Source organism: Equus przewalskii, chromosome 19 (genome assembly GCF_037783145.1).
Source record: "Equus przewalskii isolate Varuska chromosome 19, EquPr2, whole genome shotgun sequence".
NCBI lineage: Eukaryota > Metazoa > Chordata > Mammalia > Perissodactyla > Equidae > Equus > Equus przewalskii.
In genome coordinates this window covers 26,112,638-26,167,289 of record NC_091849.1, presented here as the reverse complement: position 1 = coordinate 26,167,289, position 54,652 = coordinate 26,112,638, and the positions used below count along the sequence as shown (strand labels likewise).

The 54,652-nt window shown below is 40.5% G+C and overlaps 5 non-coding genes across 5 annotated transcripts; 3 read left to right on the top strand and 2 right to left on the bottom strand.

Annotated features, from left to right (window-relative positions):
- The first annotated feature begins 16,315 nt into the window (after positions 1-16,315).
- Positions 16,316-16,389, top strand: TRNAI-AAU (transfer RNA isoleucine (anticodon AAU)). Its single transcript has one exon. It is a non-coding gene; the product is annotated as a tRNA-Ile (tRNA).
- A 6,516-nt stretch (positions 16,390-22,905) lies between these two features.
- On the bottom strand, positions 22,906-22,978 carry TRNAV-AAC (transfer RNA valine (anticodon AAC)). The gene has a single exon. It is a non-coding gene; the product is annotated as a tRNA-Val (tRNA).
- Positions 22,979-30,552: 7,574 nt separating this feature from the next.
- TRNAV-CAC (transfer RNA valine (anticodon CAC)) lies at positions 30,553-30,625 on the top strand. The gene has a single exon. It is a non-coding gene; the product is annotated as a tRNA-Val (tRNA).
- An 11,892-nt stretch (positions 30,626-42,517) lies between these two features.
- Positions 42,518-42,591, top strand: TRNAI-AAU (transfer RNA isoleucine (anticodon AAU)). Its single transcript has one exon. It is a non-coding gene; the product is annotated as a tRNA-Ile (tRNA).
- Positions 42,592-52,389: 9,798 nt separating this feature from the next.
- On the bottom strand, positions 52,390-52,462 carry TRNAV-AAC (transfer RNA valine (anticodon AAC)). The gene has a single exon. It is a non-coding gene; the product is annotated as a tRNA-Val (tRNA).
- Positions 52,463-54,652: the final 2,190 nt, after the last annotated feature.

Here is a 54,652-nt window from a genome sequence, read left to right as displayed (position 1 = left end):
CATTTATTGAAGAATTGTCTTTGATTTTATTTTTATGAAATTTCCAGAAAGGGCAAATATACAGAGACAGAATACAGATTAGTTCATGGATCAGAGGACTTATAATTGTTAAGATGTTAACACTATCCAAAGCAATGAACAGATTCAATGAAATCCCTATTGAAATTCCAATGACTGTTTTTGCAAAAATGGAAAAGCTGTTCCTCAAATTCATATGGAATTGCAAGAGATTCCAAAAAGCCAAAACAACCTTCCAAAAGAACAAACTTGAAGGACTTACACTTCTCAATTTCAAAACTTACTATAAAGCTACAGTAATCAAAACAATGTGGTACTGACATAAAGACAGACATATAGACCATGGAATGGAACTGAGAATCCAAAAATAGATCCATACATCTACTGTCAATTGTTTTTCAACAAGGGTGCCAAGACCAATCAATGGGGAAAGAATAGTCTCTTCAACAAATGGTGCTGAGAGAACCTGATATCTGCATGCAAAAGTGTCAGGAAAGGCAATCTGCACAGTCTCTTAACTCCTGCTGAGCCAACATAAGAATGGGCCTTGGGCCTGGAACTCGTCTTTACCAAGAGATGAAGTGCCCACATAGCCTCTGCTGGGCCTATCACCTTGTGTGGAACATCTTTCCCTGTTTCCAGTGTAATGAGTATTCCTTTGTTCTGCTTCAGCAGGTATATCAGTGGGCAACAGGCATGTCCCCAGCTTTAAGTATTTCAGAGTCCTTCCACTGCAGCATGGGAGGGGTGCGCACAGGCCAATTGCCCTGCGCTGGTTGCTGGGGGTACCTGCTAGCCATGGGGGACTGATGCACACTATTAAATCTGATCTTACTCTGTCTCTTCTCTGAGAGTAAAAGTCATTATGCCATCCAGTGATTTACCGTGTTGTTTTCCCCAGTGACTCTGATATCAAGATGCAGTGGGAAGAAGTGTTTGGACTTCTACTCCTGGTGGCAGGCATTGTGATGATCTTTGCTATCCTCTGTGTAGTTAGAGTCTTCCTTGGGCGGTGGTAACTGGTGCATGGTGTTCTGCTTGAGAAAAGAAGCAAGTTGGACCCATACTTCACACCACATATAAAAATTAACTCAAAATGTGCCAACAACCTAAAAATAAGAGCTAAAGCCATAAAATTCTTGAAGAAAATATGAGTAAATGTTCATGACCTTGGATTCAGCAATGCATTTTTAGATACGATACCAAAGAAAGCATAAGTGACTAAAGAATGACCAAACTGGACTCCACCAAAATTAAAAACTTTTGTGCACCAAAGTACTCAAATAAAGTGAAAAGACAGCCTAGAGAGTAGGAGAAAACTGTCTGCGAATCATACATCTGATAAGTCTAGCATCACAGGAATATAAAGAAATCTGACAACTCAATAACAAGAGGAACAATCCAATAAAAAATGGGCAAGGATTTGAATAGACATTTCTCCAAAGAAGATACACAAATGGCCAACTAGCACATGAAAAGATGCTCAAAATCATTAGTCATTATGGAAATGCAAATCAAAACTACTGTGATAGTATTTCATGTTCACTAGGATAGCTATAGTAACGACTTTTTATTTTAAAGATTGGCACCTGAGCTAACAACTGTTGCCAATCTTTTTTTTCCCCCTTCTTCTTCTCCCCAAAGCGCCCCCAGTACATAGTTGTATATTCTAGTTGTGAGTGCCTCTGGTTGTGCTATATGGGGCGCTGCCTCAGCTTGGCCTGATGAGTGATGCCATGTCCACGCCCAGGATCCAAACTGGCGAAACCCAGGGCCGCTGAATCGGAGTGTGCAAACTTAACCACTCGGCCACGGGGCCGGCCCTTACAGTAATAATTTTTTAAAAAAACAGAAAATGACAAGTGTTGGAGAGGCTATGGAGAAACTTGTACCCTCATACGTTGCTAGTGGGAGTATAAAATGGTGCAGCTGCAACACAGTTTAGCAGTCCCTCAAAAAAATTAAACAGAATTACTGTGTGACCCTGCAATTCTACCTTCATATAAGAAAAAGAATTGAAAACAGGTATTTAAACAAGTATATGTATATGCATATTCATAGCAGCATAATTCACAGTCACCAAAAGGTGAAACAAGCCTACGTGCCCCTCAGTGGATGGATGGATGGATAAACAAATTGTGGTATACATAAGAAGGAATATTGTTTAGCCATAAAAAGGAATGAAGCACTAGTATGTGCTACAATGTGGATGAACCTCCAAAACATTAGGCTAAGTGAAAGAAGCCAAACACAAAACACATTCCAATTATATGAAAGATCCAGAATAGATAAATTCGTAGAGTCATAACACAGAGTGGTATTTGCCAAGGGCGTGAAGGAGGGGGAAAAACGGAGAAACTGCTTGAGGGGTAAAGGGATTTACTTTCAAATGATGGAAATGTTGTGGAAATAGAAACAGCTGGTAGTTTCATAGCATTGTAAATATACTAAGTGCCACTAAACTGTTCACTTTTAAGTGGTTATAAAATTAGAAAATAGAGAGCAGACATAATTTTGGGATAAAACGAGATCTTAAGGAACTTTGGTGTGTTACATGTTATATTTCTTACAGTATTTGTTAGTCATGTTTTTTTGTGAAGTGCAGGCACACAGGTATTACTAGGAAAAACTAAACAGTAATTAATACCATGCTTTGTTAAAAAAAAAAAAGAAAGTAAATTGGTGGTGCCTGGGATTGAGGTGGGAATCTGGATTGATGGAAATTGGGCATGAGATTATTTTGCAAAGTGACTGGAAATGTTGTAAAACTGGATTGTGGTGATAGTTATACAAATCGATAAATTTACTAAAGATCAGTGAATTGTACACTTAAAAATGGGTGAATTTTATGGTATGTAAATTATACCTCAGTAATGCTGATTAGGAAAAGAAGTATAAATCAAAAGAAGTGCAAAAAAAAGCAGTCATTACATGGCGCCAGATCACAGATGAAGCAATACTGTATGGCATCATGAAAATTGAGGAACTAGTTGAGAAAATATCTATTGAAAAAAATGTGTTTCAGGCAAAAGGAGACACTTTAGCATGTCCACACTTTGTATAGGTGTTGCTCCATTTCCCACTCATCTATCCCGAGGCAGTAAATAACACCACATGTTACTACAGTTTTCAACTGTGGGATATGAATTCAAGTGGTCCTTCAAAATCACTCTTCTGGCAAACAACTGTTCTTTGAAATTGTCCACAAGAACAGTAATTAGAACATTTGCCTGTTAAACTGAAAAGCATGGAGCAAGTACTCTGTTTGAGAAAAATTGTAACCATTAATATTATAAGCCCAATGATACGATTTCAAAATCAATGTTTTAGGCTATCATTTAAGTCAGTCAAAAGATAAAAGTCTGTATTTTTACTGTCTTTGTTTAATTATCTACTTACTGACCTTTACTGATATTTCTTCATATGAATTTGAATTACCATCTGGTGTCACTTCCTTTCAGCCTGAAGAACTTCCTTTATTATTTCCCATAAGACATATCTGTGAGTAACAAATTATCTTAGTCTTTGTTCAACTGGGAGTGGGTTCACTTTTGAAAGATTGTTTTGCTGGATGAAGGATTCTTTGTTGATAGTTTTCTTTTTGTCTTTCAGCATTTTGAATACGTCTTTGCACTATCTTATGATCTCCATTGTTTCAAATAATAAGTCAGCTATCTTTCTTGTTGTGTTTCCCTGATATATGATGAGTCATTTTTCTCTTCCTGCTTTTAAGATTTTCTTTAAGATTATCTTTAGATTTCAGCAGTTAGAGTGTCATATATGTAAGTGTGGATCTTTGTGTTTATCCATCTTGGGGTTTGTTGAGCTTCTTGGATGTGTAGCTTGATGTTTTTAATCAAATGTGGGAAACTTTTGGCCATGACTTTACAAATATTTTTTCTGCTTCTTTCTCTTTCTCTTCATGGTGGTATACTTAATGGTGTTTCACAGATCTCTGAGGCTCTGTTCATTTTTCTTCATTCTGTTTTCTTTCTGTTCTTCATATTGTATCATCTCTATTGATGCAACTTCAAGTACATTGGTTCTTTCTTCTGACAGCTCAAATCTACTGTTGAATCCCTCTGGTGAATTCTTCCTTTCTGGCATTGTAATTTTCCACTCCAGAGTTTTTGCTTGTGTTTTTAAAAAATAATTTCTATTCCTTTATTGATGTTCTCTGTTTGATGAGCCATTGTCAGCGTATGTTCCTTTCATTCTTTACAGATGATTTCCTTAAATTGTTTCAAAATACTTATAATAGTTGTTTTGAAATCTTTGTGTTCTAGGTTCAACGTCTAAATCTCCTGAAGGAAGTTTCCATTGTGTTCTTTTTACTGTGTGTATGAGTCACACTTTCCTGTTTCTGGGCATGTCTCATAATTTTTTGTTCAGTATTAGAAATTTTAGATAATACGTTGTGTCTCCTTGTGTCTGTGCACAGACTCAGTCAGCCAGGGGTGTGTGAGTGTCTTGGGTTCATTTTCACCTCTGTGGCACATGTACACATCGTCAGGTCAATGTGGGACTTGTGGAGGTCTTACTAAGCTGCCAACGGCTGTTTCACCTCCCTAGTAAAACCCCACCTCATCCTCTGGCACCTTGTTTGCTCCAAACTTATTCAGCATTGCAGGCTTGGGAAATCATGGGACTTTCTTTTTTCTTTTTCTTTTTTTATCACTGAGATTGCTAGTTTAATAAATAATGCTCTCATCAAGTGAGCTCTTTCCAGTAGCAATAGCAAGATTTCTATTTTCATGGTCTCTCCTATCTAGTTTGAACTACTGTGCGGACAGAACTAATGAGGAATGGGAGCAGCCCTGGGCAAGAACTTGCCATAGACTTGCACTGTTCTTACCTAAAGTTCAATTGTTCTCATAAATAAATGATTCTCGTTTTGCTGTATGCTTTTGTATGTGCTGAAATGGTGATCATAGAGTTGTATCCAGTATCACATTGCTTTTTGGTGAGAGAACTTGTCAACCTTCTCATGTTGTCACGCCAGAGTGAATCTCTACTCTAGATTAAGTCTATCTGTTCTTGACTTTATATAAATGGAAACATACAGTATATACTCTTTTGTGTCTGGTTTCTTTTGCTCATCATAATGATTTTGAAATGGATCTGCATTGCATTTACCAGTGGTTCATTTTTTCTTCTGGCTAAGTAATATTTACTTTTCATGAATATACCACAATTTGTTTTTCCATTTATCTGTTAATGGACATTTTCATTGTTTCCAGTCTGGGCTACTGTGAAGAAAGCTGTTATAAACATTGTTGAGCACATCTTTTCACTGATATAGAATTCATTTTTCCTGGGAAAATGCCTAGGAGAGGAAATGCTGTGTTACAGCCTAGGCATGTGTGTGTGTCTAAAGCAGTTTTATAATTTTACATTCTCATCAGCAATTATGGCATGTTCCATGTCCTTACCATTTTAACTTGTTAGGAGTTTGCATGTGTTTTTTTATTTTCTCATAACTAAATTTGGTGCAAAGCAGTATTTCATCATGGTTTTAATTTACATTTCAGTAATGACTAAACAGGTTGGACATTCGTGTATTTTTCAGATTGAGGTGTTTATTCAAAGTGATTTTCCCGTTAGGTAGTGGCTTGCCCTTTTATCATTGATTTCTAGGAGTTCTTTAAATAATCTGGACACAAGTCCTTTGTCAGATATATGTTTTCCCTGCCTTTTTCTTATGTCTTCATTTCCTAATGATGTTTTTAAGAGCAGAATATTTTAATTTTGATAATGTTCACATTTACCTCTTTTTATGTATTTTATGCTATTTTTTTCCTAAGAATTATTTGCATACTGCAAGGTCCTAAAGACTTTTCCTAATTTTTCTAGATACTTTATAGTTTTAGCTTTACATTTAGATCTATGATCCATCTTGTATTAATTTTTGAATGTGGTGTGAGATGAGTGTGAGATTAATTTTTCTCCAACTTCTGAGAAGCTCTGAGAATGCTTGAGAAGAGAAAGTAGCCTAGCACCAAACCCAAACCCATTCAGATATCAAGTTGAAAAGAAGTTTGCAAAAGAGATCGCGAGAGGGTGCATGGTTTTATCCGGTTGTTCCAGGATCATTTGTTTAAAAGACTTTTCTTCCACACTGACTTGCATTGGCATCTTTGCGAAAATTAATCGATCATATATGTGTGAGTCTACTTCTAAAATTTGCCTTGTGACACTGATTGATTTATCTATATAATGCCACAACCACATTGTCTCAATTACTGGAGATTTATAGGAGGAAATCTTTTTGGTCAGGCAGTGTGAGTCTTCCACCTTTGTTCTTCTCTAGACTCAATCTGAGAGATTTCTAGTGTGTGATGTGGAGAGTACGGTCTAGTGAGGGAGGAGAGAGTAGGCATATTCACAGGGTCCCTGGAGTTCTCACTCTGAGAAAGTGATGCCTGGATCCAAGCCAGGGAAGAAAACTCCAGAGCACAGGGCCCAGGAAAGAGCCCCACTTGATCATGTTTAGGGGTGGAAATTGTGTGAGACAAACCAGGGGTCTTTAGAACTCAGTGCTTCTACAGTCTTCAATGCTGTTTATCTTCTTTAAAATTCAGATCTTTTCTATGATATTGAGCATAACTGGTAAATGAAAGTAATAGGCAGGTAACCACAAAGTTACTAACCCTCCTGGTCCTGAGAAATATTTTGCAATCTTTGATCTAGTATACCGATGAGCTTCTGAAAAGAAGGTTCATGTGAAAAGCGCAGAAGTTATGAAACACGGAATTCATATAGGTGTGTTTACTAGGATAGCACAGTTCCCTCTCTCAGGAGCTGGGCACTCTACTACTGATGGAAATCAAAATGAAAACAAAACAAAGTAATTTCAGATGGTACTTATGGTTAGGAAGCACATAAAACAGGTAATGTGACAGGGAGTGACTGGGACATGGAGACAGTCAAGAAAGGCCTCTTGGAGGAGGTGACATTGGACTTGAGCCTGAATGTTGAGAGGGAAGCAGTCATTTAAAGGTCATAAAAATAACAGCCTTTCAGCAGAGAGAACAGCCAATGCAAGGACCTGAGGTAGGAATGGGCTTTAGATTTTAAGTAACGAAAGAGATCATATGGTCAGCATGCAGTCTAGAGAGTGACCAGAGACGAGTTCAGCAGCTAAAGTATGCAGGGCCTTGTAGCCATGGTAAGGAGTCTGGACTTCATTCTAGTTGTAGTGGGAAGTGATTGGAGGGTTTAAGCAGAGGAGTTGCATCATCTGATTCCCTTTTGAAAGAATCACTGTGGCTGCCAGGAGGAGAATGAATTGTAGGGGCCAGGGGTGGGACAAGGAGACCAGGAGGGGAGCGAATCTCAGAATGTCCCCTCCTTTCTATACAGATTGTCATGGACAGACAGTAATACTATTTGTATAGCAATCTTGGTTGAAAAAAATGAGGTTGCTCAGTCAGGGGCAACCAGCCTGACCTGCAGTGTACCCCACAGGCTGAGGCAGTAAATATCCCAGTGTACCTGAGATCTGGGCCTGGCACCACAGACATATTGGTACAGAAGTTCTGAGAAGAGAAGGAAGTTGCGCAGCAAACCCAAACCCATTGAGACACTCAGTGCAAAAGACGTTTGCCAAAGAGATTCAGAGAAAGTGCATCCAGCAAAGTAGGAGGAAAACCAAGAGGATGTGAACAGTTGCAGTTAGGCCTCATTTTTCATTTCTCAATAGGTGCTGAGCACCCACGATGTGTCAGACCACAGTGCACATGCTAAACAAATAGAGGGAGGCACTGAGGCCAGACGTCTGCACGAGGGGCTGAGGTTGCAGAGCAGTAAGGTACAGGGCAGCACCTGGTGAGATGAAAAAGAAAGTTAGTCCTCAGGGTATGGGGTCAAGGAAGGCAGGGAGGGACTTCCTCAAGGTTAATGGGCTTTATGGCTTCTCTTACGAATCCCCTTGTCCTGACTCGCCTTTACTTCTCCTCCACACCCAGCTCCCTAGAGACACTCAGTCTCACTGACTGACCATGACCTGCTCCTTGTGGCTGCTGCTCAGGGTGGTGAACACGGCACTGTGGGCACTGCTGAGGCAGCCTAGGCAGGCACCCTTGGGATTGCGCCCACCCTCCTGGAACCTTGGGGTGTCCCCATCAGGAAGGCTTGACCAGAGCCCTAAATCCCTAGGGTTGGGAGCTGGGAGTGACAGAGAGTAGCATTTGATTGTGATTGGGTTTGGAAGAAAGACTAAAAGAGAGACAGAGACAGAGACGGACAAAGATGAATTGATAGGAAGAGAAACAGAGAGGAAAAGCATGAGAGAGGGTAAGAGATAGAGACTCATAGAGACAGAGAGATTGAGAAGACAGTGAATGAGAGAGAGGAAAGGTCTGAAGAGAGAGAAATAGAAGCAGAGAGAGAGAGAATGAGAGAAAGTGATTAAGGTGATACAGAGAAAAAGAATGAGAAACAGAAATGGAGAGCAGTGGAGATGGCCAGGGGCAGAGCAAATAAAGGGGGAGAATAGAGACACCGACTGAGAGACAGGGAAAGAGACAGATACTGTGACATAGAAAAATAAACAGAGGACAGACTAAGACACAGAAACACAGAAATGAAGATATTGACAGAAACAGGAGAAGATGGAGAGACAAATAGAGACAGAGACATGAAAAAGAGGAAGAGACTCAGGGAGAGGGCACTGTGAGGGCGCCAGAGAGAAGCAGAGACAGGTCAAGGTCTGAGGTCCAGAGAGAGAGACAGGTAGCAAGGCACCCAGCTGGTAGCTGAGTGGAATTTCAGGGGGAATCTGATTAGCAGGGGGCGGACACCAGCATGAAGAGCCACATTTCTTTGACATTTGACATTTAACCCAGTATTGACAATTAGAATAATCATCCACTTATATTTACAAACTCTTTGTCTGTAACAAAGCCCTTTGAGTCGGGAGTGAGGATGTTTGCAGACAGGAGTCAGTATAAGCAGAACAGGTGCTGAATCCCTATTCCTGGGAACTTCCTCTTTCAAAATAAGCTGCCTTCTTATGTCCAGTGAATGAGTTAGTCCAGGACTGAGGTGGCCATGCAAGGAGTGGCGAGAGTGTTTGGCTCAGACCTCCACTCCTACCCTGGCTCTCCTTTGCCAGCCTGAGCCAGGTCTGCAGCTGCTGGGAGATGATCTGTGGAGAGGTGGGAAGAATTCTGAGTCAGACCCCAGCACTAGTAGAGGGCAAGAACAGGTAAATTAGTACGCAAATGAGAATACAAATACCTCAGACTTCAGGCTCCACCTCTTTCTACCTCAGGACCTCTTCTTGCCCACTCACTCCCAGTCTTCCTTTCTCTGCCCCTCAGCATATCGTCCATCCCACTCAGGTGACCCAGTGCTCAGTCTCTCCCTCTCTTTGTACCTCAGTCCCCTCATCTCTCTTGCAATCTGCTCTCTGCTTCAGCTTCTCTCTCTGTCCCTCAGCCTCACCCTGGCTATTTTCCAGTCCCCCCTTTCTCCTCATCACCATCCCAACCCCCTGACCCACAATCTCACCACTTTCTTTAGACTCTGTATGGTTCTTTGAACATTCCAGGCTTGCTCCTGCCTCAGAATGCTTGCCCTTGCTGTTCCCACTCTGTGGATTACCATTTCTCCATAAATCCTCATGGCTTGCTCCCTCACCTCAATCAGATCTCTATTCAACTGGAAGACCAGAAAGGTCTTCCATGATCATCTTTTTAAGAATTGTCAAACGTACGGTTCATCCATGTTGTAGCATGTGTCAACACTTCATTCCTTTTTTATGGCCCAATAAGAATAGCCTGTTGTATGGATCTATAACTTTTATAGCAACCTATCACTATTAGAAATATTATACATATTTTATTTATTTGGGTGGTTCACCATCTGTCTCCCAGACTAAAAAGTAAGCTCCACGGGGTGTAGGATTTTCATCGCCTTTGTCCATTGCTAAATGCCTGGTCCCTACAACAGTGTCCATAGAGGGCAATCAACAAGTATTTTTTTAGTGAATGAATAATCCATCATCTAATGCTCCTGATTCTACTTTAAAAATATATCTAGAATCCCATGACTTCTCACCGTCTCCAGTGTTACCACCTCCTTCTGAGCCACCATCATCTCTGACTTGGAATAACACAGAAACCTCTCAGCTTCTCTCCCTGCTTCTGCCACGTGATTTATTCTCCACTCAGGAGATCCATGCCATTAAACATAAGTCTGATCATTTCTCCTTGGTTCAAAATATTTCCCTGGCTCCCCATCTTACTGAAAGTAAAAGCTATAGTTCTTTAAATGGTCTTTGAAGCTCCATATGATCTGGCTGCCTGTTACCTTCATGATTTCACTCCTTACGCCTCACCCCTGGGCTCGCTGCTCCAGCCACACAGGATTACTTCATATTTCACAAGCCTATCAACCACACTCCTTCCTCAGAATCTTTGCTCTCATTGGGATGCTCTTCCTCCACATACCTACAAATCTTTTCTCACTTCCTATAATTCCCTGTTCATCTTTCACCTTACCAGATGGGTCTTACCTGATCATTCACAGTATAAAATAGCACAATCTCTGACCTCTGACACTCTCTGTCCCCTCACCCTGCTGTTGTCAGTCTCTGATTATGATTATACGCTATTGCATTTCTCTCCCAAACTATTTCCCAGGATATAAGTTTATTGTGGGCAAGAATTTTTTCTTTTGTGCACCGCGTCATCCATAACACCAAAACCAAACTTTAAGGCAGTCAGGAGGTACTCAACAAATATGTAATGAGTAAAAGTTTATATGATGAATTAACTAATTCATCATTTAATTTTGTGGTCAGGAATGAACTCCCTAAGAATGTAGCATAAGAATTGAGACAAGAATGAGGAGCTGTTGGGAGCATGAGGTGATCTGGTGTAAGAAAGTTCCTGGCCCAAGGAACAGCAGCTGCGAAGACTCTAAGTCGTGAACCTGCTTGGCACCTTCAAGGAATATCAACAAAGGCAGTGGGGCTGGAGGAGATGAAATGAAGGAACTTGAACTAGATGAGTGGACAGAAGTCAGCAGAGACTCAACCCTACTGGCAGGCCATGGAAAGGGCTTTGGATTTTATTTAAAGTTGATATGTTGTCAAAGAAGGCCCTTTAAAAAATTAATATATTAGCAAATTTATTAATTTCTTTTTTGGTAAATTTCATGTTACTCAATTGTTTTAATGGCCAGACTGGAAAGAAAGAGATCTTCACTTCAACTCAACAATAAGAAGGCAAATAGCCTGATTAAAAATGGGTGAAGGATTTGAAGACATTTCTCCAAAGAAGATATACCAGTGGCCAATGAAAAGATGCTGAAAATCATCAGTCATTACTGAAATGCAAATCAAAACTATGAAATACCTCTTCATACTCACTAGAATGGATATAATTAAAAAAAGAAAGACTATGGCAAGAATGGGGAACATAAAATGGAATAGTTACTTTGGAAAACTCTTGACCTTGTTATTTTTAAATAGTTTTATTTAGGTCTGATTTACATACATTTATTTAGGTCTGTTTTTAAGTGTACAACTCAGCATTTTTCAGCAAATTTACAGACTTGTGCAACTATTACCACAATCCACTTTTAGAACATTTCTAATCCCCTCAAAAAAGACCCTTCAGGCCCATTTGCAGTCAATCTTCATTCCCACTCCCAGCCCCAGTCAAACACTAATCTCATTTTTGTCTCTGTGGATTTTTCTTTTTTGGACATTTCATACAAATGGATTCCAACAATATATGATTTTCTATGTCTGGTTTCTTTCACTTGGCATAATGTTTTTGAGGCTCATCCATGTTGTAGCATTCTCAGTACTTCATTCCTTTTTAGAGCTCAATAATATTCCATTGTATGGATATACCACCTTTACTTATTTGTTAATCAGTTGATGGGCATTCGGGTTGTTTCCACTTTGGCTATTATGAATACTGTTGCCATGAACATTTGTGTACAAATCTTTGTGTAGAGATATGTTTTCATTTCTCTTGGCTAGACACCTAGGTATGGAATTGCTGGATCATATGTTAAAATTATATTTGACTTTTTAAGAAACTGCTGAACTGTTATGCAAAGTGGCTGTCCCACTTGTTCGTGTAACTTCTCAGACTAAAATCATTGCATGGATTCACATTGTTAAGATCAATACAAAAAATTCTTAACATGGCCTATAAATAGGGTAACCATATTGTCTAATTATACTTGATTCAATTGTTAAAAGAAAACTCAGGGAGTTTTTCTTGATATGAATATTTTGTTGAGTAAGAAACAAACTGTGAACAAGGAGACTGCAAACCTGAAACAGGTATGAAGCTCAGAGGCATGACCTACAGGATGGCTTATAAAGTGAAAACTAGGAAGTTATTTAACCTTTGCAATGATTGGTTCTTACAATGGGTGTTTGCATATGGCAGGGGGATTGGTTAAAACTGGTTATCTTATATCCTTTTAGGAAGATGACTTAAATTTGCTTTATAATTATCAGAGGCATTTACAGGAAATAACCTAAAGTAAGTTTTTCTTATATCCACGAAACAAGCTAGATTAAGTTTTGTTTATGTGGTTTAACTGGGTTTGTCTGATCGGAGGATTTTCAAGTGATCTCCATTTTATTTCATTTCAACAGAATCGATGCCTGCTAATTATTTTTAGAGCACCTTTCACTATCAATGGCTTCCAGGTTTAGTTCTTACTAATAGGTAACTCTACGTAGAAGGCCCTCATCTATCGCACTTCCCTCCTCCATCCTAGTCTAACTCTCCAGACACAGGCATCTTTTTAGCTCTTCTCTCTCAGGTTTTTATTTCCCATGTTCTCCCTGAGCTGTACAAAAGGAGACCCCTCAGCATACTGGCCTTTCCGTTCCCCACCTGCTTCTACATCATTCCCTCTGCCAAACACCATATGCTGCACCTGAAAGTCTCACTCACCTGAGAGAAGGTGACAATCTGGAATCTAGCATGCCCGCTAGTGAATGCCACTACATTTCACCTTCCTTCTGGTTTTGCCTCAGATCTGTAGTAGAGAATCCAGAACCAAGACTCAACTCATTTTTGCTCAATATAGTTAAAACAAGCAAGCAGACAAACAAAAACACTGGGCTCAGCCTCTCTGGCAGACACTTGGGCAACATCCATTAAATCACCATCCACGTATGCACAGAAACTAAAAACAATGGAAATCTATTGAGAGGGTAGGGACTGGTCATGAAGAGTTCAGCAGCAAGAGGGAGATGCTCACTGCATGCCTTTTTATATAATGTGACTGCATTTCCTATTCAAAAATTGAGAATTTAAGAAAATACTATAAATGCAGAGTAAAAGAGGGGCTAGGAAAGAAATGCTGAGCTCACATGAGTTCACCTCCTCTGAAATGGTCGCTGGGCAGTGCTGAGGTTTCTCAGATGACAGCAATTCACAGAAATGTGATTCGAGCTCACCTTGGAAACCTGAAACAAACAGGTAGGAAGGCTCCAACCCTCAGCCTGGCCATGGACAAGCCAGCTAAGTGAGAACTGAGAGATTCCATGAAAAATCATCCAAAGGAGAGTCAGGTGGTGGGATTGTCCTTTAAGCACAAAATTGGGGGGATGCCTGCCATTTTTGGTTCATCAGGTCAGACTCACCACATGCACATCACCATGCCCTTTAAGAAAAGCAGAAATTTCTGTCAATTCCTCATTTAGAACTTACAAGCTTAAACAAGCCAAGCCTTTCTCTGTCAAGTCCATGAATATGGCTAAAACCGATTGTTTATTTGTTTGTTTGAAGCGAAATTTCTCATTCATTTTATCAAGACAGGAGTGGGAGGCAGGGAGGGACTTCTTTGGCCTTCTAAGACCATCCACAGGAAGAATGCTGATGCACCGAACATTTTCAAAGAAAACACGGGCCAGAGGAATGGCTGGGGAGCTCAGTTGTGCTAGAGTGTGGTCCTAACCCCAGGTTGCAGGTTTGCTGCCATACAGTCCTTTTTCTCTGGTTTTCGTTCCTCTGAACTGTTCTCAGCAGATGTCATCTCTCAGTTTTAGCTGTAAAACTGGGGAATAAATTGAGATGCTCGAGGAAGCTTTAAATCTACCCCCTTGAACTTTTTTCCCCTTTTTCACCCATTCACAATCCAACAGACTCATCCAGCTGAGGGCAGGATGTATAGTGCGTTCATTCATTTAAAATTCCCAGCACCCCATACAGCACCCCATACAGCACCCTTGGTGAACTTCAATCAACCATTATCTTCTATTCATGAAATCCACTCACAAATTCAGGGCACCTTTGGATTTGTGTGTGTGAGTCTCCACGGAAACTTGGTTTCCTCCCAGCCCCTCCAAACTCTGCCCCAAAGATCTGGAGTCCCTGGCAGGTCACAGAGAAAGGAGGCTCTTCTGTTTCAAGCGACACTGCCCAAAAGATACAGCTTGCTGTCTCCTCCTTCCACCCCTGTCCCTTCCTTGGGAGTTTGCCTTTCGTATTTCTTAGACTCTCCTTCTACAGTGAAGCTGCTGCCTTCATTTTCTCCAGAACCTCAGGCACTAGAGGAAGGAATCTGAATTCAAGAAAGTCCTTGTTTTCTGCATCATTCTAGTGCCAGAAGTGACCTGAAATGAAGATGAGAAATAATTATTAATCATGCATTACCATGGGATTTTTTGCAACTAACTCAGAAAGTGTTAAACAATTGTGAGACATTTGTACAACAAAATCTCATCTACTTTCAGTTTATTTGTATGTTAAAATACATCTCCTCAGTACCTATGAACTAGGCATAAAATTAACACTGAAACATGGCTCACCATGGCAATGTTTAATTTATCATCATTGTATCAACTGATTTTAAATGGCGAGTTGTATTATTTAGATAAACATTCAATTATTTTTACCTGTAATTTTACTGATTAGTTTTCAAATTCGTAATATTTCTGTTATGATTAACTGTGTATGCCATAATTTTAATGATGATTCAATACAGAGGAACTCATAAAAATTAGAGCCTTATGCCCTCCCTCAAATTAATGATGATGGCCGTATATATTTTTTGTTGCAGGAAAGTAGGCTATACAAAGCTTAAAATAATTTAGAGCATAAAATTATTTTCTACTTTGATATCTATTTCTGGGAAAGTGAAGTTCAAGAAGAAAACAATGACATAAGGTTAAAGGCTATAAAAGAAATGTTTGTTCATGCATTTTTTTCATATCAAATTATTCAGAATTTATGTTCAATATATTCAAGTGATACCACAGTTTCATTTTTAAATTTGTCAATAATTATAACACAAAGAAAAGTAACTGCTTAATCTTATGGATAAAAATCAATTAGTTGTCAAAAAACGTGCCAGGTGCACATAGTTTTAAAATTGGGGGTAAAGGTACAGGTAACAAAATTTTGAAGGCTAAAGCCCAACTTAGCTAAGGATAAATCGTCTAAGCTTTGTTAATTCTTCAGCGTTTGTTTGTATCTTGTTTTTATTGGAATAGCCTCCAAACCCAGTTTTAAGAGGCCCCACTCAGACCGGAAATTCCAATACGTCCTTTTCTCCAAAGTTTTGAGGTCTGCACAGCTGCTGGGGCATCGCAGTGTCAGCTTTTTTTGCCTTCAGAACAGAAATCCGAGAAATTTGAAAGCGGCTCGGAAAATCTAGAGCGCTCGCGGGTGCCATTGTCACTCCAGAAATGGTCCGGATCCCTCTTTCCGCTAGAAATGGCCTTCGCCTGCGTGGGCAAACTCAGAGCTGGACGCTGAGTTGCTGGGAAATCGTCCAGGAGGAAGAGCTGCCTGTCTAGGATCTTTGTGAGGGCTCTGGAGCTCAGACTTGTCTCCTCTCCCGCCCCCGCACCCACCTCTCCCCGTTCCTGCACCCGCTAAACCTGGCTTACATCACCGTCCGTGTGTGTTTCGTGTGTAAAGAGAATTACGCGCCAGGCTTGTTGAACTTGAGAACTCTTGGTGTATGGGAGGCGCAGCGAGTGAGCGCTAAGGAAGCCTCTCTTGTGAATGTTTCATTGTGTTTTCTTGAGGGAAATCGACAAGTTTGAGAAAGTCTGTTTTCAAGGGAGAGGCGAAGTTCGTTTCTGCTGCAGGCAGTTTTTACCTTGTCTTTTTCGTTTTGCAGGAGCGCAGAAAGGGGAAATGGAAAACAGGAAGAGAGGCTTGAAGAAGCAACGTGACTTGATCTTGGTTAAAAAAAGTTAAACGAAAAAGTTTCCTTGGAAAGGGGGAAGCAAGATCTTTAATTTTAAATAAAAGAATGTGAACACACTTTTTATTTTTTAAATGAAAACGTCGACGTGCCAGTTGGCCGGTTAGCTCAGTTGGTTAGAGCGTGGTGCTAATAACGCCAAGGTCGCGGGTTCGATCCCCGTACGGGCCAAGGAATGTCAATTTTGCTGTAGTCCCCTCATGTATTGAAAATAGCCTCTCCGACGTAAAATTGGAATGAAACATAGACTTCATTTCGTAATCCTTAGCAGTGACATCTACCTTTTTTGTCCCTCTTTTCAACATGGGGGTGGGTGGGGGGGTGGAGGAGAAAAAGATAAAACTCTTGTGGAAAAAGTGGCATAAAGCCTTCAGATGGAAATTTTCCGTGAGAAAATGAGGATAGGAGTTTAGAGGTGGCATTGGAAGCGAGACGAGTGTTTGATGGCCTCTGATCCTCTGAAAACCCCGGTTTCCTTGTCCCTTTCCCAGAGTCAGTCCACTGAGTCTCTGATTGTCTCCTTGCCCTTGCGCTGCCTTTTCAACACTGTTGAAGTCGCTATTTCTTATTGATAAAATAATCACAATCGGACACAATGCATATTTTCCTTTCTTCTTCTTCTTTTTTAATCAGTAGGCTTTTACCAAAATTTCTGTCCATGAGGACAGATTTTTTTTTTTTTTTTTTTCTGGATCTCTGAGGTGGAGAACAGTTCTCAACACAAAGCAGCCATTTGGTGAGTATTTGTGGATTGAATGCATGAAGCCTCACCATCAGAGTGTGTTTTCAAACGTTAAGATTAGTTTACGTTCTGAACATTTTACTTTGGCCTAAAAGAAAAATCACATTATTTATTTATTTATCCAAGTAATGTATAATAAAAACACCGATTTTATCGCTGAGCCTTTCCATTTAACTTTCAGTTTAGTGATGAAATGAATAGCAGAGATGTTGTTAAGGATAAGGTGAAAGATGGGTGAGGTTTAGGAATGTTGTAACTGCCAGGATGGATCATGATTACGGCTTCGGTGATGACGGAGTTGGGGTAAGAAACTGGAATATGTGGAGCACATCACCAGGTAACAGAAAAGTTAATTTTTATCTTGACCTTTCTGCATCAAATCAACCAGAAATAATTAGCTACTTGTGGTGGGTTTATTGCCTTAATGACCCCATTCCTTCTCCAGTCCCTTTATGCATGCTGTTTTTCATGTCACCTTGTAGTGTCTTCCCACTCTCTCTAGGCTGAGCACTGCAACTTACTTTGACCAATGATCCCATTGTAGCGAATTTGACAAAGAAGATGCTTGAATAAGCCAGTTGCTCTTTCTGCTTGCTTTTTTTGGTTGTTTCGTCTTTTGTTTGTTTTTTAAAATAGGCTTTATTTTTTAGAGCACTTTTAGGTTCACAGCAAAACTGAGTGGAAAGTTCTCACATCCCACTCCCACACCACACACATTCTCTCCCACTGTCAACATCCTAAATCAGAATGGTAGATTTGTTACAACTGATGAACCTACTTTCACATGTCATTGCCACCCAAAGTCCATAGTTTACATCAGGGTTCACTCCTGGTGTTGTACATTCTATAGGTTTTGACAAATATATAATGACATATGTCCACCATTACAGTATCATACAGAATAGTTTCACCGCCCTAAAAACCCTCTGTGCTCTGCCTATTTATTCCTCTCTCCCTCCTAATCCCTGGCAACCTCTGATCTTTTATTTTCTCCATAATTTTGTCTTTTCCAGATGTTGTATAGTCTAATCATACAGTACATAGCCTTTTCAGATTGGCTTCTTTCACTTAGTAATATGCATTTAAGTTTCCTCTATATCTTGCCACAGCTTGGTAGTCCTTTTTAGTGCTGAATAATTTTCCACTGTCTGGATGTATCACAGTTTATTTATCTACTCACCTACTGAAAGACATCTTGGTTGCTTCCAAATTTTGGCAATTATGGATTAAGCAGCTATAAACATCTATGTGCTGGTTTTTGTGTGGACATAAGTTTTCAAATCATTTGGGTAAATCCCAGGGAATGTGATTGCTGGATCATATGGTTGGTAAGAGTGTGTTTAGTTTTGTAGGAGACTGTCAAACTGTCCTCCAAAGTGGCTGCACCATTTTGCATTCCCACCAACCATATATGAGAGTTCCTGTTGCTCTGCATCCTCCCCAGGATTTGGTGTTGTCAGTGATCTGGGTTTTGGCCATTCTAATAGGTGTGTGGTAATATCTCACTGTTGTTTTAATTTGCATTTCCGTAATAATGTATAATATTGACCATGTTTTTGAATGCTTGTCATCTTATATCTTACTTGATAAGATGTCTGTTGAGATCTTTTGTCCATTTTTAATCCAGCTGTTCTTATTCTTGTTGAGATTTAAGAGTTCTTTGTATATTTTGGATAGCAGTCCTCTATCAGTAATGTCTTAGGCAAATATTTTCTTCTAGTCTGTGGCTTGTCTTCTCAGTCTCTTGACAGTGTCTTTTACAGAGCAGAACTTTTTAATTTTAGTCAAGTCCAGCTTATCAATTATCTCTTTCATGGCTTGTGCATTTGGCGCTATATCTAAAAAATCATCACCAGACTCAATGGTCATCTAGATTTTCTCCTATGTCATCTAGGAGTTTTATAGTTTTGTGTTTTACATTTCAATCTATGATTCATTTTGAGTTAATTTTGGTTGTGAGTATCAGATGTGTGTCTAGATTTATCTTTTGCATGTGGATGTGCAATTGTTCCAGCACTATTCGTTGAAAAGCCTGTCCTTTATCCCTTGCATTGCTTTTGCTCCATTATCATAGATCAACTGATTATATGTGTGTGGCTCTGTTTCTAGGCTCCCTATTCTGTCCCATTGATCTATTTATCTATTCTTTAAAAGTACCATAATGTCTTGATTGCTGTAGCTTTATAATAAGTATTGAAGTCAGGTAGTGTCATACCCCCAACTCTGTTCTTTTCTTTTAATATTTGTTGACTATTCTGGGTCTTTTGCCTCTCTATATAAACTTTAGAATCAGTTTGCCAATATCCACAAAATAATTTGTGGGTACTTTGATTGGGATTGTGTTGAATCTATAGATCAAGTTGGGAAGAACTCACATCTTGTCAATATTGAGTCTTTCTGTTCATGAACATGGAATATCTTTCTATTTGTTTAGTTCTTTAATATCTTTAATCAGACTTTTGTAATTTTCCTCATGTAGATCTCATACAAGTTTTGTTAGATTTATACTTAAGTATTTCACTTTAGGGGGTGCTAATGTAAATTATATTGTGTTTTTAATTTAAAATTATAATTGTTCATTCCCGGTATATAAGAAATTGATTGACCTTTGTATATGAACCTTATGTCTTACAACCTTGCTGTCATTGCTTTTTAGTTCCAGGAAGGTTTTTCTTTTTTTCCTGATTGCTTTTGCCCTGAGCCATTGTCATGAGAACTTGCCTGGGTTTAACATGTGAAGGAATAAGAGATGTTTGGAGATTAGCTGTTTGTCTGTTGTTCACCAGACATGTGAGTCAGCCCAGCTGGGACATAAACAGTCTGATCAATCCCCACCTAGATTAGTGAACCACAGTCTAGAGAGCTAACTAGATTCTAATAGTTTTAATCTACTGAATTTGGATGGTTTGTTAAGCCATATATTTGTGGCAATAGATTAGTGATATGTACATTAAAATATCATTCATTTTATTCCAGTAGAAGTAGCCTCCTTGCTATTCCTCAAATACACAAGGTAAACGCCATGTCAGGGTCTTTGTGGGCACTATAGCCTCTGTCTGGAATGACATTACCTGGATATTCCCATGACTCATTCATTTTCTCCCTTCAGATTTTTGCTCAAATTCAGCAATATTCCATTTAGAAGTTGAAAATAAAAACTCACCCCTAGTGTCCTTCCCTGATTACTTGTTCTCCTTAGAATTTATTTTCACATTATCTACCATTTTATATGCAACTTTATTTAAAAAATATTTCTGTAAACTTACCACTAGAAAGGAAAGATATTTCTGCCTATTTTGTTTAAAGCTGTTATCCCAGGGACTAATGCAGTATCTGGTACATAGCATACATTCAATAAGTATTTATTGAATAAATGAGTGATTAAGTTCTTCTTTGTCTAAAGCAAAGAGGACACATACTTGAAGAGAGGATAGGAAAGAGAAGCCAACATCACCTTAGATCTGGCCCTCCAGAGACGTTGGGTCAATAGAGCAGGAAAGGCACATTTCCCTTTTCCAGAAGTTCACAGAAGGATGCACTTGGTGTTGGCTTTCTCCATTTCCCTTCTCTCCCTCAATTATCTACAAGCTAGGTAGAGTGGGAGTTACCCAATTAGAGTTTTAGGAATAAGGTCACCTATACTCCAGCTGGAAGAGTCTCTCAGTTTAATAAGATCTATAGATCTTTAACAAGGTCTAGATTTTCCTGACCCCACTCAATGGTTGTAGTGCATTGATTTATATGCTGGCAATTAGGGATTAATGTAAATGAGTAAATTTCTCAGTGTCATTTTTTCTTTGAATCTATTATGTCTCTTCCATCTACCGTCCGATTCTCTTTGCTTTTTCCTGTTCCAATTCTCCCCCACCTTAAGAAATCCATGTGGCCACCTATCTAAATACTTGAACCAGTTTTGAGGCAGAGATTTTTATTGAAAATCAAGTTATAGGTCTTACAGGTCACTTGCCAGCCCATGGGTTGATTGCCTTTGAGAGCTCTGGCCCAATCATATATGACCAGAGGTTAGGCATCAGCATTATGTGTTAGAAAATATGACCACCCTCAAAAAGCAAATATCTCTTTTGTGATTGCAGACTGATGGTATCTGTTAAATGAGACTAATGATGAGGCAAGCTAGTGGACTGGCAAGTTTGTTACTCCATAGTGGACATCTGATGATTCCTTCCACCATTTTACACTTTAGCATAGTTCTAGAACCAGCCTACGTGTAATTTTGTCCTGAAAAGAAAAAATAACTGGGAAGAGAAACATGGAATTAAAATCTATATGTGCTATCATAAACCTTGGAAAATTCTTTAGTCTCCTCAGGGAAAGGAATTGTCTTGTATTCCTATCAGTGAATTACTAACGACTTAAAGAGAATTTTATCTGCATTGACTGGAACAATATTCTACCGACTATTGGGGTATTCTTATGAACATTCAAATACACTATTTGACTACTATCTTAAAAACATTTCTCTTGCCTCAACATTTTCCTCTAGCTACTACCCTATGTCTCAGATGACTTTATACAAAATCTCTAAGGAACTGTACAGATTTACTGTCTGCAATTCCTCTCCTCCTATTCTTCTCCTAATGAACTACATTCAGTTTTTCTGGCACCACCACTTCCTGTAAAGTTTTTGTCAAAATCACCAATGACCTCTAAATATCTGATACTAATGATTGCTTCCAAGTCCATGATTTCTCAGGAGCCATAGGCACCTTATCCTTCTTAAAATATTTTCTTCATTTGACTTCCAAGACACTGTTGTCCTGATTTTCTTTCTACCTCACTGCCTTCTCCTTCTCAATGCCCTTTGTTTCCCCTCCTCTCATCCACTTTTTTTTATAAGGGAATGTCTCAGGGCTTGGTCCTTGGACCTCTTCTTTATATACAATCTCTACCTGGTGATCTCATCAGTTCTCATGGCTTAAGTAATGTCTATGTGAGTACAACTATCTAATTTGTGTCTGCAGTCTAGAGTACTCCATTAAACTACAGGCTTGTAGATTCAACTCATTGCTTAGCATTACACTTGAGGGTTTTATACTTGGCATCTAAAAGTTAGCATGTCTAAAACAGGATGCCCAATATTTCCCTAATATTACTGGTACATCCTGGCGGCCCCATTTCAGATAATGGCAACTCCATCTTCCAGGTTGTCAGCAAAACACCTCAAAGTCATAATTGATTCTACTTCCCCTCCTCACATCCATTCTCGCAGGAATGTCTCTTGACTTTATCTTTAAAATATATCTAGATTGTGACTACTCCTCACCAACTCGACTGCCACCATCCTGTCCAAGCCACAGTTATTTCTGATATGTAGCATGATGAGAGAGACTTAGATCTCCCTGCTTCCATTCTTTTCTCCAAACAAAAAATTCTCCACAGAGTTGGCGGAGGGGCTGTTTAAAACACTCAAGTCATGTAAAGTTACTTCCCTGCTTAAAATCCAATGTCTCCTCATTTTATCAGAGTAGAGGCCAAAGTCCTTAAAGAAATGATCAGCTGCACTTGATCTCTCCCTTCCATTCTGTTTCCTCTCTGACTCCAGGAGCCACTCTCCACTCGACTGTTTCTCCTGCAGTTACAGTTGGCTTCTTGATCCTCCTTGCATTCATCAATCACACTTGTGTGTCAGGGAGACTCATTCTCTGTTCCTACCCATAAGGGATAGGAACAGCGCCTATAAGGATGAACAGCGACCACAGCGAAGGGCAGGATCTTCTCTAACCCAAGGGAATGGATAGCACATGATCGCTTGTTAAGGGAGGTGAGGGAGCAAGTCTGAGCTCTGGTCTTGCACTGTAATTCTTGTAATTGAAAGTCCCGGGCGGTAAAGTGAGCACAAAGATTTGGTAGTTGGTGGAAATGTGAGAGATTCAGATAGAACATTTCTAGACCAAAATTCAGAATTTTCGGGAAAATATAGCAGTTGTTTCCGCCCGGTCTCGAACCGGGGACCTTTCGCGTGTTAGGCGAACGTGATAGCCGCTACACTACGGAAATCTGTCTTCCTTATGTTCCTTTACCTTTTTTAATGAGTCATGATGAACCTTAAATTTACTCTCTTCTTCACGAGATTTTCTTAGTTGAGGCGCTATTTTTCCTTCTACACTTTCCGATTGTTAGAATCAATAATATCTAAACTCGTTAACTTATAGCCAGGCCAATGCTACTCCCAGAGCCCTGTTAGTTTACAGACAGCAGGCAGGGAAATCTTAGGCAGACTCTGGGGAAATTTTATTTCAAGAAATTTCTTGATATCTTCTATTCAATTTCTCTGACTGTGTAACGTGCTCTGATCTTCATCTCTCCCTGACTGAAATTCATCCTTTAGGAGCTAAAACCAACTGGCAGAGCTTAGGGGACTTCCTCGGGCCATGGTTGAAGCCTGAGGGGCAGACGGTGGGGTGGCGGACTGTGCCCAGCTGTCTGTCAGGCGAGAGTAGTGGGGTGGCTGGGAAGTTTGTGAAAGTGGAATCTGGCGAGTAAGTCCAGTAGACGTCAAACGAACTTCTCCCTTCTGTTCTGCATCACTCACGTTGACTGCTCTGGAACGTGTCAACTCGGTGTGCGGTGTCTGTTAACGTCTTATAGCTGGAAGATCACCTTTGTGACTTACCTGACTCTCCTTTGTTATTCACTCCATTTCAGCTATCCTAGGTCACTGTCCTTACACTGCACACTGCAAGCGATCTGCCTTCTATTAGGTTCTAAGGCTGATCCCCTGCGAAGGTGCTCAGTAGTGAAAAAGAGTTTGTCCCCAAAGTGGTCGTGAGAAGCTAGTCACAGGAAAGAGGCTTCTGGACCTTTGAGAAAGGTCACAGCCTGGCCCTCTTTTGTGGCCACTAAAACGTGACCTGATGGAAATATTGTGAGTGGTGGAGGAGAGAGGCATGTTCCTCTCCTCTATTAGCGCAATCTCTAGCTGCACCTTTTTTGCTCTGAAATAAGATCAGCAAGATAAAGAGCTGTTATATTTAAGGCATATGTGTGTTTGTTAAGCTTTCTCAGCAATTTGGTTTGATGCTTATTTTAAAGAAACCATTGAATAGCCCAGTCCCATTTTGTGCACTGGAGGTATCCAATGCCCTAAAGAAAGTGACAAACAGAAGGAGGGAAGGGGGACCTAAGCTGATCATAATGAGAATTTTGTACATAGAAATTTAACTACAATAAGATTTCTGCATGGAGTGACAGCTATAAAAGTCACAGGGTTGTCTTACATGGCAACAGAAAAGGGGCATCCCCTCCAGTCTTAACGGTCAGGAAATACTTGCTAGCGGAATTGATGTGACTTAGCTGATGAAAAAAAATGTGAGGTGGTTGAAGAGCTTTGAATGGAGAGAGGATTCCTGCATTGGGGTGAACACGGAACTGAAGGTGAAAGCAGTGTGAGGAGCTCCAATTGTAGGTTTGAATCAGAGTGTGTCTTTATTTATTCCTTTCCTCATGGAAATTTATTCCCCTGAGAGTAAGTAAAATAGCAGGTGCTGGATCAGGGGGAGAAGGGAAGGCCTTCCACAGCATGGAATTTAGATTTAATCTGGATGGGATGGGTGGGAAAGAATTGACTGTTCAAAGAAGAACAGGACATTTTCCATTTCCGTTCAAAGACCTTTTGGCTTTTGTGTAAACAACGAATGAAGAGGGCCAATATTTTGTGGTAATATTTAGAAGCATTCATAACATTTGAAAGAACTATATAGCGAACACCACATACATATTTACTTATTGGAGATTGGTCCTCACTTTCTTTGCTGAGGACTTCTGCTTAAAAGATAATATTTCCCTGACGATTTCCCTTGCCCCTGGGATGAATCTATTACTTGGCATTGCTTCCAGAGCAATCTCCAAGTACTAGCCTTTGTGAAATGTTGGGGGTCACTGAAAAGCCATCTTTTTCAGGGTACATTGGGCTCACTTTCTTTTGAGCACCTAGGGTTGCAGTGTACCAAATGTTGTTCTCTGTTCCCTAAGGAGTAAATGACCTCATAGGCTCTTTTCTTTTTGAAGCTGAATGGCCACAAGAATTGAAAGTTTATCAGACAGGACATTGACTTGAGTGTTCTTTTCCTTATGCTGGTAGCCTGTCAGGATCTTGGTAGTGAGATTCATTCAAATGTCCACTTTTAACACTCCTAAATGAGACACATTCTTGAGCTTTAAAAATGAAAGACAGAGCCAGCATTCAGGTAAACGTGTACAACAAGAATAAGGAGCCTGGATGGGTTTGGGGAAGTTTAAAATCAAGGCAGAAAAAATTAATTCATTAAGACCAATTACCAGGGAGCAAATACACAGACACACACACACACACACACACACACACACACATATATATACACATATATATAAACATGTATACGTGATTCCCACACTACGTATTTATTATAGTTTCATGCATATATTGGCAGCTTCCTCATGCATAAATATCTCAGCTTAGCTTTGTGAACAATATCTAGGGGATCAAATTTTGCCAATCCTGAGGAAAGGCAGGTGATAAAAAAGAGTTCTGCTAAGTGTGGTTACAATTTTCCTCAAAGAAAATCATGTTTAATCACCGTCTACTATTTGCTCCAAATGAAAATATAAGTTCCAAGAAGAAAAGAATACTTTGTTTGTTGTGTTCACTACTTTATTCTCAGCTACTTAACAATCTCTGTCTTATAATAAGAATTCAATTAATATTCCTTGAACAAATGAATGGATGGATGGATGAATTAATGAATGAATAAACAAGGACCAGGTAAAAACCAAGAATTCAGTTTTGTACATCCAAAGTTACTTTTTCCCAGTGTATTGTAACTGATGGGCCTTTTAAACTTGTGCCAAGTGAGATGCCTGTAAGGTTATTTAGCACTTAAAATATCCTCTTCAAGTGAGCTTGTGATGAGACTGTCCTTGGACCTATCAACTGAAGCCAACTTGTTGTTGGCTTCCTGCTGCTTCTAGCGTTCGCCCCTGTCATCCTCAGCAAGGACACTGGGTCTTACTGTAGTGGTTATCACTTGTGTGTTATATGCAGAGGCTCTAGTTTTTTTCCCCCGCTAGATTCAAAGTAAACCAAGCACTGATCCCTTTGTCCTGGGTTTTTATGTCATAACAGAGAGATCAGGAAGTTGTTTTACACTTGTTCCCATCTGGATGATGCCTGCTCTAGCGGACTCCAGGGTTCTGGGACCACACTGACATCTACATTTCCTCATTTCTTTCTGGCTCCCATAAGGAGCCACCCTAGAAGCGTTTTGAACAAAGCCCGAGTGCCTATAATTGCCAAATACTCTCAGAACATGGAAGTAACAGCAAATTTGGTGGCCTATTGTGGAAGCTATAGAAATGCGGCATGCTTCCAGCTTTGGCCAAGAAAGAGGAGGCCAGGGATTCAGATGACCTGAGCAGGCCTTGAGTCTAGTACCATGGAAAGGAATTAATGGTCAGGAATAGAAGGTAGTTTCATTTGTGGCTCCTAAAAGTGGAGCTCCCGTGGGTCCTGTCCCTTAGCTCTATATTCTGAGAAGTTGGAGCAGCAGGGGAGGGGGGATATTGGTGACTGAGCCAGCATTTGTCACAAATCAGAAGAGTAACCAGAAATAACAACAGCTTGCCAATGAAGTTCTGACCACGTCCTGAATGTGACATTTGTTTCTTCAGCTTAACCTTATTAGGTTGGAATGGTAAGTGTTGAAATGAAAGACAGTGAAATTTGACTTAAAAAATTATTTTCTAGCCTCTTTAGTATTTTTATTCCAATATAAATGATGGTTCCCTATCACCACCTACTATTTTACTTATAACTTGGGTTTCATAGTGATGAAAAATCATAGTAAGTCAGAGATAGACTTAGTTATAATTATGGCAAATTAAGCACAGCATTTGCTTTCTCTCTTTCTCAAACTACACGATAGAGAATATTAGGGGATGTTTTAAGAAAATGCACTCACTTTGATCCTGACTTTAAGTTACCAAACACTCTCTTATCTAACAACCCAGTTTTCCAGCAATGCTCTGGACACCACTCTTCCTTTTTACCATCCATAGAATCGTGTCTTCAATGCTGTGTCTTCAACGACAACAACAAATCCACGCTGTCCTTTTCTTACTCCTGACCTTCCTCTGGTGAGAGAAGAAAGTAAAAGAGAAAACTCTCAACTTTCACAATAATGAACCTCACCTCTAAGGGAAAATTTACTCAAATTCTCTGGTCTTGACCCAAGAAAAAGTGAAATATTTCAAAGGGAGGATTTCTTCCTCCTTTCCCAGGAAGTCTCAGAGAAAAGCAGAAGCTCTCCAAAACCATAAAATCAGAGTGAAACTGGTCCAAGGATCCACCAACAGAGCTTGGAAGACTCAGCTCCCTTCTCAGTGCATAGGTTCTTTTCCACTCCTGGAGGAAATTCCAGGCTCGCCTACTTCTTATGTCTGCTTTTTTTGGTGACCTCATGAACCAGCAGCTTTAAACAAGCATGTGCTCTGCAGGCATCAAAGGTTTTTTCTATCTTATTATGGCTTTACTGCTTGAGAAAAAAAGGCAAGGAAGTATTAGGAGCTGTGGCAGTCTCTAAATTCTCTTGATTCTTTCTGCATCTCAGAAACTTCACACACTTGGAATATAAGGGGCACTCAGTGAATGTGTGGGAATGAATCCGTAACCTGTTAATTTGTTTCTCCACTACAAGGAAGTTAGTAGAAAGTGGTTCTATCCAGTTTTAGACTTGAGGAGTGGCTCATAGGGCCCCAAGTTTTCTCCTAAGTGTTTTCAAAAGCTGCAAGTTTGGGCCAGCCACAGGGCTTAGTGGTTAAGTTCAGTGAGTCCGGCTTTGGTGGCCCAGGTTTGGTTCCCAGGTGCCAACCTACACCACTATTTGGTGGCCATGCTGTGATGCTGACCCACATAAAAAATAGAGGAAGATTGACCCAGAAGTTAACTCAGGGTGACTCTTGCTCAAGCAAAAAGAGGAAGATAGGAAACATATGTTAGCTCAGGGTGAATCTTCCTCAGGGGAAAAAAAAGTTGCAAGTTAGACATGGAGGAAGAATGTGACTCTTTTCCAGATGAGTGCTCCAGGAACTCCAATTATGGAAATGCCTGGAAATAAAGTTTACCTCTCTGTCAAAAGAGCTGCAAGCAGCTTTCTTAAAGCAACAACTGTTTGTCCTGACTTCCATGATGGAGGAATCCTTAAGATGTGGGATCAAAGATGCTCAGATCTGGAATCACGGCAAGCTTCATGGATGAGACCAGTGCAGTTGCACAGAACTTCACATTCAGAAGGACCCTGTGCTTGAGGATTAATGCCCTGAGGTCAATCTCTTTAAATTCTTAATAATTTTATCTTTGAATTTGTATTTTGTAAGTGAAGACTATGAGACAGTGGAGCATGCACTGGGGGCTCAGACTTTTGCATATGGTCTGCCTTCTGCTGGCTCCCTGCCTCCCTGGGATACATTCTTGGCCACCTGCTCCTGTTTTCTCGCCCTGGGACACACCTGGCCTTCCCTGCCCTGCCTAGCCCCATGACTGCTGCCACCCTCCACCTCAGCTGGGGCCTGGGCTCTGGGTCCAACACTCCCACCCAGAGTGGGGAAGGCAACACCACCACTCCTTAGGTGGGCAGCTAGGGGAGGCCAGCCCCTGTCCACCCATATCTGAGTAGTGAGTGAGTCTCTGCACTGAGGTTGTAGTCCTTGGCATGGATTGGGGCTGCAGCCTGTGGGAAGGGGAAATTTACTTCCTCAGTTCTAGATAGAAAGCCTGTATGTTTTATTCTGAACTAAGCCCAGCATATTATTTAGCCAATCCTATGTGGGGTAATAATAATCTGTACCCTGGGGCAAGCATTTTTCATAGGGCTTCTTACATGGAGGATCCAAGACAGAAAGAGGCTAAACAATTTGCTCAAAACTACAAAGCAAATAAATTACAGAATTGATATCAAGTATCAGTGAAGTCTGGCTTCAGAGTTAGCGCTGCTGGCGACATTCCATGCTGCCTCCCATCCCCCAAGACCACACTCTTACAAGGATTTTCTCCTCCTTTGAACTTTCTGTAAATTCTCAAGGCAATTTGTGTAAGCTTCACTTACTTGTTTTAATTTTATAATTTTTAATATATAGTTTCTTGGTCAAATATAATTTTTAAAGTAAATATATTTGTTAAATTCTTGCTTCCATTTTTACTTTTTTTAGTTTTTGTGCCTTTATCTGCTGCATACTTTTATCTCACATATTGACAAAGATTTTACCCCTTAGTGAGTTATTCTTTTTTGACAGTTGAAAATATTTTATAATTTATTTAAAAATGTGTTCCAGTGCATTCTGGTTATTTTTCTTATGTAAATTTAAAAACAAAAAAGATGTTAATCACTGATTCACCCATACTATTGGTCTCCCATATAAGTATATAAAGAAACATGAGAATTTAGATGGAAATGTGAGAAGCTGAACTGACCACAAACATTAATTTTAAAAAACTCACTGGTTCGTTAAAAAAATACCACTTCCACACAAATATGAAACTGTTAAGGGAAGCACCATCTTTGCATAACATAGAAAATATTTGAAAGAGAAACTTTGCTCTTTTTCGTTGTCGTTTAACTAAAACACTGTAAGTGAATGTGAATTGTGCAAATTGATCATGTCATGCTTCCTGGTTTCCGGGATCTACACAATCCCCTGGGAGACAGTTCCTTCTATTTCTCTTCAAGTCTTGGATGCAGAGGCACCCCACAAATTGGAAATCCAATGTAGTCCTGGAAGGGTTTCTGAAGGGTCTCATTCTTCTTGCGATGGTTCTCCGAGTCTTTTGATCTCCCTTGCTCTCGCGTCCAGGGTCAGGCTGGGACGCCATTCAGTCACTCTGCCTTTTCCTGTCAGATCTCCTGAGTGACCTCAGACCGCGATTGTGCGAATCTCTGCCTTCACCTGTATCGAAGGGCTCCTTCCGAACTCTCGGCACAGCTAAGATTTGGAAATATGGTTCCAGACACCACTCCAAAGGCCGCTGGCAAGACCCCGTGAGCCGTGGGCTGCCTTTCAGTTATCACAGTGGTCCTCCTGTTATAGTAACAGACGTGGGACACTGAGCATGCACATTCCATGTCGGTGGATCACTTGACGTTTTTTAGGCTCTCTGGGCTCTGAGTCCAGTCATAGGAAGTACGATCCTCCCTTCTTGTGTGCCGCTGCCTGGCACAGAACGGGCAATTTCCAAGAGTTCAGTCCACCGGACCCCGGTTATTTTCCTGGGATCATTTTCTGGCGCCCAAAAGATGGAGATCACAGAATCTCCTCAGGTCAGATAAACCTAAATAGGACAAAAGCGAGGAGTTTTTCTGAAATCTACCATCCACCGAGGCTGCTTAAAATTTCTGCCCTGCGTTTAGAAAGCTATTCTCTCCCGAGGGGTAGTCTTTGCTTGGGGTGAGTCAATGACTCTCATAGTATTGATTTGAATACATGGAAGAGTGTAGCTACTTTGATAATTTCTTGAAAGAAAAGGTCAATTCAATGCTGCCGAACCTGGGCTAGCCAGAAAATGTATATTCACCATTAGAGAAGAGAACACCGAAGACGTCGAGGTTTCCGTAGTGTAGTGGTTATCACGTTCGCCTCACACGCGAAAGGTCCCCGGTTCGAAACCGGGCGGAAACAACTGTACTCTGACGAGCTTCGTTTTTCAGTTTCTGCTAAACTTTCCAGCTGACGTGTCTAAAATTGCACCACAGCACTATCCTCAGGGTGGGCTTGTCAATGGAATAAGGCGCCAGAGGGGATGTGAATGGGGCTTGTCTCCGCTTTGTTAGGAATCCTCAGTGTGTCCCCGACGGCTCCTCGGATTTCTAACAGGAAAAGATCCGAAACCGAGAGTAACCGAGTGTCGAAGGCCACTCGAGGGTTCATTGTCTCCAGCAATTTATTTATTGCTACACAAATACTTTCAGGTATCACCTGACTTTTAGAGACGAGGGAGAAAAGAAGTATGGGGTATCGTAGGGGGCGGGGGGTGGCTAAAACAAGATTCTGCAGGGAGATCTCAGCGGAGCAGAGCCCACTGCTGACCCTGGCGCTCGTGAGTCCTCCTTCCCTGGGTGCTCCCACCGCCTGGTCCCCAGGAAGACCCAGGAACAGGGTTCACAGCTTGGTTAATGGCCCTTTTGCCGTGGGTATTCCCACAGCCGGGCCAGCTTTTGTGGAAAGCTGAGGTCTTGCAGAACCCAGGGTTGGACCTGCCCCTCCAGGTCAAGACAGTTCACCACACTCACTCCTTTCCAGGACTGCCAGGAGCTCAGCTTCAGTGGGATCAACGTGAAGTTCCACTTAGTCCCGAACGCTCCAGGTGGATTTAGGATGGGGTTAGGGTGTGCTTCCCTGCACGTCTGTGCCCTGGAGTTCTCACAAGGAACCTGGACGTGCAATGTTCTTGCTGGACATTTCCCAAGACTCAGCAACCAGCTGGTGATCATCCAGCTCTGACCAAGACCATTCCCGGCGGGAGGAGGGATTCGGCAGCCTCTAGGTAAGTGTGGCCATTTGCTGGGGTTTCTAGAAGTGAGGGAGAAGACAGAGAAAGGTTTAATAGTGACTGGGTTGTGTGTGTTAGTCTCATATTTTACTCAAGAACCCAAACCATGCTCGACGGTCTTTCTTTTCAAATGGCTGAGTAGTTGAGGGGCATCATGTAAGTGTTCAAAGCCCACTTAAGTACATCACATTTGGCTCGTGTTCAACTCAAGGACAAAGTCCCCTTTGCTGGATGTGAGCCCAGAATTAGTAAGAATGTGAATCGATTTAAAACATTAGGAAATAGATTCAGGTTATTTATGTATTGTTTTGCCTCTTAGGCCTAAAAACAACCCTGCCTTTTGTCTTCAAGCTTAAAAATAAAGTGCCTCATTGGGAGTGTTGAGCAGATTCTTCAGTGAATCTAACACAGTTCTATCAGGCTGCCAGCACTGGAGAAGTGCTAATGCACTACTTCCCATCTTGTAATATCCCTGAAAGAGAGCAGTGAGGGGGGAATCCTCCTAATGGGCAAAGCTTTGGGCAGCGGACTTAGTCTTCTACTGCTTTCAGATTAAGAATAGACATGAACTCATGCACAGTGAGTTTGGCTGGTTGGTCAGAGAGAGCACAAAGTATGAAGATCTTTCTATCACATGTTAACCTCCACCAGAGCGCATCCACCACAGAAGAAGTACTAAATAACCAAGTAACCAGAATGCTTCTGCCAGTTGTTGTCAACCAGGCTTAGTACCTAGCAACTCCAGTGCTGGCAAATTGGTCACATGAGTGGAGTAGCAAGGTGGCAGGGATGGGCCCAATAACAAGGGATCCCATTCATCAAGGCTGATCAACTTATTGCCATCACCAAACATTGAACCTGCCAACAGGACAGACCAATGCTGAGTCCTTAATGCAGCACCTCTGCAGGAGAGCAAGAAGCCACCTGCCTCTTACTAGTTTACTCAGGAGGAGTGAGCAACCTGACCAATCAGAGTCCTAGAGAAGATATTCCCAGATGGGATGAATCATTATGTGAAGGAAGGGGCTCTGAGTAGCAGAAGTGGTGGAGTGGATTGGATGAGATGGATATTATACCCAGAAACATTCCCTTCTAGTGCAAGACACCCATTTCTCCCAGCAGTCTGGAGTGTGGTTTGCTGATAGCTCAAAGCTGACCTCCTCCCAGGAATTGCTTCAACTAAAGGAAGCTACTTTGTCTAAGGTTACACCCTCTCTCTGGGAGCAGCCTACATCTAATGACAGGTCTCTGAGTGGATGCAACAACTTACTTCTTGTGTCTCAATTCAGGGCAACACCGAAGGGTCATTGCGGCTCCAGAGCTCCCTGTGGGATTGGATGAGACCTCTGTTGCAACAACATCACAGTTCACACTTTCTCTTTATCCTCTGAATTCCTCCTGTATATTCTTCCTGGAAGCACTTCCCAGTAAGCTTCCTTCATAAAAACTACCCCTCTGAGTCACCCCAGTGAACTCAGTCTAATACATTCCTCTATAGTCTACTTGCAAAAGAGTTACTAAAGACATTATTTTAAAGCATAAGTCACATGTGTCTCTCCTGGAATCAGAATTATCCAGTAGCTCCCCCCTTGTACTTGAAGTAAAGCCAAATTCCCAAGATCTCCTACAAGGTCCTACACGTTCTAACCCTCCATTTCTCTCTGTCTCATCTCCATTACTCTCTCTCTCATTTGTGCTCTGGCCACATGGGCCCTCTTGCTATTCCTCAAACAATCCATGCAAATACCCAGCTTTTGACTTTTGCACAGGCTGTGCTCTCTGCCTGTGATACCTCACCACCTTCTTCCAGTCAAACGTGCTGCTACAATGTTAATAAGCCTACACTAACAACTCTGTTTAGAATCCCAGCCTATTCTCAACACTACAGTTCCCCCTACGTAACTGTATTTTTTCTATCACATTTAACAGCCCCTTATACATTATGTGATTCCTGATTTTTGTCATGTATATTAGTTTTATCCGTTTCCACCCTCTATGAGAAATTTTGTTGTTGGTGGTGGTAGTAATGTGTTGTGTCTGTAATTCCCTAATGCCTCCGAAGTGCCTGAAGCTGGGAGATCTTTATGCTGCAAATTTGTTCATGTGACTTCTCTGTCTAACATCCTTCCATGCATTCCCATTGCTGTTGGAATCAATTAAAAAATCTTTATCTTCATGTACAAATAATGATCATTCTTAGTTTACACCTGACATAGATCAATCATTACCTGTTAATTATTGTCAGCACTCTCTTTACCAACAAAAGTACCCTAATTTAGATATTGCATTCTACTAGAGGGTCCAGGTTCATCTACACATTCTCTCCTCTTCTGGCCTCATCTCCTAATACTCTCCCCCACCACTCTGCAGTTCAGTCTTACTCTCCAGGCACACTGGCAGGTCTTAGCTCCTCTCTCCTCAGGTGCTTTTGTCCATGCTGTTCTTTCTGAGGTGTAAAAAAGGAAGCCACTGCTGGCCCTTCTCCTGGCTGTCCACTTAGCTTCTTCCTTCTCCTGTCTGATTCCATGACGTTCCCTGTGTCACACACCATTAACTGCATCCCCAATGTCTCGCCTACCAGAGAGAAGGCGATATTTCTGAATCAAGCATGCCTGCACTGTGAATTCCTCCACGTCTTCACTGACTGTCTGGTTTTGCTTCAGACCTGTAGCATGTAGCAGGGAATTCAGAAAGAAGAAGGAGTAGGAAATGTGGCCAGGACCCTATTTATTTGTGTTCAATATAGTTAAAACAAAAGAGCATACTGGGGTCAGCTCTGTGAAGCACAATCAGAGAACGTCTATCAAAATTGCCAATGCACATTTTCTTTGATGCCGTTTTCCCACGTGTGCAAGGTATCATAACATACACGAGATACGGTGTATGTTCATAGATATGAACAATGTTTGCAGCAGCAGGATGGGGAAAATTAAGCAAACTGTCCGTTAAACTGTGGTACATTCCATATAGTTGAATACCATGCAGATTTAAATGAAGATGAAAAATTCTTTTCTGTTCTGATACAGAAAGACCACAAAAATACATTCTAAGTAAAAAAATAAAAAAGAGCAAGACAGAAAAATATCTGGATAAATGCCACTCTCTGAAAAAAAGAAAAGAACATATATCTGTGTAACTTTACACATTTAAAATCTCAGGAAGGATAAACAAGATACTAAAAACAATGGTAACATTTTGAGGGGACAAAGACTGGGTAGAAAGGTTGGGCACCTAGAAAAATTGGGTTTCACGGCTTCTGGAATGATGACTAGAGTCACATTTCTAGGACTGGGCAGTACCGATATTCCCGAAGTGACTTCCGATTTGAGGTCACCCCAGAAATCTGAGCCAGCAGGTGAATGGGAAGGCTCACGAATGTCGACCAAGTCCGACCCTGGAGATGCTGGGCTAGTGAAGCCTGGCAGACTCCGGGACAATCAGGAGTCAGACCCGTGGGAATACTCTTCGGGCACAAAATTTTATCTGTTAATGAGCGGCTTTTCCGAAGCCTGGACTCGCTCGCAGTTCAGGGCATCAGGTTCATTATCCGCACGTGCTCATTACCAGCCTTTTAGAGAGGAGCAAATACTTCCAGGGATTCCCGGACCATTAGCCGCAGTTTGAAACGTTTGTTTCGACTTTCATGTGTATGAATACGACTTGCAACCAATGTTCTTTCTTTTGTTTTGTTTTTGTTACTCGTGAGAGAAAGCGTCTGATTCCGTTTATGGAAAGCAGCAAAGAAATTCTCCTAAGACAAACAACAGTAACAATTGTTTTGACGTTAACACTTCAAAAAAAGGACGGTAGCTAAGAGTTCAAGGCTGGTTAGCTCAGGCGGTTACAGTGCGGTGCTAATAATGCCGAGTTTCGGGGTTCGATCCCCGTGAGTATCTCTGGCTTGCTTCCACCTCTAAAAGGAGACTATTGATTATCTTCAGAGAAACTTGATTCCTAACCTGTGAAAAGCGGGGAGTAACGCACAATGCGCTAAGGGTTCCCAATCCATTGCCGTCTTTTTCCCTTAACCAACTCAGTTCCCGGGTTCCCTTAAGTTGAACATTTCCCCAGGCAGAGTTCCTCCAGGAGCCATGCAGAGAGCCCAAGAGTGGAAGCTTTGCCTAATGGAGAAATAAAAGTGGAAAAGATTGCTGGCAACTTTTTGTGAAAAGCTTACTTGATTTTAAAATCGTCTTTCCAAAGCAGTTTTGTAACCCCCTCCTTTCTCAAATCATCAAGAGAAACAAAGTAAAGAGAGGTTCTTAAAAGGTTGCGCTTTCCATGTCTCTGAAGATCGTTTAAGGTTTCACTGACAGCTGACATGACCCCGTGAGGAAGCACCACGGAAGGTGAAGGACTGGCTCAGGAGACTTCCTCTCTCGACGTGTCTGTATCACTTTGAACAGGAAAAAGAACAGAGACCTTTTCTTTTTGTTTTTTAGTACAGGAGTCCAATCTGGATTCTTGTGATAAATACATAGACATGCATCTTGCATCATTGCTTCTGACTTGAAAGGATGGTGAAATATCACAGCTACCCCTGATCTCTGTGGGTAGTCTTTCTCCAGCCTGGTAAAGTTCTCCTGCCAGCATGCGATGATCAGTATTCAGCTCAATGGGAAGTTCTTTCTGGAGTTTTCTGTTCTCACAGCTCTCTCCTTTCTGCTACTCTGTGCTGCCAAGTCCAGCTGTCTTGGTCTCCTGGACTATCAGCTCCCTCTCATCAGCTCAGGGAGTTCACCAGCCTCTGCCTGGGTTCCCCTTCCCTGCATTGGGCCCAGAAACTCTCTCAAGGCAGTAAGTTAGGGGCAATCCTCATTCTCACTTCATTTTCCCCCAGGATGGCTTCATTTTTTTCTCTTTCGGGGATTACTCTCCTTCTTTGCCTGATGCTCATTGTCTTAAAAATTGTTGTTTCAAATATTTTTTCAGGTTTTAGTTCTTTCAGGCAGGAGGGTAAATCTGATCCCTGTTATCCCATCTTCGCTGGAAACAAGATTCACCACTATTTGGAGGATGAAGAGGGGGAAGTTAAGCCCTCTGCTGTGTCTGCTGTGCGTTGCAGGCTTTTGTGAGCAGACAGGGGCCCCTTGGTAAGCACAGTGGCCTGTCTTGGGGCAGTTTGCACTACCCTTCTGGGAATTTTGGGACCTCAGGTGGCTTGTGGCAGGCAGTCTGCACAGATACTCGAATGACTCTCCAGGACCCAACTGAGTCAACCCGTCTGGAAGGTCAAGGCTACAAGCCTCCTCGTGGATCAGAATGTCTTCTTCCTGGTTTTCTGTGTGCCAGGGCTGGTTAAGGGGGAGGATGGCACTTACAGGAGGACAGGGCCTGGGACCAGGGCTCCTGAGAGGACAATGCAACCAAAATGGGCATGTGGATTTCTGTTGGACTGGAAGGCTAAAGGTAGGAATTTTCGGATGAGGGGGCCAGAGACTTGGGGTATGTGGGATCTGTGTACTTTTTCTTTATTGTCACACTGCCTTTCACTTGTGGGAATTCTGGTCGTCCTCTAAGAAGTCCTGGTAGTGACTGCCACCTGACACAGCCTCACAGGCTGCAAGTGGATAAATGAATGGGACCTGCCAGCCCCTGAGTCCACTGGAGGGACGCCTCTCAGTCCCTGGCTCAGACCATCTCTGTCCCTGCCCACATCAGAGGGTGTGGAGAGATGAGACATGGCTGGACTCACTTGTGGCCTGGGTGGGTCTTGAAGGGAACAGCTGTTTGCCGATGATCTTTAAGTGAACTTTCTTGTAAAAGTCACATTTAATCTGTACTGATGATGCTGTTAGAAAGAGTAGTTTGTGTACTATTTGATTTTGAAATGCTCAGGAGAATAAGGGCATCCTCAGTGAGTCTATTTTGGCATAAATATTAAGGTAATTAAATTAGACCTTATGGTATTGATTATAAAAATTGATGATTTTTGTTGCCCTACAATTATATTCCAGATGAGCAGCTTTATGTTCACCATTTCAAGTAGTTGATTTTCTAATTTTAAAGTGTATTTGAAGAAAATTTAATTGGGAAAGTATAGTCTCTTCAACAAATGGTGCCGAGACAATCAGATATCTGCATGCATAGGTGTCGGAAAGGCAGTCTATGTTCATAGTCTCTTGACCCCTGCTCAGCCACAAAAGAATAAATAGTACACTTAAAAATGGGTGAATTTCATCGTATGTAAATTATACCTCAATAATGCTGATTAGAAAAAGAAGTATAAATCAAGGTTATAAAAACACAGAAATAGCGGTAGTTACACAGTGCCAGATTACAAAGTGATACTTTATACATCCTAGAAACTAGCTCAGAAAATATGTATTGTAAGAAAAGTATATTTCAAGCAAAGGGAGACACTTCGGCATGTCTACACCTTGTCTAGGTATTACTCCATTTAACACTCATCTATCCTGAGGCAGTAAATAACACCACACACTATTGTAGTTTCAACAGCGGCATATGAATTCAAGTGGCCCTTTAAAATCAGTCTTCTGGCAGACAACTGTCTTTTGAAATTATCCACAAAGACAGCAATCAGACAGTTTGCCCATTAAAGAAGCATAGAGCAGTTTGAGAAGTACCCTGAGAAAAATTATGACCATTAATACTATGAGCCCAATGATACAATTTCAAAATCAATGCTCTAAGCTATCAGTTCTTAAGTCCGTAAAGAGGAGATCAGAAAAGTGCATACTTTTACTGTCTTTGTATAATTATCTACTTAATTGCCTTTACTGATACGGTCTTTCTTCACATGTATTTGAACTATCATCTGACGTCACTTCCTTTCAACCTGAAGAACTTCCTTGATTATTTCTCATAAGACATGTCTGCTACCAAGGAGTTATCTTAGTTTTTGTTCTTCTGGGAGTGCCTTCATTTTTGAAAGATGGTTTTGTTGTATATAGGATTTTTTGGTGATAGTTTTCTTTTTTTCTTTCAGCATTTTCAATATGTCATTCCACTATCTTATAATCTCCATTGTTTCAGATAATAAGTCAGCTATTTTTCTTGTTGTGTTTCCCTGGCGTAGGTGAATCATTTTTCTGTTCCTGCTTTCAAGACTTTCTCTCTGTCTTTAGATTTCAGTGGTTAGAGTGGTGTATATGAAAGTGTGGATCTTTGTGTTTATCCTTCTTGGGATTTGTCGAGCTACTTTGATGTGTAGCTTGATGTTTTTAGGCAAATGTGGGAAGTTTTTGGCCATTATTTTACAATATTTTTTCTGCCTTTTAATCTTTCTGTTTGTGGTAGTACAATTAATGGTGTCTCACAGATCTCTGAGGCTGTATTCTCTTCTCTTCTTTCTGTTCTCCACAGTGGATAATCTCCACTGATGCATCTTCAAGTATATTGGTTCTTTCTTCTGACAGCTCAAATCTACTGTTGAATCCCTCTGGTGAATTTTTCCTTTCTGGCATTTAATTTTTTCTTTCTGGTATTGTACTTTTTCATTCCATATTTTTTGCTTGTGTTTTAAAAACATAATTTCTATTCCTTTATTGAAATTCTCCATTTGATGAGTCATTATCACCATACTTCTTTTAATTGTTTAATGTGGTTTCCTTTAATTGTTTGAAAATATTCATAATTGTTGCTTTGAAGTCTTTGTCTTCTAGGTTCAACATCCAAGTCCTCTCAAGGGCGGTTTCTATTGTCTTCTTTTTTTCGTGTGTATGGGTCACACTTTCCTGACTCTTGGCATGGCTCATAATTTTTTTGTTAAATATTAGATATTTGAGATAATATGTTGTGTCTCCTCTGTGTATGGGCACAGCCTCAGTCATGCAGGGGTGTGTGGGTGTGGTTTTTGTGTGTGGGGGTGGTTTTTGTTCACTTCCGTCTCTGTGACACATGCACACATCTTCAGGTCAGTGTGGCATTTGTGCAGATCTTTTTAACCCACCAATGGCTGTTTCAGCTCCCTGTTAAACCCCACTTCACCCTCTCACCTGTTGTTTGCCCCAAACTTATTCAGAACTGAAAGCTGGGAGAATCACTGGTCCATCCGGTGTTTTTGCCCCCAAGATTGCTACTTTAAAAAACAGTGTACTAATCAAGTGAGCTGTCCTCAGTAGCAACAGCAAAGTTGCTATTTTCATGGTCTCTCCTATGCAGGTTGAACAACTGTGCTGACAGAACTAATGGGGAATGAGAGCAGCCCTGGGCAAGAGCCTGCCATAGACTTGCAGTGTTCTTTCCTAAAGTTCAGTTGTTTTCATAAATAAATGCTCCTCGGTTTGCTGTATGCCTTTGTATGTGCTGAAATGGTGGGCTGCAGCAAGTGCCCAGTGAGGCTAGGAAGGGTAAAATGCTCTTCTATTCTGGGTCACTCATATTTATACTGCTATATCTTACATATACCAATTGTGCTATCAACTAATTTTTTATGTGATACTCCATTTTTTTGGCCCCATTTCATCTGATGTGCATCACTGTTCTTTCTCCTCTACAATGTTTACCCAGAGTAGCTAGAAGTAAGCTACATTTTCATTTGAAAATTTTTGCCATGCCAGGGCAGAACCCCACAAAGGCACTCGACAGTAAGACTTTTCCCCACAAATAAGAAACAATTTGTGATGTCATCAAAATCCTTTTCACACCAATGAAGATAAACTTGTAGTTCATGTAGCAAGTTTCTTGTGCCCTGTTAATGTGGATAATTAAATTAATATATTTCCTAATGTTACTGAGATTTTAGGAGTATCTCTCCACTGACTGCATAGGTCCAAATTCCAAAGTGTTTCAATTCTGACTCCCAAGGCATAGATGAGGATGGCTTTCCTGTTCCCTGGCTGCTTGTTAACCATGTGATCATGATGAACTTACTTAAACATTCAGTAATACCCAACCCTCAGGAATGTGGCTACCACAAAGTAGGGCATGTGATAGTTGGTGCATGTCTCCCCTTCTCACTTTTCAGGGAGTGAGTTCCATTGGTCCAATGCGACAGTGATCAAACCAGGCTAATCTCACTCTTGGGGCACAGGACGACCTTGCAAGAAGTGCAAGTGCCCAGCATCAGGCGATCAATTTCCTAATCATCAACTACCATATGGATTTAATCTAAAACTGACCTTTCTGAGAGCACTCCTGATATCAAGGTATACATTTCTTAATGGCCTTTTCTCACATTGCAAAAGGAGTATGTTCCTCTTATTCTTCTAAAATCTCACCAAGATTGATTGCCTCAAAGTGCAACAAACTACAGCATTCAACACAGGGACAATTAGAATGGCTTGGGAAAGGTTAAGATAATTAAATTATTCTAATACCTGGGTAACCATCCTTTAGCAAGTCAGGAAGTTTCCGGTTATTGACTTGTAATAAATTAAGGGAGAATCTAGTCAAGTTATCAAATGTAATAACATATCAAAAATAATTACTGATGTGGACTACTATGTGATTTTTCTGGAAAGAACTCAGAAAATGTTAAATGATTGTGAGACATTTGTATAACAAAATCTGATCTACTTTCCTTTTATTTGTATATTAAAATACATCTCCTCAGTAGTTATAAAAGAGGCATGAAATTAATTCTGAAACATGACTTATCATGGCAATGTGTATGTTTATTCATGATTGTGTGAACTAATTTTAAAAGCCTAGTTGTATCATTTAAATAAGCATTCAGTTATTTTTACCTTTAATTTTACTGATTAGTTTTCAAATTCATAGTATTTCTGTTGTTATGATTAATTGTGCATAGGTAATAATTTTGACAATTCAGTAGAGAGCAACTCATAAAAATTGGAGCCTTAAGCCCTCCCCTAAAATAATTGTGATGTGCATGTATATTTTTTGTTTCAGGAAAGTAGGATTTAGGAAGGTTAAAATAACTTTAAGAATGAAATTATTTTATATTTTGATATGTATTTGTGGGAAACAAGTTCAAGAAGGAAACAATGGCCTGAAATTAAAGGCTGTAAAAGAAGTACTTGTTTATGCATTTATTTTTTCATAAAAAATGATTGCATCAAATTATGCAGAATTTATGTTCAATATTTTGAGAGTGATGCCACAGTTTCATTTTTAAATGGTCAATAATCATAACACAAAGAAAAATAACTGCTTAATCTTATGATAAAAATTTATTAGTCGTCAAAAATCGTTCCAGGGGTACATAGCTTTCAAATTTGGGGGATGGCTATCGGTAACAGAATTTTGAAGGCTAAAGTCTCAACTTCAAAAAGAATAAAACGTCTAAGCTCTGTTAATTCTTCAGCGTTTGTTTGTGTCTTGTTTCCGTTGGAAACAGCCTCTAAAGCCAATGTTAAGAGACCCCGCTTAGATCAGATATCCCAACACGTCCTTTTCTCCAGTGCTTGGAGATCTGCATAGCTGCTGGGACTTCTCACAGCAGGGGTCTGGTGCCCAACTATCAGTCACTCTTTTAGCCCTCAGAATAGAAATCTGAAAACTTGAAAGCGGCCCCAAAATCTAGAGCGCTCGTGGGTACCATTGTCACTCCAGAAATGGTTGGGATCCCTCTTTCCACTCGAAATGGCCTTCGCCTACGTGGCCACCAAACTCCGAGCGGGACGCTGAGTTGCTGGAAACTTGCCCAGGAGCGAGAGCTGCCTGTCCAGGATCTTTGCGAGGGCTCTGGAGCTCAAACTTGTCTCTTTCAACACACACACACATGTACACCCGCTCCTGCTAAACGCGTTTCTGAGTTGTTGTCCAGCCTCTGTTGTGAATATTTCTCTATGTTTTCTTGGGGCGGAATCGAGTTTGAGAAAGTCTGTTTTTCACCAGAAACAAAGTTCGTTTCTGCTGGAGGCAGAGTTTTCGTTTTGTCCTTTTCTTTGCGCGGGAGTGCAGAAAGGGGAAACGGAAAACAGGAAGAGAGTCTGGAAGAAACAATATTACTTGATCTTGGTTAAAAGAAGTTAAACGAAAAAGTCTCCTTTGGAAAGGGGCAAGAAAGATTCACCTTAATTTTAAACAAACACAGGGATGTTAACAAAAATACGCTTTTCACTTTCCGATGTAAAAAAGAGTGCTCCATCGGTGGCCGGTTAGCTCAGTTGGTTAGAGCGTGGTGCTAATAACGCCAAGGTCGCGGGTTCGATCCCCGTACGGGCCAAGGAGAGTTAACACATTTTAAATCAAAATTAATCTTGTAGTCACGGCGAATATTGGAAATGGCGTCTTAGACATAAAATTGGGATTAAATGTGGACTTCATTTAGTGATCCTCGGCAGTGACACCTACCTTCTTCGTCCCTCTCTTCAAAGGGTAGGGGGCAGGGGTAAGAGAAAGCTTGTGGAAAAAGTGGTATAGAACCTTGAGTAAGGAATTTTAGTAAAGATAATGAGCGTACGAGGATAGAGATTGGCATTGGAGGTGAGATTTGTGTCTAATGGCCGCTGACTCTCTGAGAGCCCCACTTTCCTTGTCCCTTTCCCAGAGTCAGTCCACAGAGGCTCCGTGAGGCCCTTACGAGCTTCGTCCACCCTATTGTCTCCCTGACCTTTGAGCGGGTTTTTCAAAAGTATTAAAGTCGCTATTGTTACTGTTAAAATAATCAGAATCGGACACATTGCACATTTTCCTTTCTCTTCCTTTTCTTTCTTTCTTTTCTTTCTTTTTTTTAATTATCAGTCGGCTTTTACCAGAATTTCTGTCTATGAGAACAGATTTTTTTTTTTACTTCCGGATCTCCAGGACCAAGAACAGTTCTGAACACAAAGGAGGCATTCGGTAAATGTTTGTGGAGTGAATGTATGAAGCCTTGCCATCAGTGTGTTTTCAAAAGTTGGGATTTCGTTTGCTGAATCTGATTGGTACACACATATAAAGGAAACAAAGCCTACCATAGTCACCATTTATGACAAAACATCGTGATTGTAGAGGCCACATCATTGTATAGACTACACAAGAATTTCAGAAGTGAAAAATTAATGACAAATATAACCCCAGCAAAAAATGAAATTTAGAAGTTTCAGATTTGACAAAGGGGCATTTTCAAAGGGATGAGGAAACTACTGCTGATACTTGAAATACAAAGTCAAAGCTCATTTAAGGAGACAGCTGTGTTGGTAAAGCAGAGACTGAGAGAGCCCATGGATGATGTTTTGTGGGGAAGGGGCTTAGGGGAACAAAGTCTTTCAGAGGCTAAGTGGGTTGACATAACCTGTGGAAGCCTGGTTATTTGGGAGAGGCTGTTGTTTGGTTGGCACTCAAAGGTGTGTTTAGTGAAGTGAGTCTATCCCTGGATGGCTGACTCTCAGAAGGAAAGGGTTGGCAGTGATTGGTTGTCTTGCAAAAGTATGTTCTCAGTATGGTTTTATCATTGATAGACTGAATTGGATTAGTATTGGTTCTGGTGGCTACTTGTTACATAGCCACAGAACAATCAGTCTTTTTCTAAGTTTGTGATTAGTTCACGCTCTCAGCATTTTACTTTGGCCTAAAAGGAAAATCACATTATTTATTTGTTTCAATGTCCAAATAATGTATAATAAAAATACCAATTTTATCTCTGAGCCTCTCAATCCATCTTAGACACCTGTAACTTTCAGTTCATTTGTGGGATGAATAGCAGAGACGGATTAAGGACAGGGTGAGGGATGGGTTGGAGGCTTAGGGATGTTATAACTGGCCAGATGGGTCATGATCATGACTTGGATGATGATGGAGTTGGGGTAAGAAACTGGAATATGTGGAATATATAACAATAATATAAAAAGGATTTTTTTAAATAGAAGAAAAAAACAATTTTAATTACTTATGTATGTATAAGAGTTTCACAGATGATTGAGATGTATATACCATCATGGGATACACAAAGGAATAGGGATTTGGGGTTTCTGAGTGGGATGAGGGGCAAATTATGGGAAGGTGAGGGAGAAAATATATGCTAAATAAATGCTGCCTGTTGTGCAGATAAGAGTCTCAGATGATTACAGTTGTCTCTGAGAATTGTTCTCTTCTTGGTACAGATACCTTTCCTAATGGAGATTTCCTTTATAAGTGTAAATTTCCTTTACAGAAGTGGAATTTTTAGACAGTTTTATTTTACTTTATTGTCTATATTTATTGTCTATATTTTAGACAGTTAAAAGGGAGAAAAAGATGGTGGTTTTTTTTGCCTCTGCTTCTTCTCCATTGCCTTTAGCTAAAAATTATCCATATGTCAAAGTAACCTGTTTTGGGGTGGAATGTTCTAACCTCTTCAATATTTAAATAGTTTCAAAAAGATAATTTTTATTTTGACCTTTGTACTCAAATCAGTCAGAAATAGTTAGCTGCTTTGGGTGCGTTTATTACCTTAAAGATTCCGATTGTTCTCCCTTCCTTTCATCCATGCTGTTTTTCATTTGACTGTGCAATGCCTTTCCACTCTGTCCTGGCTAAGCACTGAGACTTGGTTTGGCCAATAGGATATTAGCAAACTTCACAAAGAAGACTCTTGAATAAGACCATTTTTCTTTTTGCTTGCTTTTTTTGGTTGTTTAAGTTTTTTGTTTATTTTTTAAAATGATCTTTATTTTTTAGAGCAGTTTTAACTCTTCTAAAAACCTTCATTTTTAGAACAGCAAAATTGAATGGAAAGTTCTCACATACTCCCTCCACTGCCACACACACAATCTCTTCCACTGTCAATATCCTAAATCAGAATGGTACATTTCTTACAACTGATGAACCTACTTTGACACATCACTGTTGATGCAGGCTCGGTGAGTCAAGGAGTCAAAAGAAAGATTTCTTGGACTCTCAAGGTCTGGCAGTAGTGTTCTTTTATTCAGAGAATAGCATGGAGCAGCAAGACCATGGACAGTAAAGAGCTGCAGGCATGGGGACAGGACCCATGGGCAGTAAGAGCTACATACTTGGGTTGAGGGTAGGGCTAAATTTAAGGCATAGGTATGTGAGTTATCTCTTTACAAGACAAAAGAAAGATTAGTAAAAAAAAAAAAAGTCATTAAAATGGTATCAGTGCAGGTGGGGTCTGGTTATTGGGTGGTCCTATAACTTTAGATAAGAATCAGATGGGATTAAGGCAGGCCCTCCTATGCTTCCTGGAGGATGATATAGATCAGTACGTAGGGCAGGACACCTTGGGCTTCTCCCTGGGGCAGGGGCAGCCTTGATCCTCATCAATTATCACACAAAGTCCAAAGTTTACACGAGGTTTAACTCTTGGTGTTGTACATTCTATAGGTTTTTACAAATATATCATGCCATATGTCTGCCATTATAGTAGCATACAGAATAGTCTTACTGTCCTCAAACTCCTCTGTGCTCTGTCTATTTCTCTCTCTCTCTCTCCAAACCCCTGGCAAGCACTGATCATTTTATTGTCTTCATACTTTTGCCTTCTCCAGATGTCATGTAGTTGAACTGTACAGTATGTAGCCTTTGCAGATTGGCTTCTTTCACTTAGTAATAGGCATTTAGTGCTCCTCCATATCTTTTCATGGCCTGGTAGTTCATTTCTTTTTGGTGCTGAATAATACTCCATTGTCTGGATGTGCCACAGTTTACTTATTTATTCAGCTACTGAAGAACTTCTTGGTTGCTTCCAAATTTTGGCAATTATGAATAAAGGGCTATACATATCTGTGTGTAGGTTATTGGGTGGACATAAATTTTCAGTTGTAGGGGAGGAAGAAAAATCCTTTACCCTCTAGGTCCTTCTGGCTGGGCTATGGATTAAATTGACATGAGACAGAATATCAGGAGAAAATCAAACAAAGCTTTATAACATCTATACATGGGAGAAACTGAAGAAAATTGAGCAACTTGGCAGGACGGCTGAGGTTGCCATATTAAATACCATCTTCAGCTAAAGGACAAAGGAGAATATTGGGGGTGGTGGGAGTCAGTTATGGGAGATTACCAGAAAAAACACTCTAAACAAGAATAAGGTTATTACGCAGATCTAAGTCCTTGCCTTCAGCATTGATAAGAGTTTCATGAGATAAGGTCATCTTGGTATAGAGAGTGAAATATCTTTACAAATGGAGATTTCCCTTACAAATGTAAATCTCTCTTACAAAGAGTAACTTCTATTTGGTTTTTCAGAGCTTTCCCCATGTATGCAGTTTCTTAAAAATTAACCACCCAGAAATAATCCTCATGCCAAAGAGACACATCTTGAGGTGGCAAATTCTGATCCCCCACACAATTCATTTGGGTAAATACCAAGAAATGTGATTGCTGGATGGTATGGTTGGTAAGATTGTCTGGTTGTATAAGAAACTGTCAAACTGTCTTCCAAAGTGGCTGTTCCATCTTTCATTCCCACCAGCAATGCATGAAACTTTCTATTGCTCCACATCCTTCCCAGCATTTGGTATGATCAGTATTTTGGATTTTGGCCATTTTAATAGGTAAGTGGTGGTAACCTCATTGTTGTTTTAATGTGCATTTCCATAATGACATAATGTTGACCATCTTTTCATTTGCTTATTTGCCATCTGTATATCTTATTTGTTAACGCATCTGTTCAGATCTTTTGCCCATTTTACTCAGGTTGTTCATATTCTTGTTGTTGAGTTTTCAGACTTCTTTGTATATTTTGGATAGCAGTCCTCTATCAGTTGTGTCTTATGCAAATATTTTCTTCCAGTCTGTGACTTGTCTTCTCATTCTCTTGACAGAGTCATTTTCAGAGCCGAAGTTTTTAATTTTACTTGAGTCCAACTGATCGATTGTTTCTTTCATGGCTTGTGCCATTGGTGTTGTATCTGAAAAGTCATCACTAGAATTAATGGGCATCTAGATTTTCTCCTATGTCATCTTCTAGGAGCTTTATAGCTATGTGCTTTACATCTAGATCTATGATCCATTTTGAGTTAATTTTTGTGAAGAATGTATAGAAGAGGATGACATTTCCTCTACCCAATCTGGATCCTTCTGACCAGACAATGAATTAAATTCATGTGAGACAGAATAACAGGAGAAAATTAAACAAAGCTTTATAACATGTATACATGGGAGAGACTCAGGCAAACTGAGCAACTCGCCAAAATGGCGGAAGCTTTCACCTTAAATACCATCCGCAGCTAAAGACAAAGGGCAATGTTGCAGGTGGGGGCAGTCAGTTATGGGAGATTACCAGAAAAGCACAGTAAACAAAGGTAAGGTTATTATGCAGATTTAAGTCCTCGCCTTCGGTATTTATTAAGAGTTTCTAGAGATAAGGTCATCCTCCCTTCTTCCTGGTACAGAGAGGGAGACACCTTTACTGAGGGAGATTTCCTTTACAAATGTAAATGACTCTTAACAAATGGTAAGTAAATTCTACTTTTCACAGTTTGTTTCCTGTCTGCAGTTTTTAAAAGTAATAACCCCAAATAATCCTCATGCCAAAAAGACATATCTTGGGGTGGCCAATTCCAGTCCCCCACGAGTGTCAGTTCTGTGCCTAGATATTGTTTTTTGCATGTGGATGTGCAATTGTTCCAGTACTATTTGTTGAAAGGACTGTCCTTTATCCGTTGTATTGCTTTTCTCCTTCATCATAGATTGACTGATTATAGTTGTGTCAGTTTACTTCTGCACTTCTTATTCTGTTTCATTGATCTATTTATCTATTCTTTTGCCTATACCACAATGTCTTGATTGTTGTATCTTTATAACAATTATTGAAGTCAGATAGAGTCAGACCTCCAACTTTGATCTTCTTTGTCAATATTGTGTTGACTATTTGGATCTTTTGCCTCTCCATATAAACTTTAGAATCAGTTTGTCAATACCCACAAAATAACCTGCTGAGATTTAGACTGAGATTGTGTCAAATTTACAGATAAAGTTGGGAAGAACTGACATTTTGTTAATATTGAGTCTTTCTACCCATGAACATGGAATCTTTCTATTAGTTTAGTCCTTCTTTGATATCTTTCATCAGAGTTTGTAATTTCTCTCCTATGGATATTATATAAATGTTGTTAGATTTATACCTAAGTATTTCACTTTAAGGGGTGCTAATGTAAATCATATTGTGTTTTTAATTTAAAATTCCAATTATTCATTGCTAGATAAGAAAGTGATTGACTTGTGTATATTAAACTTGTGCCCTACAACCGTGCTCATAATCACTTGTTACTTCCAGGAGGGATTTTTTCTTCTTTTTTTTCCTGGTGGCTTTTGCCCTGAGCCATCTTGAGAACTTGACTGAGGTAGGCATGCTGGAGAATAAGAGATGTATGGAGATTAGCTGATTGTCTGTTCACCAGAGATGTGAGTCAGCCCAGCTGGAACATGAACAGTCTGGTCAATCCCATCTGTGCTAGTGATTCATAGACTAGTGAGCTAACTAGATTCAAATTGTTTTGAGCTTCTGAATTTGGATGGTTTGTTAAGCAGTATATTTGTGGCAATAGATAACTGATATGTACACTACAATATCACTCAATTTACTCCAGCAGAATTAGTCCCCTGATATTCCTCAAATACACAAGGTAAACTCCACATCAGGGTCTTTTAGGGTACTATATCCTATGTCTGGAATGAATTTACCTAGATATCCCCATGGCTCATTTGTTTACTTCCTTTGGACTTTTGCTCAAATGTCACCTAATAGTCCATTTAGAAATTGAAAAGGAAAACTCACCCTTAATGTCTATGGGGGACTGGAATTGGCCACCCCAAGATATATCTCTTTGGCATGAGGATTACTTTGGGCTGGTTACTTTTAAAAACTGCAGACAGGAAAGAAATTCTGAAAGGTAGAATTTACTTACCTTTTGTTAAGAGTCATTTACGTTTGTAAAGGAAATCTCCCTCTGTAAACGTATCTCCCTCTCTGTACCAGGAAGAAGGGAGGATGACCTTATCTCTAGAAACTCTTAATAAATACAGAAGGTATGAACTTAAATCTGCATAATAACCTTACCTTTGTTTACTGTGCTTTTCTGGTAATCTCCCATAACTGACTGCCCCCACCTGCAACATTGCCCTTTGTCTTTAGCTGCGGATGGTATTTAAGGTGAAAGCTTCCGCCATTTTGGCGAGTTGCTCAGTTTGCCTGAGCTTCTCCCGTGTATACATGTTACAAAGCTTTGTTTAATTTTCTCCTGTTATTCTGTCTCACATGAATTTAAATCGTGGTCTGGCCAGAAGGACCCAGAGTGGGTAGAGGAAATGTCTTCCTCCCCTATATACCCTTCCCTGATCAATTGTTCTCCTTAGCATTTATTATCATATCATCTAGCATTTTATTTGCAACTTTACTTTTAAAAATTTTCTATAACCCTGCCACTAGAAAGGAAAGAAATTTTTGTCTATTTTATTCACAGCTGTTATCCCAGTGACTAATGCAGTATCTGATACATAGTATATGTTCAATAAATATGTATTAAATGAATGAGTGCTTAAGTTCTTCTTTGTCTAAAGCAAAGAGGACACATGCTTGAAGAGACCGTGAGGGAGGAGCAAACATCACCTTAGATCTGGCCCTCCAGAGATGTTGGGTTGATGGAGCTGGAAAGGCATATTTTCCTTTTCCTAAAGAAAGGTCATAAGAGGAGACACTTGGTGTTAGCTTCCTCCATCTCCCTTTCATTGCTCTATTATCTAGAAGCTAGCTGGAGTGGGAGTTACCCAATTAGGGTTTTAGGGATAAGGTCACCTATACTCCAGCTAGAAGAGTCTGTAAATTTAACAAGATCTATAGAGGGTCTAGATTATCGTGACCCCATTCAATGGCAGTAGTTCATTGCTCTATATGCTGGCAATTAGGGATTAATTTGAATCAGTAAATCTCTCAGCGTCGTTTTTTCTTTGAATCTATTATATCTCTTCTGTCTACTGTCAGATTCTCTTTGCTTTTTCCTGTTCCAATTTCCCCCCTAAAAAATCCATGTGGACCACCTATCTAAATATTTGAACCACTTTTGGAGCAGACTTTTATTGAGGATCAGGTTATAGGTCTCCTTACAGGTGACTTGTTAGCCCATGGATTGACTGAGTTTGAGAGCTCTGGCCCAATCAGATATGGCTGGAGGTTGGATGTCACGGTTACATGTTAGAAAACATGGCCACTCTTAAAATTCATTTATTACTTTTGTGATTTCAGGCTGACAGTGGAGCAGTGTCTATTAAATGAGACTAATGACAAGGCAAACTAGTGGATTGCCAAATCTTTTACTCCATAGTGGACATCTCATGATTCCTTCCACCATTTTCAATTTTAGCATCATTCTAGTACCAGTCCTCATGTAACTTTGTCCTAAAAAGGAAAAATAACAAGGAAGAGAAACATGGAATTAAAATCCATTTGTGACATGTGCTATCATAAAACTTCAGAAAATTCCTTGGGCAGCTCAAGGAAAGGAATTTTCTTGTATTCCTATCAGTATTACTAATGGCTCAAAGAGCGTTTTATCTGCGTTGACTAGGCCAATCTTCTGACTATTGGATTATTCTCATGAACATAAAAAATACTATTTTACTCCTATCTTAAAAAGGTTTTTCTTGCCCCAAGATTTTCTTCCAGCTACTGTCTTATTTCTCAGATGACTTTATACAAAATCTCTAAAGCACTATACAGATTTATTATCTGCAGTTTATTTCCTCTCATTCTTCTCCAAACTCACTACATTCAGCTTATTTGCCCCCAACGCTTCATGGAAACTTCTTGTCTAGATTACCAATGACCTCTCAGTGTCTAAAATTAATGATCACTTTCAAGTCCTTGACTTCTCAGGAGGCATAGGCACATTATCCTTCTTAAAATATTTTCCTCATTTGACTTCCAAGACAGTGCTGTCCTGATTCGCTTTCTACCTCACTGGCTTCTCCTTCACAATATCCTTTGCTTCACCTCTTCTCACTCACACTTTTGTATGCTGGAATGTCTCAGGGCTTGCTCCATGGTCCTCTTCTTTATCCACACTCACTCCCTGATTTCTTCTGTTCTCATGGTTTAACTAATGTCTATGTGAGTGCAACTCACTAATTTGTATCTGCAGTCTAGATCACTCCATTAAACTCCAGATTTGTATATTCAACTAATTTCTTAGCATTACACCTGAGTGTTTTATACTAGGCATCTAAAAGGTTACCGTGTCTAAAATGCCCAATGTTTCCCTAATAATACCGCTACATCCAGTCTTCCTCATTTCGCATAATGGCAGCTCCATCCTTCCAGGTTTTCAGCAAAATACCTCAAAGTCTTCATTGATTCTACTTTCTGTCCCTCTTCACATCCCCCTTCTCAGGAATGTCTCTTGATTCTATCTTTAAAATATATCTATACTGTGACTACTCACCAACTCGACTGCCACCATTCCATGTGAGCCACAGTGATTTCTGATATGTAGCACGATGAGACGGACTTAACAGATCTCCTTACTTCAATTGTTTTCTCTGTGCAAAATATTCTCCCCAGAGCTGGCAGAGGGGCCCTTTTAAAACACTCCAGTCGCGTAAAGTTACTTCCCTGCTTAAAATCCAACGTCTCTACATTTTATCAGAATAAAGGTCAAAGTCCTTAAAGAAATGATCAGGCTCCACTTGATCTCTCCCTTCCGTTCTGTTCCCTCTCTGACTCCAGGAGCCACTCTCCCCTGGCTCTTTCTCCTGCAGTTACAGTCGGTTTCTTGATCCTCCTTGCGTTCATCAGCCACGCTTGTGAGTCAGGAGAGTCATTCTCTGTTCCTGCACATAACGGATGGGAACGCCTCCTAGGACGGTCAGCCGCCGGAGACAAGCGCAGGATCTTCTCTAACCCAACGGAATGGATAGGTCAGGATTACTTGTTAAGTGGACCGAGGAAGCAAGTCTGAGCTCTCATCACGTTATTTAATTCTTGTAAATGAAAGTCCCGGGCTGTAAAGTGAGCACAAAGATTTGGTAGTTGATGGAAATGTGAAGAAATTCAGATAGAACATTTCTGGAAGAGAATTCATTTTTCACAGGAAAACGTTGTGCTTGTTTCCGCCCGGTTTCGAACCGGGGACCTTTCGCGTGTTAGGCGAACGTGATAACCACTACACTACGGAAACTCAACTGCCTCGTGTTTCCACATTCATCAACTAGTCACAATGAACTGAAAATTTGTTCTTTAATTCGTACTTCGATGAGGCGCTGTTTTCCTCAACGCCTTCCGATTCTTAGATCCAACAACATGTAAACTCGTAATTCACAGTCAGGCAAATGCTACTCTTGGAGCCCCACTTACTTTACAAGCACCAGGCAGGGAAATCTTAGGCAGGCTTCTGGGAAATTTTATTTCAAGAACTTTCTTGATATCTTCTCACATTTCTCTGACTTTGTAACGCCCTCTGATCTTCATCTCCTGATGACTGAAAATCATCCTTTAGGAACTAGAACCGCCTGGCCTAGCTTAGGGGACTTCCTCGGGCAACGTCTTGAGAGACCGAGGGGCGGAGGGCGGGGTGGCCGACTGCGCCCAGCTGTCTGTCAGGCGCGGGTGTCGGGGTGGCTGGGAAGTTTGTGGAAGTGGAATCTGGCGAGTAAGTCTAGCAGACGTCAAACGAACTTCTCTCTTCTGTTCTGTGTCACTCATGATTACTGCTCGGGAACGTGTCATCTCGGTGTGTGGTGTCCGTTAAAGTCTCATAGCAGGAAGATGACCTTTGTGACTTACTTGACTCTCTTTTGTTATTCACCACATTTCAACTCTCCTAAGTCGCTGTCCTTACCTCGGACACTGGAAGCGATCTGCCTTCTACCAGGTTCTAATGCTGAACCCCTGCAAAGGTGCTCAGTGGTGAAAAAGTGTTTGTCCCCAAGGTAGTCTTGAGAAAGTAGTGACAGGACAGAGGCGCCTGGCCCTTTGAGAATGGTCGCTGACTGGCTCCCTCTCGTGACAGCCAGTACTTGACCTGATGAAAATATTGTGGGCGGTGGAGGAGAGAGGCTTGTTTATCATTAGCACAATCCTAGCCCCACCTTTTTTTGCTTTGAGATCAGATCCGCAAGATAAAGCCCTATTATATTTAAGGCATATGCGTGTTTGTAAAGCTTTCTCAGCAATTTGGTTTGACGTTTATTTTAAAGAAACCATTGAATAGCCCACTCCCACTTTGGTCACTGGAGGTATCCGATGCCCTAAAGGAACTGACAACCTAGAAGGCGGGACAGGGTACCTGAGGTGATCATAATTTAGTTACACACAGTAATTTAGTTACAATAAGAGCGCTGCATGGAATGCCAGCTATAAAAGCCACTGTGTTTTCTCATATGTGCACAGAAAAGAGGCATCCCCTCCAGTCTTAATGCTGAGGAAGTACTTGCTAGGGGAAATGATGTTACTTAGTTGATGGAAAAAAAAAATGGAGGTGGTTGAATAGCCTTGCATGGAGAAGGTATTTCTGCATTGAGGTGAACGTGGAACAGAGGGTGAATGCAGTGTGAGGAGCTCCAATTGTAAGTTTGAATCAGAGTGTGCTTTTATTTATGCCTTTTCCTCAGGGAAATTTATTCCACTGAGTGTAAGTAAAATGACATGTGTTGGATCAGGGAGGTAAAGGAAGACCCTCCATACTATGGAATTTGCATTTAATCTGAATGTGATAGGGGATGGAGAACTGACAGTTTAAAGAGGAACATGACACTTTCCATTATGATCCAAAGACCTCTTGGCTTTTGTGCAAAAAATGAATGAAGATGGCCAATATTTTATGATAAATTTTTCGAGCATTCATAACATTTGAAAGAACTATGCGGTGAACAGCACATGCATATTTACTTATTGGAGGCCGGTTCTCAGCTTTCTTTGCTGAGCACTTCTACTCTAAAAGACAATCTTTCCCTGACACTTTCCCTTGTCCCTGGAATGAATCTATTGCTTGGCATTGCTTCCAGAGCAACCTCTGTGAGCCTTCGCCTTTGTGAGGAGGTGGGCATCATTGAAAAGCCATCTTTCCATGGCAGGTTGGGCTCACTTTCTTTTGAGCACATAGGGGATGCAGGTACCAAATGTTCTTCTCTGTTGTCTAAGGGGCAAATGGCCTCACAGGGTTTTTGTCTTTTTGAAGCCGAATGGCCTGAAGAATTGAAGTGTTATCAGACAGGACATCAATTTGAGAGCTCTTTTTCTTATGTTGGTAGCCTGTCAGGACCTTGGTAGTGAGATTTTTCAGACACCTGCTTTTTTTTTTTTGGCCCTGAGCTAACATCTGATGTCAATCTTCCTTTTTTGTTTTTTTCTCCCCAAAGCCCGAGTACGT